This window comes from Leucoraja erinacea, chromosome 6 (assembly GCF_028641065.1).
Source record: "Leucoraja erinacea ecotype New England chromosome 6, Leri_hhj_1, whole genome shotgun sequence".
NCBI classification, from domain to species: domain Eukaryota; kingdom Metazoa; phylum Chordata; class Chondrichthyes; order Rajiformes; family Rajidae; genus Leucoraja; species Leucoraja erinaceus.
In genome coordinates, this window is record NC_073382.1 from 33,438,199 (window position 1) to 33,510,287 (window position 72,089).

The 72,089-nt window shown below is 43.0% G+C and overlaps 1 long non-coding RNA gene across 1 annotated transcript; it reads right to left on the minus strand.

Moving 5' to 3' along the window:
* Positions 1–27,526: 27,526 nt before the first annotated feature.
* Positions 27,527–44,209, minus strand: LOC129697993 (uncharacterized). Its single transcript, XR_008723603.1, has 4 exons — positions 44,116–44,209; positions 31,445–31,811; positions 29,572–29,857; positions 27,527–29,196 (listed from the first exon to the last, which is right to left on the minus strand). It is a non-coding gene; the product is annotated as an uncharacterized LOC129697993 (long non-coding RNA).
* Between the last annotated feature and the right edge of the window lie 27,880 nt (positions 44,210–72,089).

Below are 72,089 nucleotides of genomic sequence, written 5' to 3' on the forward strand. Positions count from 1 at the left end.
GCTAGCTGGGATAAGTTAACAACAAAGCAAACAGATAAAATGTACTTGGAGATAGTCAGACTGGTCAGAGAACCAGGAAGGGGGAGGAAACCTTCGCTTTCCACCTCTCTCCATCCCTCCCCCTTCCCAGTTATCCGACACCCTTGCTTTCCCCTTCTCTCCATCCTTTCCCCTTCCTAACGCTCTGAAACATCACCCATTCTTCTCTCCAGAGATGCTGCCTGTCCCGCTGAGTTACTCCAGCATGTTGTGTCTATCTTCAGTTTAAACCAGCATCTGCAGTTCCTTCCTGCACACTTTGTGTGTATACATTAATTGTACTCAAGGTAGGATTTGCCTGGAGAGCATGCAAAACAAAACTTTTCCCTCTATCTTGGTATATGCGACAATAATAAAACAATATCAATACCACTACCAAATAGGATACATATTTCACAGTTCCACAATACAAAAATATTTTTCATGTTAAAAAAATATATGATTGAGAAATCACAAAACATCCATCGATTTGTGAAAATGGCAATTGGCTGAAATTTATTATCCAATATGAAAACAGTACAATGCGTAATGAGCAAGAACCACTAAATAAATCAATAATTTATTCCAAAATGTATTCCAAAATTAATCAATTGCAAAATATGAATTAGAATTAAGTAAATATAGCAACATAGAAACATAGAAAATAGGTGCAGGAGGAGGCCATTTGGCCCTTTGAACCAGCACCGTCATTCATGGTGATCATGACTGATCATCCACAATCAGTAACCCATGCCTGCCTTCTCCCCATATCCCTTGATTCCACTAGCCCCTAGAGCAGAATGCTCTATGGACTATGGAATGGTCCATGTATCTTAATGAAGGGTTTTTGAACTGAAATGTTAACATCTCTCAACATAGATGCTGTCTAAGTTGCTGAGTATTTCCACTACTCTCTGTTTTGATTTCACATTGTTTTCAGTGCTGTATCTGTTTGTATTGACATCTTGTGTTTATCCATGTGTAACAGTGTCAGCCTGTTGAGAAAGGGACCCATGTGGTTTCCCTACTTCACAACAATGACACTGACTGGAACACACAGACTGTACCAGGATCTTGAAAATTAATCATGTATATAAGTGTTTTGTCTTACTGCTAAGCCATCACCTCCTGTGTTGTACATATCTAGACCAATGGTGCATGGTGAGGATGTTCAACATGGCATATTTAAAAAATATATATATTAAATGTTGGATCCATTCCACCATGGTTGGCAGGCAACCCAATGTTGCTGGTTACTTGTCCTTAGACTTTGAATGGTGATGGGGAAGGGGAGCTCATTGGGAAGCTCACGAGAACAACAGTAAATGGGACTGGAAGAAAGCACACAAAGCAGCTTGTTTTCCCTTAGGACACCAACGGACAAAGTGGTCAGGTTTGAGTTAAGAAATCTCTTTAAATTCCCATCTCAAGTTAACACTGCATATGTCTGAATAATCCTGTTATTGAGATAAAAACAGTCTCCATACTTTTGTGAAGGAATAGTCTAACAAATGGCACCTTTATAGGATCATGTTTTCTGCAGACCACAGCCGTAAAATAAACTAGTAAATCGGGTTAAAGTAGGGTTAGTGCTCGGAAACATCTGCTGAGGACATTTCAGAAAAAGGCAATATAAATGTTAAGAGGGATAAATTGTGAATGTGATCCGTGAGCATATGCATATTAGGAAGGTCAGTATATAAAAAACATAGGTTAAAGTGTGGTCATTAGGAGCTTGAATGGAAAAAACACATTTTGAGTCATCATGTGTGTATATTTCTTTTAATGCATCATTGAAGGGAGGTTAAAACAATTAATAACTCAAATAAAATGAGCAGAACTACACAAAACATCAAAAACATCCATCTAGAATACAAAATGCTTTATAAAAAATTCAAGATTGCTTTAAATTTACATGAAGTGCAAGAGGATAATGAAGGAACCAAAAAGTCAGCCAATATTCAAAACTAAAGGATGTCTTTGTAAATGAGAGATATTGATATTCTGATATTGTTATTGAGGTAAATCAGAAGGAAATATTGAATGTGATAAACATTGAAAACGTAATTGCGTAGAGGGGTAAGTGGATAAATGACCAGGACGAGAATAATCTTTGATGTCTCTGACTACTGTTTTCAATCATTTGTAGCTACAGAAGTGCAAAAGAGTTGGAGGACTCCTACTATTGTATCATTATTTTAAAAGAGATGCAGGCATAAATTGTAAAAACAAAATGGAGATGCTAGAAATCTGAAACAAAAACAGAAATGCTAGAAAAAAATTAGCAAATCAGGCAGCATCTTTGGAAAGAGAAACAGTCAATGCTTTGGGTTGGTGACCTTCATTAGAATTGGGAAGGAAAGAAATGCAAATAGGTTTTCAGGAGAAGGGAAGGAAAGGATGGGAATTAAATTTAAATTAATTAATTAATTTAACATCTGTGTTGGGCAAATTATCAGAATCAACACCATAAACCTTCATTTAGAAAGGGATAGATTAATGTGACATGGATTTGTCAAGAAAATCGTGTGTCTACCCAGTTTTTGCATTTTGAGCCAGCAACAAGGACAGCAAATTAATCAATGTTTTTATTGTGATCTTCCCCTCCATGGGTTCTGAAATTATGACTCCCCATCCCCACACTGCCTGCTTCGATCTCCTTCCCAAAATTCAAAGACAGACTGCTATGACAGACCTATTGTTTCTGCCTGCTCCTGCTCCTGTTCTTGCTCCTGCTCCTCAAAACTTGTCTCCAAATACCTTGATTTCATTCTATCCTCCTTGTCCAGTCTTTTTTGAATTATATCCAACACACCTCACTAACACATCAAGCTCTCCCATTTCCTCATCTTTATAATGAATGTCCAGTCCCTTTACATCTCCATCCCCCACCAGAAAATTCTCAAGCCCCTTTGGTTCTTCCTTGAATAGAGATCCAATCAATTATTCACTTCTAACACCCTTATCTGCCTGGCAGAACTTGCCTTCACTCTGAATAACTTCCCTTTTGACGCGTCTCACTCACTTCAAGTTAACGGTGTAGCCATGGGCAGTCGCATGGGCCCCAGCTATGCATGCATTTTTGGAGAGGCTTGGGTTGTAACATGTTGAGTCATGACTCCTTAGACAGAAAGGGTTAAACAGACTGGAAGTGGAAGTTGTTCAGCAAACAGTCATATGCATCCTTTTCTGCTAAATTAACAATAGATAATAGACCATAGAGAATAGGTGCAGGAATAGGCCATTCGGCCCTTCAAGCCAGCACCGCCATTTCATGTGATCATGGCTGATCATCCACAATCAGCACTGCATTCAAGCAAGCAGTTGCTCAGAAGAACAATTAGCTATTTCGTAAGAAATCTTAGGCTAAATTCGAAGGAACAATAAATCATGAGGTCACCTGCGGGGTCACTAGACAAACGTTTGTCTTCCCGGAGACATCAAAGACTAGCTCGGTGCCTGGAGACAAATAACTCTATATGACACTCAGGGGGATTGCTAGTTTGAAAGCAAAATGTCACTGTTGTTCACAGATCAGGTTTGAAGCTTGAGCTTTTATGTATCAAAATGCTTGTCACACACAGCTCACAGGACTTCCTCCTTGGACGGCGTCATGACGGATACCAAGGGAAAACTGCTAACCATGCTGCAAACAGTGCTACCATGAACAGAGGTCCAGCAGGCATACAGTAAGTATAAATTATGAAGTATAGATGCTGTGTCCTTAGTGTTAGTGTGGTCCCTGATTCTGAAACCAAATAGTCGCAGACAGAAACACGAAAGTAAGTGTTGTATGTGTACCATGACATTTTGGTGTAGTCGGCGGGATCTTGTTTTAGAAACATAGAAACATAGAAATTAGGTGCAGGAGTAGGCCATTCGGCCCTTCGAGCCTGCACCACCATTCAATATGATCATGGCTGATCATCCAACTCAGTATCCCGTACCTGCCTTCTCTCCATACCCCCTGATCCCCTTAGCCACAAGGCCACATCTAACTCCCTCTTAAATATAGCCAATGAACTGGCCTCAACTACCCTCTGTGGCAGAGAGTTCCAGAGATTCACCACTCTCTGTGTGAAAAAAGTTCTTCTCATCTCGGTTTTAAAGGATTTCCCCCTTATCCTTAAGCTGTGACCCCTTGTCCTGGACTTCCCTAACATCGGGAACAATCTTCCTGCATCTAGCCTGTCCAACCCCTTAAGAATTTTGAATTTTCTATAAGATCCCCTCTCAATCTCCTAAATTCTAGAGAGTATAAACCAAGTCTATCCAGTCTTTCTTCATAAGACAGTCCTGACATCCCAGGAATCAGTCTGGTGAACCGTCTCTGCACTCCCTCTATGGCAATAATGTCCTTCCTCAGATTTGGAGACCAAAACTGTACGCAATACTCCAGGTGTGGTCTCACCAAGACCCTGTACAACTGCAGTAGAACCTCCCTGCTCCTATACTCAAATCCTTTTGCAATGAAAGCTAACATAACATTTTGACTGCTGATGTTATGGAAACTGAAACCTGATTCACCGGAGATCAAAACAATACGACTGGACAGACAATGCTGAGGGATTTAGATCCTTTCCCAATGTACTGGCAGAGTCCAGAGTGTGTGGGAAGAGAGAAAGCATGGGATTTAAGCTAGCACACATACTCCGGGAAACAGACTATCAAAGGAAAAAGGGAGTAAAGAGGAAAGTATGTGATTGTTTGCCAAGGTAATTCAGCAGCGAGAAGATGAGAAAGAAAAAAATAGATAACTTAAGAAGGGAACTGGAGGAATCAAAGCAGAGCTGTGTATGACTGGGTGAAGTAACAGAAATAGTACAAGATCAAGCGAGATTACACCAGAAGAAATGGCGTGTAAGTTGACACAGATCCACCGTGAGAAGGTCGCACATAAAAAGTATTGGAGACCGGGCCCTATAAAGGTCTGGCCTATGTTAAGGAAGGGGTGGGATCCCAACACATGGGACAGGAATATTTGACACAATGATGATGCTTGTCGGGATCTCAAGACCAGACTGCAGACTGGCCCTCTGTCCCATATACTGTGGTCCAAGCTAGGAATGTAACACCAGGGAAATACCCAGTGACGTAGGCTCCGAGCAGTGGGAGATAGGAGATGGGAAGAATATAGTACCTGCTCACTGAAGGAATTGCTGGCAAAGGCTGATCAGTTCCATCAGAAGCCAGGAGATTCTCCCTCCACTTGGCTGTTGAGACTATGGGACATTGGCGGGGGCCTTGTTTACCTCTCTGACCAAGAGGTGGGGTGTTTGGGGAATGTGAGTAGCCATCACAATATTAACTTACATTTTAGGAAGCCTGTTGTGCAAAATGCCTACAGTATTTGGTCGAGAGGGTACAGAAAGCAGTCAAACAAAAATCCCATTAGATTGCGATAACCATCATCCTAGGTAGTGGGGTATGGTGGAGGAGGGGATACAGAGCTTGCGGAAGGAGGCACTGGCGACTGGGATATATGGGGAAGGGGATGATTATTCAGATCCTGATAAACAGGCATTTGGGAAAGGTATACAGACGCAATTATATCAATAGACAATAGACAATAAGTGCAGGAGTAGGACATTTGGCGCTTCGAGCCAGCACCGCCATTCAATGTGATCATGGCTGATCATCCAAAATCAGCCTACTCCTGCACCTATTTTCTATGTTTCTATGTTTCATAGAAGAAAATAGTAAGATTAAACGCGCTTACCAGTTTGAAGTTTGATTGTTGTTTCATGAGGAGTAACCGTTGAGGGATTACGTGAAGAACCCAGCCAGGACGCATGCGTGTCATTCTTCAAAGCAGCGGTGTGAAATCACAGATAACTGTAATGACTAAACATAGTAAGATTAGAGAAGAGATACCAGTTGAGTATATGATCAAGGGTGGGAGCGGAGGGCACGTAATCCCTCAACGTTACTCCTCATAAAATAACAATCAAACTTCAAACTGGTAAGTTCTCGTTTAATCTTACTATTTTACTTCGGCGTCACGTGAGTGACTACGTGAAGATTTTAAAGCTCTGTGATTTCATGCCGTGGAAACGAGTCCATGCATCACATCTGCCTTGATTATGGGGAGAATAGTGTTAACATCATTAGACATCAATACGATATTGAAAACCCAACAATAAATATATTAACATCAAATTATAGCCCCTATTTATGGGGTAAAATTATATTACAGAACTTAAAATTGTTTCTGCAAATGTTCCAGGTTCAATGGTTTGTTATAAAATCGTTGGAAAGTCTTCTCCATTGATCATCCTGCTGTCTTGAGGATTTGGTCCATAGGAACATCCAACTTCATAGCTGCCGATGTAGCTGCAGCCCTGGTGGGGTGAGATTTAAAAATGCTAGTGTCTACTCCAGTCTTTATTAGGACCAGTTTTAACCATCTCGAGATGGTCTTGACTGTCACTTTTTTGAGTGGCTGTTTGTAGCTGAATAAAAGTGACATTTCTTTGCCTCTGATGATCTTAGTATACTCCATATATAATAGTAAGTGTGTTACAATACAGAGACGATCATCTGTCGGGTAGGCCCTGAATTCTGTTTTTAGGCCTGCTGACCCCTGTCTGTTCTGTTTGACTTTCATTGATGTGAAAAGTTAAATTTCCAGATGAAATAGTCATGTTGTCCAGCCTTAGTTTCTGTAGCGACTGGACCCTTTGTGCCGTGACCAAGGCCATCTGCATGACTGTTTTCATAGTCAGTTTCTGTAGGGACAGAGCTGTAGCGGGAGACCAGTTTCTTATCATGGTCAGTACAATGCTCTCATCCCATATTTGGGAGTACCTGGTTTTTGGGGGATTAACATTAAAAATGCCCCTCATGAGTTTGGTTACCAGGGTGTGTCCCAACAGAATGCCGCTCTGTTCCTTGCCACAGCTATGTTGACAGAGCACTTCTGGCGCAGTTGATGGCACTATGACTGAGCCTCTCATCGTAATGGAAGCTAGCCAGGAATCCCAGAACAGACAGGATGTTCATAGATCTGTGGGTGATGTTGTTGTTGTAACAGTACTTTCCCCTTTTATTGATGACACCAAGTACTGTTTTTTGGTGGACTGTCTGTGGGCCGCTGAAATAATATCCACTGTTCGGTCTGTCAGTCCCAGGTGTAGTAGAGGTGCTTTCAAACTCTACAAATTAATAGGTTTATATAATTATGACATGGGTAACTACCCCTTGTTGCGGGAAGAACCACTAAATTAGGTCTATGATGGATGGTGATGCATGGTTCTAATACCATGTCGAGTATCACCGGGATCCATGGTTGAGTAGGCCAATTGGGTGCTATCAAAATACCAGACGCGAAGTCTTGCTGTATTTTCCTTAATACCCGACTGATGAGGCAGAAAGGAGGGAATGCGTGAATAAACAATATCCCCCAATGCAGCGAAAATGTATCTGTTGCCGCTGCAAAAAAAATGGGGGGGAAAAAAAAAAAAAATGGCGCGGCCCTGTCCAGTCGCCGTTGTGGCAGCTCCGCGAAAATTGTGTGTGTTTTTAACTTTTATGTTCCTTTTTAACTTATTTCTAAGTTCTAACTCCCTAGTACTAACAAAGTATGACAGGGAAACCCTCTTAAATCTAAACTCCAGGGCAAACGGAGACTTTTTAAACTCTTTACTTACTGATCCAGCGTGGCCAGCAGAGATCAGCAGAAGTGCTGCAACAACAATGGGAACCCGGAGAAAACATTGAGGGAAGCAGGGGGGGGGGGGGGGGGGGGGGTATTCGGAATAGGCTTAATGCCCAAGCCTTTCATCCACCTCTGCCCAGCATTCTTCTGGCGAATGTCCAGTCCCTGGAAAACAAGCTGGATGACCTCAGGGCGAGGGTCAGATTCCAGCGGGACATAAGGGACTGCAACATCCTCTGCCTGACTGAAACATGGCTGACCTCGCTGATTTCCAGTGACGTCAGTGAGTTTGCGGAAGCAGTCACAGACTTCATCGCAACAGTAACCGACAACATCGTCCCCAGGGTAAGGGTAAGCACCTTTCCGAACCAAAAACACTGGGTAGACAGGTCTGTTCGTGTGGCCCTGAATGCTCGCACCACTGCCTACAACTCGGGCCTGGCATCAGGAAACATGGACGTCTACAAGGCAGAGTCCTACCGACTGCGAAGTGCGGTGTAGGACGCAAAGAGAAGGTACAGAGACAAGATGGAGTTACAGATGGAGCAGCAGGACACCAGAAGCCTGTGGCAGGGGCTACGGATTGTAACCAACTACCGGAGCACCCCTCCCTCATCCGCAAGTGCCGGCACCTCCCTAGCTGATGACCTGAACTCCTTTTACCCTCGTTTCGAGAGGGGCAACACCACTCCAGTTCAGCCGACTATCGACAATACCGGCAGCGGGCTGGCTACCGAAGCTGAAGAGAGGAATGTGCACACATTCTCGCTGTCCAAGCATGATGTGAGGAGGCCTCTGACACAGGTGAACACGAGAAAAGCTGCAGGCCCCGATGGCATCTCGGGGCGAGTACTCAAGTCCTGTGCTACGCAGCTAGCTCCAGTGCTCACTACATTATTCAACCTCTCCCTGGACAAGTCCGTGGTCCGTGCCTGCTTCAAAAAATCCATCATTGTACCGGTACCAAAAAATGCCTCCCCAGCCTGTCTGAATGACTACCGTCCGGTGGCCCTTACCTCGGTAGTCATGAAATGCTTTGAGAGGCTGGTGAAGAAACACATCTGCGCCTTCCTCCCTCAGAACATGGACCCTTTGCAGTTCGCATACCGTCCGAACAGATCCACGGACGATGCGGTCTCCCAGGTCTTGCACACCACTCTCTCCCATCTGGACAGCCAGAAGGGGGGCTACGTGAGGATGCTGTTCATAGACCACAGTTCAGCCTTCAAAACGATAGTCCCCACCAGACTGGCCGGGAAGCTAATGGAATTGGGGCTCAAACCTCCCTGTGTGCCTGGGTCCTGGACTTTCTCACCGCCAGGCCCCAGGTAGTCAAGATGGGAGGGAATACATCAAAGTTCCTCACAGGATCGCCCCAGGGTTGCGTCCTCAGTCCCCTAATGTACTCCCTGTACACACATGACTGTGCGGCTAGGTTCAGCTCCAACTCATTAATTAAGTTTGCTGATGACACTGTGGTGGTGGGCCTGATCTCAGACAACGACGAGAAGGCCTACCGGGAGGAGGTGGCTGGTCTAGCACTCTGGTGCCAGGATAACAGCCTCCTCTTGAACATCAAAAAAACGAAGGAGCTGATCGTGGACTTTAGGAGGGCACATCATCCGAGGACGAACACTCCATTGAGGCTAAATGGGATCCTGTGGATAGGGTGAACTGTTTTAAATATCTGGGAGTCCACATCTCCGAGGAAATGACAAGGGCATCACATGCCTCAGCACTCGTGAGTAAGGCAAGGCAGCGCCTTTACCACCTCAGGCAATTGAGGAAATTCAGAGTGTCTCCGAGGATCCTCCAGTGCTTCTACGCAGCGGCGGTGGAAAGCATCATGTCCGGGAACATAGAAGGTACACAAAATTGCTGGAGAAACTCAGCGGGTGCAGCAGCATCTATGGAGCGAAGGAAATAGGCGACGTTTCGGGCCAAAACCCTTCTTCAGACTGATGGGGGGTGGGGGGGAGAAAGAAGGAAAAGGGGAGGAGGAGGAGCCCGAGGGCGGGCAGATGGGAGGGTGGGAGGAGACAGCTAGAGGTTTAAGGAAGGGGAGGAGACAGCAAGGGCTAGCAAAATTGGGAGAATTCAATGTTAATGCCATCCGGACGCAATGTCCCCAGGCGGAATATGAGGTGCTGTTCCTCCAATTTCCGCTGTTGCCAATGGAGGAGACCCAGGACACAGAGGTCGGATTGGGAATGGGAGGGGGAGTTGAAGTGCTGAGCCATCGGGAGGTCAGGTAGGTTATTGCGGACTGAGCGGAGGTGCTCGGCGAAATGATCGCCCAACCTCCGCATAGTCTCCCCGATGTAAATCAGCTGACATCTAGAGCAGCGGATGCAGTAGATGAGGTTGGAGGAGATGCAGGTGAACCTTTGTCGCACCTGGAACGATTGCTTGGGTCCTTGAATGGAGTCGAGGGGGGAAGTGAAGGGACAGGTGTTGCATTTCTTGCGGTTGCAACGGAAAGTACCCGTGGAGGGGGTGGTGCGGGAGGGAAGGGAAGAATTGACAAGGGAGTTGCGGAGGGACTTGTCTGGGAACATTACCATCTGGTTTGGGAATTGCTCTGCCAAGGACAAGAAGGCTCTAGAGAGAGTAGTGTGTTCGGCCGAACGCACTATGGGAACTTCACTTGCCCCCCTGCAGGAACTATACATCAGGAGGTGCAACTCCAGAGCCAACAATATCATGAGAGACCCCTTCCACCCTTGCAACGGACTGTTCCAGCTGCTACGGTCAGGCAAACGCCTCCGTTGCCATGCGGTGAGAACGGAGAGGTTGAGAAGGAGTTTCTTCCCAGAGGCCATTCGGACTGTAAACGCCTATCTCACCAGGGACTAACTCTACTGAACGTTTTTCCTTCCATTATTTATTATGTAAAAGAATATGTGTGTTATGATTGTGTTTATAGTTTGTTTGGTTGTTTGGTTGTTTGTCTTTTGCACAAAAGTCCACGAGCATTGCCATTTTCATTTCACTGCACATCTCGTATGTGTATGTGACAAATAAACTTGACTTGACTTGACTTGCCCAAGATTCTGGTTCCCATGAACATAATTCGATAACTGGTGTGAGCCTGGATGCGAATAGGTCGATATCTGGTGTTTTCATTGAATTTGCGTGACCTGGTGTCTGCCACTAAATTTAGTTTACCTGGTAAGTAGGTAGCTGATATCCAAAATCTCTCTGGATACACTATTGGCAAATTCTGTTGGCCAGATTGTCACATGATGTCGATTTGTTTCCGCCCATATGGTTGATATATGCTACCACGGTGGTGTTGTCAATATGTAGTCTAACATGCTGGTGATATAACCCAGAACAATATGACTTAAGGCCATGGAATGCACTTAACATTCCCAGGTAGTTTATGCCCAGTGTTTATAATAATGATGCCTCCTGTGCATTCGATCTTCCCCCACAGCTGGAGATGGAATTGGTAGCACCCCAACCAAGTGCACTGGCATCAGTTTGTAGTGCCATAGACGGGTTGCTGATAATGTTTGGATTGGAACAATGCCTAATGTTATCTTTCCACCATTTTAGTTCCATTATGGCCTCTGTTGGTTGCTTCAGTGGTCTGTCAAAATGACAACCATAATTTTTGAGTGTTCGTATTTTGCCCTCTGTAATTTTTGATAATGTAAATGTCCGATTTGTGTGTCTGGAAACGCAGCCGCTATTACCAATTATTCTTGCTACCAGTCTGATGGATGGTTTTGTGATGTCAATGATTTTGCTGCAAGCCTCCATTAAGGCTGTAACCTTTTCTTTCGGCAAAGTCACTGACATGTGAACTTAGTTAAGGATGAACCCCAGATGATCCAATGTGTTAAATAACATCTGTGGTCACCTCTAATGGGTACTGTATGGTAAGCATCTTTTAAATCGATGTTTGCCATGTAGTAACCTTAGGAAATCAATTGCATAGTAGTAACAAAGGTTTCCATCTAGTAATGAATATATAAACCATATAAACCATATAACAATTACAGCACGGAAACAGGCCATCTCGACCCTTCTAGTCCGTGCCGAACACGTATTCTCCCCTAGTCCCATACACCTGCGCTCAGACGATAACCTTCCATTCCCTTCCCGTCCATATAACTATCCAATTTATTTGTAAATGATAAAAACGGACCTGCCTCCACCACCTTCACTGGATTCTCATTCCACACAGCCACCACTCTCTGAGTAAAGAAGTTCCCCCTCATGTTACCCCTAAACTTCAGTCCCTTAATTCTCCAGTCATGTCCCCTTGTTTGAATCTTCCCTACTCTCAGTGGGAAAAGCTTTTCCATGTCAACTCTGTCTATCCCTCTCATCATTTTAAAAACCGCTATCTTTCTCTGTAACTTAGAAAGGTTGAACAAGTTAGGGCTTTATTCTAAATATAGTACGAAAGTATTCAAATTAGTCAAATCTATGATGATGCGGCAACCACATTGTTTATGATAAAGATTTTGGGCACAAATTCCTGTGATTCGTGTTGGGTTTCCTCCATTACTCCTTTTTATAAGGCCACTGTAGTTCAGCATGCACTTTTGATTTTTCTTTGCCTGTAAGCACGAACATTCGGTTCGGTACATGCTGAACTGGAGGGCTATGTTTTTGTATAAATTCTATGGTATAACACTATACTTCTGAAAATATAAGTATCGGTAGTTAATTTATTCCATGCATCCAGATAGAATTGTAATCTCCCACCAACCTCGAAAGGAACCAGACCCACCTACCCCCATGGTTACTATTGGTAGGTTTGTTACTTTTACGGCATCTTCTGTGGACGTTGAGGCGCCGGTGTCTGGGTCTGTAGTTGGGTCGGTGTTGAGGGTTAGCGCATTCCCCAGGAAGGCGGGTGCGGGCCATGGCCTAAAAAAGACCGATGTTGAGTGTTCCTGGCCTTCGAGCTTTCACCAGTTTGTCTTGACCGACTGGTAGTGCTTGGGGGTGCTGTTTCTGGCCAAAGTAGTTTTTAGACGTTGCTTTAATGAGCCCCAGGGTTTTACCCTCTTCGTCAAGTTCTTTTACCTGTTTTGATAAGTTGCCTCCAAATAGTAATATTGGTAGTTTGGAGGTTCCAGGTTTGCATAGGCCTGCAAATTAGGGTCTAAAGCCGGTTGGATGGCACTCTTCCTAATGCTGTTTACTCATATTGGTAGTTGCAAAATAATGCCTGGTGATCTTGTGTCATGTCTTTTTCGTTTATTGTGCGGGCGAAAACCGTAATTCCCGCGTTAGGACTTTCAGAACTTTCTGTAGTTTCAAGTCCCTGGCTCTGATTGAGACTCCGACATGTTTTCAAATACACTGGTTGACACTGGGTACATTCAGTGTTTTGCAGTTCCCTGGTGGTAAGTGTCTTGCTATGGTGTCCAATAATGCCTGTCTTTATATCTGGTTGAATGACAAGTAGTCGATACTTGCAGCTATTTTATGTTCCAGGTTTTGGCCAGTTTGGTCGGGTTGAATAAACTGGGACACCATATCCAACAGGTTTTCTTTCACCCCATGTGCACTAGGGGTATGTTCTGCACCTCTCTTCAGGGTCAGCCCAGAATTGATCCCCTGTACTCCCCTCTGATGAGGGAGAAACACTTTGCAGCCTTACAAGAGGTACTGCTGTAGGACTTACTAGCTGCCCACTGTGACTAATCTCCATCTCCCGGAGCCTGTCACTTTGGAGTATTTGCTCCAACAGCCGCTCCAACTGGCTCCACTGCTCTCGGGCACTGGCCACTCGTGGCTGCTCCTGTCCTCAAGCTGCTCCAACCGGCTCCAATGCTCTCGGGCACTCGCTACTCGCGGCTGCTCCTGTCCTCAAGCCGCTCCAACCGGCTCCAATGCTCATGGGCACTGGCCGCTCGCGGCTGCTCCAGTTCCTGCAGCCGCTCCAACAGTCTCTAATGCTCACGGACACTGGCCGCTCGCGGCTGCTCTAGTTCCCTGCTCCCAGCCGCTCCAACCGGCTCCAATGCTCACGGGCACTGGCCGCTCGCGGCTGCTCCTGAAGCCGCTCCAACCGGCCCCAATGCTCACGGGCACTGGCCGCTCGTGGCTATTCAGAGTCGGACTCATCGGAGTCAACGACTCTGTTAGTTTTTTGCTTCGCTCTACCGCCCGGCCGTGGCCGGTGCAGGAGCGAAGTTGGGCACAGCTGTTCCCATTACGGGAGATTGGCGTGCCATTGGCTGCTGCTGCTGGCTGCCCACAACTCCACGGTTCTCCCCCGCCAGCTTTTTCGCAGCCTTCGTGGATCTGGTCCATGCCTCCACCTGTAAGGTAAGTGGAAGGAACGCAGAGTCTCCTTACCTGCTGTTCCTGGCTTTCAAATTCTGCCGCTAAGGGGAACATCGTTCCCCCTGCTGTGACTGGTTGCAATGCGTGTAGCGATATGACACGCATGCGTCCTGGCGGGGTTCTTCACGTAGTCACTCACGTGACTCCGAAGTAAAATTGAGATATTTTGGAAGATTTATTAGGCTAACTTAGAAAGACCATATCATAATGCCACATTCGGGTTAACCAAGATAAACTTTTTTTCTTCCCATAGATAGAGACTAGCTTCATGCCTGTTATGATAAATAACTTGTTTATGTAACAAAAGAGAATCACTGCTTTGAAAAAATAGTTTCGACTGTTGTTTTTAGTGTAGGATAGATCCTCAGGCTTTTAGGTATAAAAATGCCTGTAATACATGTCAAGGGGGAACTGCAAGCAGTGGTGTGGTGGAGCCACCTGGCACTGACTGGGGGTTATTAAGTATAAGTTGTTAGGTATTAGTTGTTAAGTATCAGTTGTTAAATATAGATGTTTGGTCCACAATAAACCTTGCACTGATTATTACCTTGTTTGTGTTGTCTCTGATTCCGAAACCAATTAGTAACCGTCAAAACCTCTAGGATTGTGTTGCCTGGGTGGCATTACAGTTGGTTATGTCAAATAGTCCTGGTTTCGCTGGCACCTTCCTCCAACTCTTTCTCTTCTACCTCCATGACTGCATTAAGGACGCCTCATGCACCCGTGCAGTATTTGCTGCTTTCATTAACTTTACCACCAAATGCCATCCTGCCCTCAAATTCACTAGGACAAACTCGTGACACCTCTGTCCCCTTTCTTGATCTCTCTGTCTCCATGGCAGGGAACAGACTATCAACTGACATCTAGTACAAGCCCACCAACTCGCACAGTTATCTGAACACCTCCTCCCACCCTGACTTTTGTAAAGACAATATCCTCCATTCAATTTCATCGTCACCACAGCGTCTGCTCTTAAGATGACGTTTTTCATTCTAGGACATCTGAGATGTCTTTCTTTAATAAATGTGGTTTCTGCCCTGCTGTCATAGATGGAACCCCTACCCACTCCTCTGCGCCCCATAGTTCTGCTCTAAATATCATTCCTCCCCAGACAGAACAAGCATAGAGTTTCCCTTGTCGTCTTTTACCCCAGCAGCCTCCACATTTAACACATCATTCTCCGACATTTCTGCCACCTTCATTGTGATCTCACCAGCAGTAATATCTTCCTATCCCCATCCCTTTCTGCCTTCTGCAGAGACCACTCCTTCTGTTACTCATTGGTTTATTCTTCCTTTCATCCAAAAACTATCCACTCCATAAGTATTATTCCCTGCAACTGCAGGAAATGTAACACCTGTCTCTATACCTTCTCCCTTACTTCCATCCAGAGACCCCAGCAGTCCTTCCAGATAGACAGAAATTCACATGCACTAACTTTATCCTCCCCTATTACATTTGGTGTTCCCAATGGGGCCCCCATTACATCGATGAGACCAATATAGACTCTGCAAACTTTCGCCAAACACTTGCGCTCAGTCTGCCAAGGCCTGCTTGATCTTCAGGTTGCTAATCATTTTAACACCCCTTCTTTTGATCTTTCTGTTCTGGGCATCGTACATTGCCAGAGTAAGGCCACATGCATCTCATATTTCTCAGCCCCTTCCACCTATATTCGTTCATCTGGCTTCACAATTTGCACCTCTTCTTTCCTTATTTTACTCTTTATGTCTTTTCATCTCTGGCCTTTGCCCAACAATTAGCCAATTAAACCTCCCACTCACCTCTATCCACCTATCACTTGTCAGGTTTTGTCTTATCCCCACATCTCTTCCAGCGTTCTCCCGTTTTCAGACTGTCTGTGAAGAATGGTCCTGACCTGAAATATCACATTCATGTTCTTTAGTGATACTGCCTGAGTTACTTCAGCACTTTTATCTTTATTTTTATTCAAAATATGTTCCCCTGTTTACTCGTTGACTTATACATAGAAACATAGAAAATATGTGCAGGAGGAGGCTATTCGGCATTTTGAGCCAGCACCTCCATTCATTGTGATCATGGCTGATTGTCCCCGATCAATAATCCATGCCTGCCTTCTCCCCATATCCCTTGACTCCACTAGCCCCTAGAGCTCTATCTAACTCTCTCTTAAATCCATCTGGTGATTTGGCCTCCATTGCCCTCTGTGGCAGGGAATTCCATAAATTCACAACTCTCTGGGTTAAAAAGTTTTTTCTCACCTCAGTCTTAAATGACCTCCCCTTTATTCTCCGACTGTGGCCCCTGGTTCTGGACACGCCCAACGTTGGGAACATTTTTCATGCATCTTGTTTGTCCAGTCCTGTTATAATTTTACTTCGGAGTCCCGTGAGTGATTCCGTGAAGAACACGTCCAGTACGCATTACGTTTCAGCAGGCAACAGCGGCAGGCGGGAGTCAGGCGCTCCCGCTACAACTTGAAAGATACTCCTTGGATACAGGGACCACCTACTCAACCGCTACAGTTACTACGTACTGGAATTCCTGGTGAACCTTCACCATGATGAAGGATTCGGCTACAGTACCATCAACACAGCTAGAATTGCCCTGCCTGTCTTTTCAAAACCAGCTCCAGGACAACAGGCCATGGGGTCCCACTGGCTGGTGGTAAATCTATGAAGGGTATTACAACTCTAAACCCCTAGACCAGGTACACCCATATATGGGATGTCAGTGTGGTCCTGCCATACCTCAGGGGATGCCCACCAGCCAGATCCCTCAACCTGAACCATCTATGCTCTAAACACACATGTTGATGGCACTTGTAGCTGCACAGAGGGTCCAATCACTACTCATATTGCAACTGGACACCATGCTCACAGCTCCAGACCAGATCTCTATCGTTGTCCAGGGAATGGTCAAACAGAGCAGACCAGGAACACCTAATCCAGTCATGGAATCCGGGCTTACCCGCCAGAAACACGGTAATGTGCCATGACCCTATTATCCTACATAGACACAACCTAAATATTCGAGGGAGATGAAAAGCCTTGTGGGTCAGTCACAAAAAACCTTGTGGTCGGGTAACGAGCCATTTCGGGATGGCTCAAGCAGGTACTAAAGCTGCTGGGATAAAACTAACATGTACAAAGTTCATTCCACAGGACAAGCTTCCATGTCAACGGCAAAAAGAATGGACGTGCCTATAAACCACATCCTGGCTACAACAGGATGGTGGTGATAAAACGTTCAGAAAAATTTATTATAAGCTGTTGACAAAACCTGTTTTATTTGCAGGAAAGATTCCAGTCTGCAAATATTTAAATTAAGCCCAGGGGAGCATTTTAAATTTCTTCATTGTTATTGTAAAAAAATACCATTGTGTTTTTCTACAAACAGATTCATTGGTTGATTACGATAACACACTTCCTCCCTCAAAGACTTTGGCAGTGATGTAGTAATAACTGTTACATGGTTTGAAATCACAGAGCTTTGAAATCTTCACGGAATCACTCACGTGTCTCCGAAGTAAAATAGTAAGATTAAACGAGAACTTACCAGTTTGAAGTTTGATCTGTATTTATGAGGAGGTACGATGATGGATTACGTGCCCTCCGCTCCTACCCTCATTAATATGGGTCAAATTCATAAACTGATGTCTCCTTATCTTTACTATGTTTACTTCAATAACTGTGTGTATCTGTGATTCCACACCGCTGCTTTGAAGTATGCCGCGCATGCGTACTGGACGGGTTCTTCAAGTAATCCCTCATCGTAACTCCTCATAAAATACAGATCAAACTTCAAACTGGTAAGTTCTCATTTAATCTTACTATTTTATATGTTTCTATAAGATGCCCCCTCATCCTTCTAAACTCCAGTGAACACAAGCCTAGTCTTTTCAGTCTTTCCTCATATGTGTCCCGCCATCCCAGGGATCAATCTCGTGAACCTACGCTGCACTGCTTCAATCACAAGGATGTCCTTCCTCAAATTAGAAGACCAAAACTGTACACAATACTCCAGATGTGGTCTCACCAGAGCCCCATACAACTGCAGAAGAACCTTTTTACTCCAAAACTGAAATCCTCTTGTTATGAAACTTGCGGTTGGCTGATGAATGTTTGGGGGAATGCATAATAAGGAAGAGGGAATCCATGGGCAGTAATATGGGTGAACAGAGAGAGGCTGCAATCAAACAAGGAGATTTTTGTGAGACCCACTGAACCATGGCTGAACAGAAAAACTTATTTTCAAAAATAAAGATTTTCTTGGAAATCATCTACTTCATTATTAAAGATTGCATATAACAGGTAGTGAAAGGCAAACTGTCATGTTTCTCCTCGAAATCACAATCATGCTACCACACAGGTGTGCATTTAACCTACCCAGTAACTTTTTACAACTGTGCCTGATACCTATCAAATTACCTGCATATCCAATACATATCCTGCATATCCAATAGGTGTTCAGGCTGGGCAAAGGGACTTCTGCTTTATCTCTATAGTGAGGTTATGATAACATTATCACACTGTTAACATCTTCTGTAAATCAAATATTACTTTTGTCATGGAGAGTTTTTGAAGCTTTGTATCAGCATTATTAACAAGATGGTGACTGGGAACACACCATGTTGGACTTTGATGACGTTAATTCTCCATATGCCACTTTATTGTTGTTATTTTATTTTATTTAGGTATTTTGTAGTGTAGAGTTTTCCGGGATATTTTTTGCTGTATTTCTTGTGTACCTGTCCAGCTAAGTTTATTTCAGCATATTGCCAATAAACCATAGATAGGATTAAAAAAAACAGTTTCTTCCCTTGTTTTGTAAACACCTTATTTTTTCTATGAATGTTATAGGTTAATACTCATGGTCATATGTTTTTTCTCCTTTCTTCAGTCATCATCTTTTACTCTTCATTTTTACCTTATAGGAGTTTGATATTTTGAGTATGACTAATTTCAATCTCATGTCTTTATTCTCAGAATCCAGAACAGTTACATAAGTATGGTACACTTCACATTTTATTGCGAATAATAAGCATATGAAATAAAATCTTCCTTTCATTACAAGGTCTGCTTACTTTTGCATATTGATTTCAGAATAATAAGACATTTTTTCACCATTGTTTGTCAGGTTGGAAGAAATAATCATATAACCATATAACCATATAACAATTACAGCACGGAAACAGGCCATCTCGGCCCTACAAGTCCATGCCGAACAAATTTTTTTTCCCTTAGTCCCACCTGCCTGCACTCGTACCATAACCCTCCATTCCCTTCTCATCCATATGCCTATCCAATTTATTTTTAAATGATACCAATGAACCTGCCTCCACCACTTCCACTGGGAGCTCATTCCACACCGCCACCACTCTCTGCGTAAAGAAGTTCCCCCTCATATTACCCCTAAACTTCTGTTCCTTAATTCTGAAGTCATGTCCTCTTGTTTGAATCTTCCCTATTCTCAAAGGGAAAAGCTTGTCCACATCAACTCTGTCTATCCCTCTCATCATTTTAAAGACCTCTATCAGGTCCCCCCTTAACCTTCTGCGCTCCAGAGAATAAAGACCTAACTTATTCAACCTATCTCTGTAACTTAGTTGTTGAAACCCAGGCAACATTCTAGTAAATCTCCTCTGTACTCTCTCTATTTTGTTGACCATTGTGTTGGAAAGTTTCACTATTTAACAGCTACAAACAAAATAGTGACTCCTCAAGGTAGGAGAGAAATGAGAAAATAATATCATGGATGATTATTGAACACTTTCTGTCATGATTAATTAAGATCATATTAGAAAATATTGTCAGTTCCACACTGAATGTTTTCATTTGTCCACATAATTTTCAGGAGATTCTCCAGCCAGTTCCAAAATGGACACTTTAATTATTTCTCCAACAATTTCCGACTCTACAGTCAAGCAATTGTAAAGCATACATTTGCTGAAATACCCACAATTTATGCAGGGGTATTGGCTAATAAATAGGTGACAGTTTAGACCTGATCCAGGGACAATTAACTTTTCACTTGGATGGAAAGTATCTGCCATGTGATAAAAGGGCAAGACAGTATGTCTATCCATCACCTGAAACAAGCAATTAGAAAGGCACAAAAAGCTGGAGTATCATAGCGGGACAGGCAACATCTCTGGAGAAAAGGAATGGTGGTATTTCGGGTCGAGACCCTTCTTTAGACTTCCCTTAGAAAGGCAAATGTAATGTAAAAATGTCGAAAGCGAAGATTGAATAGATTGAGCCTTTACTTTCTTGAGTTTTTGTAAGATTTCTAGGGGTTTTAATTGCAATTAGTAAGATTTTGATGAATCTTGTCAGGGTAGAAGTTGTGCAGATATATTTCCTGCTGAGGGAGTTTAAAACTAGAGAGCATCATGTCAGAATAATGGGTTAACCTTTAAAACCGACATGAAGGGGAATTTCTTCCGTCAAATTGCTATTTATCTTTGGAAGTCAATGTGAGAGCTGTGGAAACTGAATCATGAACTGTATTCAAGAATGAGTCAGAGCAAACAAGGGTTATATGGGGTGGGCAGCAAGCAGATGATTGGAGGAACCAAAGGGGCGATAAAATATTCTCTTATTTTGTTCATAAAATTGAAGTTCTGCAGTTCTGCTTTATTCAGAGCTACACTTCAAAAAAATGTATAACATTTAAACAAATCAAATATGCCATTGTAGAATGTCAACTAGGCAATTTCTTTCATGATTCACACATGCATGGGTGAGCTATTTTCTTTTTTGAATGCATACATATTAATGACATTGAAATAAATTTGAGAGTAAACCATTAGTCCCCTTCAAGCTTCTTTTCCAATTAACTGGATCGTGACTGAGCTTTGACACTTAACTAATCTAAGTCCCGGATTCCTTACTCTCTTTATTCCCAAAATCAATTGAGCTTTTTGTGCTGAATATTCCCAATGAGTTGGTTCCATTAGCCTTCTTGGGTAGAGAATTCCAAAAATATATTGAGGAGATTTCGCAGTGGAGCAAACAAAAAGTGTAGAAAGGAACTGCACATGCTGGTTTATACTAAAGATGCTGGAGTAAGGGAGCAACAGCCTAAAGAAGCACATCATCGGTGCCCCGCTCCCTGCCATGGATGCCCTCCACCGAAAACGGTGTCTGAGACGGGCTGGGAAGATCATCAAAGACCCCTCACACCCCAACCATGGACTGTTTGCCCTCCTCCCATCAGGGAGGCGGTACAGGAGCCTCAGGCCACGTACTAGTAGGATGAGGAACAGCTTCTACAACAACACAATCACATTGCTGAACTCGGAGTCCCGACGATAGATTTCTCTGGTCCCTCCGTCCGCATTGTTTAATTATTCAGTATTTCCTGATTATTCTGTATCTTCCCTCTTTCTATTTTTTTTTAAATTTTTTTTATTTTATTTTATTTAATTTATTTTTTTTTGTTTTGTTTTCTTTATGTACAACTACTACGGACTGACGCAAAACTGCATTTTGTTGTACTGATACTTGCATTTGTGCGATGACATTAAAGTTGAATTGAATTGAATTGAATTGAATCGGAAACGTCACCCATCCTTTTCCTCCAGAGATGCTGCCTGATTCTCCAGCACTTTGTGCCTATCTTCGGCATAAACCAGCATTTGCATTTCCTTTCTACACATGTCACATGCTCCACTGTGAATCTCCTCAAGGACTCATCTTTTATCTCCGGAGATGCTGCCTGACCAAATGAGTTACTCTAGCACTTTGTGCCTATCTTCCAAAATTACATTACTTCCCAAATAAAACAATCTCTTCTCTACCCGATACTCACCAGCTGAACACTCATTGTGAAACTATGAAACTGTGACCATTGCTTCCAGATTGAAATTTGGTGAAAATTCTCCACAAGTAGGATTTTTTGATGCAGGAATTTTCAACATAGGCATCATTTTCCTATTTCACTACAGGACGAAGTTGTCGAAAATCGCCACAACAAATGGTAAGAATTCCGCCAAAAGGCTCATTCCTGTCACACACATCTCGAAGAGTTCTGTCCACTGCTTCAAAGCTCTCCCTCCTAATCATCGGGCACTCATCCCAAACAATGAGTTTCATTCCTGATCAAATCCGCCGTGTTAGAGTTCTTCTCAATGTTGCACAATGTATTCACGGTTACTTGGATGCGTATCTTAAATTAAGAATGTGCAATTCTTCCACAAGGGATTAAAGTAACTACTATCCCAGAGGATGCTACAGCAAAAGTAACATCACCTTTACCTCTAACTTTGGAGAGGATCAAATTGGTGAGAAATGTCTTTCCTGTTCCTGCAGGTGAATCAATAAAAAACATATAAGGAATATTCCTTTCCAAGCAGTTGCACAACTGATCATACACTCTGCTCAGCATTCAGCAGAGGCTCCTTCTCTTTAACAAATTGCTGTTGTTCAGGTCTATTGTATTGCAATTCATGCAGCAATTCTGGATTGCCACCATCAAGGTTCATTCTTCCATTTCTTGATCGTGGCAAATAAAAGTATTACAACAAAAGTGTTTTGTTGTAATTCTCCAGCTTGTCTTGAATATTCAACAGAGCTTGATCATGATGCCTCTCATCAATCATGATATTTCGATCACTGATTGTTCTCCATTCTCTTTGAAGGTAATCTTTGGACATTGAATTCTTGAAGCGATCCCATAATTGTCAGGGATTGTTCATGTCAGTATTCGTTAGCCAAACAACAAACAAATCACTCATTGCACTGGAGAGCCTTGTCCTCTCAGCATATTCCATTGTTTGTTGCCAAAGGTCGTCAGTTTGCAACAGACCTCTTTCTCTGCAGACGTCTTTGAAGGAAGGAAGAATATCTCCATCATGTGTCTTCAATGAATCGAAGGATACTGGCTCTTTGACGTGATGGAGAAGCAGTCTCAAGTATCAGAGGTCACCACATCTTGGAGAAACGGTATACACTCATTCCAAAACGTTGGCTTAAAAAATACTGGGAAAATCTTCTACTCTGTTCTCAACCATCCTTCTTTTCCATTTCCTAATGTTCCATGAGTAAAATCGGTGTACATCAGCGTAGTACAGTGTTCTTGCAAATCGATCTCAGGAACACAATTCCATGAATTCAGTCATTCTCGCCATATCATTATTGTCCACCTGCTGAACAGCATAGACTCTGATAAAGACTTTTTATTCTTGTGGTAGATGTACCTGGAGTCAAATGACAGCGGGGCCTCTGTCATGAATTGGAAATCCAAGGATTGATCCCATTGCTTCCGATGGACCAATGTATCTGCCAGTCAAGTACTGTGTAATTTCATCAGCTCTGTTAACTACAAAAATGGTTGATCACTCCCCTTCAAGATGATATGACATTTGAACAACTTTAATAGTCGAGCATGTTGGCGCACCACCCAATCAGAAGAAATGGTTCGTATCTGGCATGTCCCTGAAATCACAATCAGTCACAATAATACATTGTTGGCCAAGTATGTTTTGCAACATATGAGGAATTTCATTTACCAAGACAGTCATACAAATAAAAAGCAACAGAACACACAAAATAAATGTTAACATGAACATCACCACAGTGACTCCTCCACATTCCTCACTGTGATGGAAGGCGAAACAAAGTTAAAATCTCTTCCCTTCCATGCTCTCCTGTGGTCGGGGGCCTCGAGCCTTCTGTTGACGGGACGATCTTGACTCCCGTAGCCAGCGGTCGGGCCCTCCGCATCTGGGCAATCAGCTCCTGGATCAAGGGGATGTCAGCTCCCCCGCGCCGGCGATCGGACCCCGCTTCGGGGCTGGTCAAGCATCTGCGCCGTTGGAGCTCCCGACTAGCCTCTCCGGAGACTGCAAGCCCTTGATGATAAGTCTGCAGGCTGGAGCGATCCCAGGCAAGGGATCGGCTCTGATGTTAAGTCCATGCCCAGCGCTGGGGCACAATGTCAGCCCCAGGAGGCCTCCAGCTCCATCGATGGTAGGCCGCAGTGAGACCGGAGATGCGACCCGTAAAACAATTGCATCTCCGGCAAGGTAATAAACTGAAAAAAATATTCCCCCGACCACCTCCCACTCACCCCACATAAAACAAACCGGAGAACATTTACACAGACTTTTACCACATAGTAAAAACTTAATAATATACAAAAAAACAGACAAACTTTTGGCAGGCACCCCTGGTCTGGAGACTTTCTCCTGTACAGAGGATTTGGATCATCTCCACACCTCATCCTCTCGATAAATGGCTTTGGGAATCTCTCACTGCAACTTCCATTCTTCCAACATGGAGAGGTGTTGTCGCAGTATGGTCCATGAATCATGTGCTTCAGTACCAATCCATGCAGCTCAGGATCTACTTGCGGGTCTGGTATTTCAGCTTGCACAAATCTGTCAAAATCTTGTGGTCTTGGCTTACTCGCTTTGTCAAGCCACAGCAGACAGTGCAAATGAGGCAATCCTATCTTCTGATATCCCACAGTTGAGACAAAAGCTATACAGTTCCCAAAGAGGCCATCTGGTCCAGTGAGGTACTTGATGAATAGCATTCTTTTTAGATCGAATATTTTTGCAATCAAGTCTGGTCTATCACATGGCTGCTGATTCAGAAAGAGGTGCTGTCGGAATTTGCTCCAGTTCAGATTTCAAGTGATTGTAAAGAAGAGAGAAGCATTGCCATATTTCCGAACGTTCATCATGCTGTGCTGACATCGTTCCAATAGACAATAGACAATACGTGCAGGAGTAGGCCGTTCGGCCCTACGAGCCAGCACCGCCATTCAATGTGATCATGGCTGATCATCACCAATCAGTACCCCGTTCCTGCCTTCTCCCCATATCCCCTGACTCTGCTATCTTTAAGAGTCCTATCTAGCTCTCTCTTGAAAGTATACAGAGAACCGGCCTCCACTGCCCTCTGAGGCAGAGAATTCCACAGACTCACAACTCTCTGTGTGAAATTTTTTTTCATCATCTCCGTTCTAAATGGCTTACCCCTTATTCTTAAACAGTGGCCCCTGGTTCTGGACTCCCCCAACATCGGGAGCATGTTTCCTGCCTCTAGCATGTCCAAACCCTTAATAATCTTATATGTTTCAATAAGAAACCCTCTCATCCTTCTAATTTCCAGAGTGTACAAGACCAGTTGCTCCATTCCCTCAGCATATGACAGTCCCGCCATTCCGAGATTTAACCTTGTAAACCTGCGCTGCACTCCCTCAATAACAATAATGTCCTTCCTCAAATTAAGGGAACAAAACTGCACACATTACTCCAGGTGTGGCACTAGGGCCCTATACAACTGCAGAAGGACCACTTTGCTCCTATACTCCTCCTCTTTTTATGAAGGCCAACATGCCATTCACGTTCTTCACTGCCTGCTGTACCTTCATGCTTACCTTCATTGACTAATCAACAAGGACCCCCCAGATCCCTTTGTACTACTCCTTTTCTCAAATTGACACAATTTCGATAATAATCTGCCTTCCTGTTTTTGCTACCAAAGTGGATATCCTCACATTTATCCCCAGTAAACTGCATCTGCCATGCATCTTCCCACTCTCCCAACCTATCGAAGTCACCCTGCATTCTCATAGCATCCTCCTCACAGTTCACACTGCCACCCAGCTTTGTGTCATCTGCAAATTTGATAAGGTTATTTTTGAATCTCTTCATCTAAATCATTGATGTATATTGTAAAAATCTGTGGTCCCAACACCGAGCCTTACGGTACCCCACCAGTCACTGCCTGCCATTCTGAAAGGGACCCATTAATCCCTACTCTTTGTTTCCTGTCTGCCAACCAATTTTCTATCCATGTCAGCACTCTGCCCCCAATAACATGTGCTCTAATTTTGCCCACTAATCTCCTATGCGGGGCCTTATCAAATGCTTTCTGAAAGTCCAGGTACACTATATCCACTGGCTCTCCCTTGTCCATTTTCTCAGTAACATCCACAAACAATTCCAGAAGATTAATCAAACATGATTTCCCCTTCGAAAATCCATGCTGACTCGGACCAATCCTGTCACTGCTATCCAAATGTGTCGCTATTTCATCTTTTATGTAGCAATGTTACAAAATTTTGAGATTTTAAAAATCAAGTCTGCAATTTATCCCATCAGATAAAGCATAACAATAAGTTTAATTTGACACCAAATTCACTTTCATATCTCAAGTATTAAAAAAGTTATGGCCATTTTCATACTCGGAAATTAGCATCTTGTTCCCTATTGATTTTCAATGGACATTACAAAAAAGCTGTGATCTTGGATAGTCAAAAGCCCATTTCTTAAGGAAAGATTAACATTTTTAAATAGCCTAAGTGTCCAAAGATTATTCACAAATAATTCACAATATGACATGATTTTTATATCTAATTTACATTAATTTATAGGCCAAATGGAAGGAATTTAGTGTTCAATTGCTGTAAATAAATGCCCATTTAAATCGGCTTTCTAGTGGGTTCATGTGGAACGCGCTGGTTTAGAACGTTGACATCGCGCTGGATTAGTGCCCTCAAATGCCGAGAAAAATACTGCGGGATATAAAAAGCCCAAAATGAACTACTCGCTATAGATAACTTGATATATAGGGTTATATGTATGCCCCATTTAATGTAAAAATAAGGTACATACCTTTAATTGTTTGCTTTATAAAAGCCTGGGGCTGCGAGAGGTTGCGGAATGAGAGAGTAATTTTAAAACTATTATAACTATATTATCGAGGCCTATAAAACTAATAATACCTTTTGCGACCGGGTCTTGCAGCGATTTTTCGTTAATGATTTACTAGGCTGAACATCTGCGATTAGTACAGCCTAGTAAAAATCGCGTTTTAAACCCGCCCCCTCCAAACAGCGTCAAAATCACGGACCTGGCTGTGGGCAGATTCCCAATGGCGATTCAGGTAGGTTTTGTAACATACCTATTTTATGATTGACTCCAGCATCTTCCCCACCACCGATGTCAGGCTAACTGATCTATAATTCCTCGTTATCTCTCTCCCGCCTTTCTTAAAAAGTGGGATAACATTAGCTACCCTGCAATCCACAGGAACTGATCCTGAGTCTATAGAACATTGGAAAATTATCACCAATGCATCCATGATTTCTAGAGCCATTTCCTTAAGTACCCTGGTCTGCAGACTATCAGGCCCTGGGGATTTATCAGCCTTCAGTCCCATCAGTCTACCCAACACCATTTCCTGCTAATGTGGATTTTGTTCAGTTCTTCCGTCACCCCAGATCATCTGGCCACTAGTACATCAGGAAGATTGTTTATGTCCTCTGTAGTAAAGGTGGATCCAAAGTACCTGTTCAACTCATCATTCAAGACAATGTGCCATGATCTTGCCTCAGCCTCATTTTGTGTGTTAAATCGCCTTTCCTGTTCAAAAGCTGCCCGATGATCTGGATCAATGACAATTGATGCCTCTGGTAATCAGGTATTGGTGGTGCTGGTGCCAGCAGCCCCCATCTTTTTGTTTTTTTGTTTGTTTTTTTAGTTATGTTAAAGTGTGTTTTTTATGTTTTTTTAAATGTGGGGGAAGAGGGCATGGTAAGGGGGATACCGCCGTTCGGTCGCTTCCTGGAGAGGACGCGACTATTATTCGAGTCGCGTCCTCACCCCCCCCAGCAGCCTACCTACTGGATTGGCGCGGCCTTTCCTGCCGGGATCGACCATAGCTCCAGCCGCGGCGGGACAGCGCTGTGACATCGCGGGGCTGGCGATGCCTTACCGGGGATCGCCGTCTGGAGCCCGGAGTGCTGGACCTGCTGCACCGACATCATGGAGCTGCGGTTTGCGGAGCTCCCAACGCGGGCAGTGTTGATCAACAACGCGGGGTCCTGCGACTCCGCCCGGCTAGGCCTGCGGAATCGGGAGCTGCGGACTCCGGCTGCGGGAGGAGGCTGATCAGGAGGTCCGGCCGCTGAGGAGGAGGATATTCACCGTCGGGGATCGGCGTCGGCATTCCACCAGCCCGGCGTGAGGGCCTGAACATCGGGCCGCCCGGTGCGGCGACTGCGTGTGCTCGGAAGGCCCAGACCACGGATGAACATCTGGGAAGATCGGGCGGGAGGCTGGCTGGACTATGGTGCCTTCCTCACCTTGGTGCCACTGTGTTATGTTGTGTCGTGGACTTTCTGTGTTTGTGCTTTTCTTTTTTTAATTCAATTTTATTTTTAATATGTTTTATTATTTATTATTTATTTATTTTTATGCTACTGCCTGTAAGGAAAATTCATGTTGTTGTCTCTAATTGAGACAATGACAATAAATTTGAATACAATACAATACAATAATTCTTTCCTTTGCCATTTCAAGTGAAGTAATGTAACGGTTGTTTTGTCTTAGCATTTGAACAGTTTCCCTTTGAATACCAGCATTTCGCAGTATACCCATTCGCAATTAAATGCTATCTTGGGGGTCCAAGCAATAGATCTGCAAGAATTGACTTTGCTGGTCGGTCAGACATCAACAAGCCAAGGTAATGATGAATCTGTCCTTGTATGATCATTGAAGAATTCCATCCATGCCTTGGCATCGAATGACATCAGTTGAAAGAATGACGAATAACGTCAGTTGTATTGTCTAATATTCTTTCTGAACTTGTTTGATTGTGGTGTGTCACTTGTATACAAATTCATGAGGTCATCAGGGAGTGCTCGCAGAGGAGTAATGTTCACCTTACCCTTCGTGCGGCAAAAGTTGCCAGTTTCTCCTGAGAAATGGTACGCTCGATACTGAGGGTAAACCTTGGACATTTCACCAACATCAGCAGAAAGATTCCTCCTTGCGAGTCATGCATTTCATCTTGTTGTATCTCTGGCCCGCTGTTCAGCCAGTCTTCTAGTGCTTTCATCTCCCGTCTCTTCATTCCTTCTGTCTTGCGTTCTTTCTCGGAAATCCTCAAGACATTCAGATCTTTCTTGTTGCGTCCCTTCATTCCTTCTGTCTTGTGCTCTTTCTCAGAGATCCTCGAGACGTTGAGTTCTTTCTTGTTGTCTCTTCATTCCTTCTGTCTTGCAATCTTTCTCTGAGATCTTGGATACATTCAGTTCTTTCCTATTCCTTCTCTTCATTCATTCTGTGTTGTGGTCTTTCTCAGAAATTCTCTAGACGTTCAGTTCTTTCTTGTTATGTGTCTTGTTCCCTTCTGCTCCCTACTTATTCTCGATGTCACTTTGCGTTGTTCCTTGATCATCCTGCAATTCGTTTGCTCCCTCCTCTTGGCATGATGTAAAAAAGAGATAAATATTTATCAGGATGTAGATATTTACAAACTTCTAAAGACAATTTTATCAGTTAATGAACAATGAAGCAATGGATGAAAATGGTGTTTTAAAAAATATATAAAAATAAATCTCAATCAAAATGTCCTTTTTTTTTCAAAATGTCCCTTTTTTTAAGAAAATGTAAATAAATCTAATCTTTAAAGTTATGGCTGTTTATCGTGAACATACTTTTGTGGAGATCCCTGAGACGTTCAGTTATTACAAATTCTGTCTCTTCACCGCACTGCACCACGGGAGGAAAGTCAGGCTTTAAAATAAAATAAATTTCAATCAAAATGATCTTTTATTTAAAATGAAATTAATCTAACCTTTAAAGTTTTGGCTGTTTATGGTGAACATTCTTTCTTGGAGATCCTCGAGACATTCATTTATTTCAAATTCCATCTCTTCACCGCGCTGCACCACAGGAATAAGGTCAGGTGCGGGGGAACGCCAACTGCGCTTGCACGGATCAGGCGGTCATCTTCTTTGACTTTCTCTCTGATGCCACAATGCACCATGGGAGGAAGGGCAGGCTCAGGGCATGCCAGGGCGGGTGCCAGTCCTCCACGGAAACACTCCCCCAAATGCGCACGCAAATTTGAAATTTCTATCCTGGAAGGATGAACATGAGTCAAAGGCAGTATAAAAGAAAGAAAGGATAGGAATGCATTGTATCTCAAACCTCAGGGCATACCTGAGGTGACGACTGTTTAGGAAATTAGCTCAGCATTCATTCATAATTCTATTGTCTATTCTCTATTGTCTATAATTAGCAGAAACTGCAAATGAAACCAAAAGCCTCTTCTTTGACCTTCTCCCATTGTGACGCTGAACACAGAGGTATTACTACACAGGGGTGGCCCTGGGCACGGCAAGTGGGAGTGATATATTAAAATTTATGAAGTGAATAACTTTTAAATAACTTTTAAAATATAGAATAATTTGGAACAAAACTGGCTCCCGCACACCCCAGGCGAATAGTGAGCGAGGTGCCCAAAAATTGTTACGCTATCGTGTATCGTTTTGACTGTATTTCGGGAACATACAAATATATATATACATACAAACACATATATATACATACAAGATGAGAGTTTTTGTTATATATATAGATGTCATAAGTTTAATCTTGAAAATTGGCATGGATTTTCCTGTTCTTTTTATTTAATCGTTGCTTAAAGACATGTCATTTTATTTAAGTCATGGGGACTTGTAAGATTAAAATGCTGTTGCAAAACTATAGTTATATTTTGTTATGCTCCAGAGATATTAATATTTAACATTTGATTAACTAAACAAAAAACAATCGTGTTAAATACTGTGCCAGTCTGCCAATCATTCCAAACATCAAAGCAAATTTTAGTTTTCCACAGTGGGGAATCTCTTGAACTTTCTCAGGAAAGAACGCAGTTGGAAGTATTTTTTGCAAACATTTGTTGAACCAAAGAGAAAATTTGAATAGTTGCCTGAAAGGATGTACTTCAAAAAAAAAATAGCTACATGCCAATTAGAAATACATAATGAAGACTTGATATATATTTCGCATGACATTCTATATGGAAGTGGATAATAAATAGAAACTTAGAGCAAACCCAAAGATTAGGACATGTGCATACCAAAAATCAGCACAGAACCAGAACCATTTAGTTACATAATGATAGGTAGTGGAGTCGCATCTTGTTTCTTCTAATACTGGACACACATTAAATTCATGTAATGATTTGAGCATTTAAGCAGTGCCAGTTTCAATGTTTTTCATATTAATACATGATAACTGCATCTTTTCCAAAGTGCCTTGCACAGCTGTATGCAAACTGTACTGTTGACCCCATTACCTCAAAAGAGTATCAACTGACATGTTGAACAACAAAAAGGGACTTAATTTGTGAGTTTAGAAGTGTTTAGGAGAATTAAAAACCTCCTACAAATATTTAGAAGACCTCCTTCAATTATGTAGAATTTAATTCTTCGATCTCCTTCGACCGCTTCGACTATGTTGAAGACTAGCTTCAGGACAATTGGACATTGTATAGTGGAGAAACGCTATACGCTCATTCGAGAACGTTGGCTTCAAAAATACTGGGAAAATCTACTACTCTCTTCCCAAAATCGGTGTAAAATCCGTGTACTCGCAATCAGTTTTCTCGCAAATGGATCTCGAGAACACAATTACATGAATTCAGTTAAAGTAATTCTCACCATATCATTATCGTCCACCTGCTGAACAGCATTGACTGATAAAGACTCTTGTTCTTGTGGTAGATGTACCTGGAGTCAAATGACAACGGGGTCTCAGTCATGAATTGGAAATCCAAGGATTGATCCCACTACTTCTGATGGACCAATGTATCTGCCAGTCAAGTACTATGTAATTTCATCAGCTCTGCTAACTCCAAAAAATGGTTGATCACTCCCCTTCAACATGTACTTGATGACATTTGATTGACTTTACAGAGGAGCATATTTCAACATTGATATGACACTTGAAGAACTTCAATAGTGGAGCATAATGGAGCACCACCCAATTAGAAGAAATAGTTTGTATCTGGCATCCTTCTTGATGTCCCTGAAATTACAATCACAGTCACAATAATACTTTGTTAGCCAAGTATGTTTTGCAACATACAAGAAATGTAATTTGCCAAGTCAGTCAATACATACATCAATACATACATTTGATATATTAAAATAAAAACCATCACAATAATAGCAATGTGGGAGGCAATCCTTACCCACGGGTGAATTTGTACATTTGCACCCCAGTTCCAAATATCATCCCACCAGCTGGCTTCCTTAATTTTTTTTAATATTCATCTCAATTTTTCCAGTGTGCTGGATGACCTTAATGAATGTACTGTGGGCATTATTTAGCTGTTTCTTAATCCATTGTAAATTCTCAGGCTGGAGCCTTACTTCAGTAATATATTTTTGAAAATATTTGCCCAAATCTTTCTTTATTCCCTCAGTAACTTCCATCGTGATTTCATTATGTTTGTGTATATCAATCAACTCGATTTTACCAATTCTGGTGGGTATTTGCAGGTTAATACAGAAGGTCGTATTGGTAATAGGACATGTCTGAATACCATACTAATATTCCTTTAAATAAGTGGTTATACTGTAATCCCCTTTTCCTCTATGTGCAACCTTGGTGATGTCGACCCTCAATGCCCCAGCTTCCATTGTACAATCCAAATCTGCCTTTGCCCCAAATCCACATATAGCTTGTTCATTGGCATATATAGGGTATGGACAGACAATAATCCTGTCAATGTGCTGGCATTTAGTCAGGGCTGTGCCTACCAATCCTTCTGTCTTTTCTATGGCATAAGGCAGAACATCTTCATGTCCTCGCCATATCCCATCCCTAATAATGCCTATATTTTCTGCTTTGTAAATTTCCAGCCCACGTTTATCTGGAGGGATGATTGGGAGTCCCAGTATCATTCCCAAAACTTTACTGGTAGCCTCCCACAAGACCCAGGCGCGACGCAATATGCGAGTTAACTTTAAACGGAAGTAACAGAGGTTTTTGTGGCTTTCAGTTTGAGCCTAGAGAAGCATTTATGTGTTAGAACAATTGACACTGCATGTGCTGCTTTGTCATTCTCTAGAGCATCATAAGTGGGACAATAAATGATTGGTTGTTCACCCGCTGTTCACTAACATTATGCAGGGTGTCTTTTATATGACCACTCTAATAGCGTACCCTCATTGTACTGTGCAAAGTATATCAGTAAATTATTATGCAAATATTCTTCTACTGTATTCCTAATGGGAGCAGTAATTTTAAGATGACTATGCTTTAAGCAACTGATCTCAGCACAAACAACACAGTCTTTAGTCAATTTCTGGCTCGGTCTCTGGGTCCTAATTTGAAGAAAGATATCCTTGTGATTGAGGCAGTGCAGTGTACGTTCACGAGATTGATCCGTGGGATGGCGGGAGTGTCATATGAGGAAAGTTTGAAAAGACTAGGCTTGTATTCACTGGAATTTAGAAGGATGAGTGGGTATCTAATAGAAACATGAAAAATAGTAAGATTAAACGAGAACTTACCAGTTTGAAGTTTGATCTGTATTTTATGAGAAGTTACGATGAGGGATTACGTGAAGAACCCGTTCAGCACGCATGCGCGGCATACTTCAAAGCAGCGGTGTGGAATCACAGATAGACACAGTTATTGAAGTAAACACAGTAAAGACAAGGAGCCATCAGTTGATGAATTTGACCCATATTATTGAGGGTGGGAGCGGAGGGCACATAATCCCTCATTGTAACCTCATAAAATACAGATCAAACTTAAAAACTGGTAAGTTCTCGTTTAATCTTACTATTTTACTTCAGAGTCACGTGAGTGATTCCGTGAAGATTTCAAAGCTCTGTGATTTCAAATCGTGTAACAGTTATTACTACATCACTGCCGAAGTCTTTGAGGGAGGAAGTGTGTTATCATAATCAACCAATGAGTCTGTTTGTAGAAAAACACAATGGTATGTTTTAACAATAACAATAAAGAAATTAAATTGTTCTCCTGGGCTTAAATTAATATTTGCAGTCTGTAAAATCTTTCCTGCAAATAAAACAGGTTTTGCCAACAACTTATTATAAAATTTCTGAACGGTCTTTCCCCCCACCATCCTGCTGTAGCCAGTATGTGGTTTATAGGCACGTCCATTCTTTTAGCCGTCGACGTGGATGCTGCCCTGGTGTTATGAACTTTGTACATGTTAGTTTTTATCCCAGCAGCTTTTAGCACCTGCTTGAGCCATCTCGAAATGGCTCGTCACACGACCATAAGGTTTTTTATGGCTAATCCACAAGGCTTTTCATCTCCCTCGAATATTTTGGTTGTGTCTATGTAGGATAATAGGGTCATGGCATATAACCGTGTTTCTGGGTACGCCCGGAATTCCACGACTGGATTAGGTGTTCCTGGTCTGCTCTGTTTGATCATTCCCTATATAATGACAGAGATCTGGTCTGGAGCTGTGAGCATGGTGTCCAGTCGCAATAGATGTAGTGACTGGACCCTCTGTGCAGCTACAAGTACCATCAACATGAGTGTTTTGAGCATAGATGGTTTCAGGTTGAGGGATCTGGCTGGTGGGCATCCCCTGAGATATGTCAGGACCACACTGACATCCCATATATGGGTGTACCTTGGTCTAGGGGTTAGAGTTGTAAATACCCTTCATTAGTTTGACCACCAGCTGGTGGGACCCCATGGCCTGTTGTCCTGGAGCTGGTTTTAAATAGACAGGCAGGGCAATTCTAGCTGTGTTGATGGCTCTGTAGCTGAAGTCCTTCATCGTGGTGAAGGTTCGCCAGGAATTCCAGTACGTTGGTAACTGTAGCAGTTGAGTAGGTGGTCCCTGTATCCAAGCAGTACTTCTCCCATTTTTTGATGCTGGACAAGTGCTGTTTTTTAGTGGATGTTCAGAGGGATGCTGACATGGTGTCAACGGTTTGTTATGATAATCCCAGTTCCAGAAGTGGTTTTTGCAGTATCTGCAACCCAAGAGTTTGATTTTCTCATGGCACGGGTGGCCTGTGCCCAACACTGGGTATTATTAACTCTGGGTCACTGGGGGATACCATCGGAGTTACAACAACCATGTCATGGAGTATTGGGAACCATGGCTGTGTAGGCCAGTCGGGTACTATCAAAATACCTGAGGCAGAGTCCATTTGTGCGTAGCCCCCGACTGATGAGGCAAAAGGGAGGAAATGAATAGAATAAATATTTCCTCAATCCGCAAACGCATCTACCGCTGCTGCCTCAGGGTCTGGTTCCCAAGCGACATACATAGGTACCTGGTGATTTAGTCTAGATGCAAATAAATCGATATCTAGCGTGCCATATTGCTTGATAACTTTTGTGAAAAAAATATATTTTTGGGGTTTTAACATCCATTCGATGTTGTCATTAAATTTACATGATCTGGTGTCTGCCGCTGTATTTAGCTTACCTGGTAAGTAAGTTACTGATAGCGAAATATGTCTTTGGACACACCATTGCCAAATTATGTTGACCAACTTGTCGCATGATACCGATTTTATGCCGCCCATATGGTTAATGTAGGCCACCACCGTAGTATTATCTATTTATAACCGTACATGCAAGTGATGCATATTTATGCATATGCTATTAAACCATAAAAAGTCACCGAAACATCTCTAGAGAATTAATGCCCAGTGTAAGTGGTAACGATGATTCTGGGTTAGTCCATCTACTACTTGTGCTGGATATAGTTAGTTGCTCCCCAGCCTTGAGCACTGTCATCTGTTTGGATAAATGACGTAGGGTTAGTGATGATAATAGGCTGAAACTATGTCAAACGTTTTTTGCCCACCACTGTAATTCTGATATTACTTCAGTGGGTAACTTCATGAAACGATCATAATGACCTGTATGTCAAGTTTGGTACAAAGGTCCGAATTATGTAGCTGGAAATGCTGCTACCATTATCCCAATTACTCTGTTACTTGTCGCGTAGCTGGTAGTTTGTTGACCATTAAATTGTTGTACGATTGTGCCAAATCAACTATGTTGTCTCTTGGCAATGTTAGTCACGTAGACTGAATTAATTGTGAAGCCCAAGTAATCCATGATAGAGGATGACTTCAACTTAGATTTATCTGGATGTAAGAGAACCCCAAGGTTTTGAATAACTGTTTGGTAGCTGAACAGCTAACATAGTCAAATTCATGGTCTTGCCTACCATTTAGGATATCATCAAGATATGCCATGACAATATGTTTTTATCTTCTGAATGTTGCGAGAGCTGGTTTTAGTGTCTGGGTGACACTCTTGGGCTGATGTGAGCCTATTCGGTAACGTTTTAAAATGCTATAGCTGCCCCATCCAGTTAAATTTCAGGTATCTGCGATGATCCTTATGAATGGTACTAAATGGTAAACATCTTTAAGATGAATGCTTGCCATGAAGTATCCTTTGGAATTTAGTTGTTTGGCAGTAACAACCGGTTCCATTTTGAAATGTATATACTTAACAAACATATTTAGTGAAGTTAAGCCAATGATGATGGGACATCCGCCATCTTTTTAGGGTTTAGTGAATATATTTGATACGAATTGCAAGGGTTCAGGTTTCCCCATGACACCCTTTGTAATTAGTCTCACCAGTTCAGCTTGTCCCTCTTGTTTCTTTAACGGAGAGAGGAAAAATACCCTCTGGGGTGAATGTTGGCCTGGTGGCAATTTTTCTAGTATGAATTGTATTCACTAATGCCATTGAGTATATACTGATCACTCATGATAGACTCCCATGTGTTGGTATGCTCTATAAACTGGTAGGATCCAGACCCCCCTACCTCCATGGTTATGGGTATTCTTCTGTTTCCTGCCGGTCCAACGAGTGTTGCACGTCATCTGACGTGGCGGTGACGTTGGGGGGTGGCACATTTTCCATGGGGTCCGCTCTGGGCCCTGGTCTAAATAAGATTTTTGGTGACGCGGGCCCCGAGCTTTCATCAGTCCGATATGGTAGACGTTGACTGATGGATGCAATGGGGTGCTGCTGCGTAGGAATTACTGTTTTTGGTTACTCGTTCCAGCCCTGCCCTCATGAGCCGAAAGTTTTGTAAAACCTCTTGCATGTCCTTCATAAGCTTTGTGAGGTTTTTGCCACAGAGCAGTGGGTCTGGCTCAGTGGCTGGGGTCTTATGACTTGTTTACGAAGGTTGTGGTCATCTCCGTATTTCTCCATGGAATGAGGAAAAAACGATGTGATGGCTGTTGTCAGCTTTTAACGCCTCCTGCACATGGGGTTTCCATGTAACTGTCCACCACACACCACACCTTGCAGCTCTTCCTGTTCCTGCACCCCTTGCATACACCCAAGATCTTCAGCCATTGTCCCTGTTCTTGACCAGCCCAGTCCTGGTCACCAAAGCTATCCTCTGGAAAGGAGGAAGCAATGGACAGTGCACAAGGCACTGTGGAGGGAGTGCCTGACCCCCCTCTGCGAGAGCGCCCCTCCTGGAGTGCACCTCGCTGGAGCTTCTGCTCCAAGAGCCGCTCCATGCGGCTCAGGCGGCTGTCTCTCCCCCGCCTGGGTGGAGAGACGTCCCCGTCCGATAAGTTGGAGCCACCGGCTGGAAAGCCCTTCCTTGGCTTTTACATCCAGCCCGCTGCTCAGGCGCTAGTGGGGCTAGGCTCGGTCATGGTGTCGGGGTAGCGGACCGCCCGGTAAGCGGGCCAACCCCCTTGTTGCTGGCCCCGCGAGATGAAACGCTCCACCGTGGAGTCAAGCGGGGGCAGGTCTGTGCAGGCGGCTGTCTTTCTTCCCGTGTGGGTGGAAAGACGTCCCGTCCGATAAGTCGGACCCACCGGCCAGCCGCCTCTGTGGCGTTACTTCCAGCCCGCTGCTGAGGTGCTAGCGGGGCTGGGCTCGGCATGGTGTCGGGATAGCGGAGCGCCGGGTATGCAGTCCTACCGCCTTGTTGCTGCCCCTGCGATGGAAACGCTCCTCCGTGGAGTAGAGCGGGGACAAGTCGGTTCTGTTGCTGCCCCCCCCCGAAGGAAGGCTCCTCCGTGGAGTCGAGCCGGGGACAGGTCTGTTCCGTTGCTGCCCAAAGGAACGCTCCTCCGTTGAGTCGAGCGGGGACAGGTTTGTTCCGTTGCTGCCCCCCCCCCAGATGGACGCTCCTCCGTGGAGTCGAGCGGGGGACAGGTTTGTTGCAGGGCCTTTCTTCTCTGCCGGACAGCAGATGGCTCCCTGTGAAGGAACCTGACGTCAGCTTACCTGACAGTCCGTTCTTTCACCTCCATAGCGGGAGAGCCCGACTCCCGCCTGCCGCTGTTGCTCTGCTGGACGTAATGCCGCGCATGCGTGCTGAACGGGTTCTTCATGGAATCACTCACGTGACTCCGAAGTAAAATTACATGGTAAATGGTAGGGAATTGAAGAATGCAGGTGAACAGAGGGATCTGGGAATAACTGTGCACAGTTCCCTGAAAGTGGAATCTCATGTAGATAGGATGGTAAAGAAAGCTTTTGGTGTGCTGGCCTTTATAAATCAGAGCTGATTTGAGTATAGAAGTTGGGATGTAATGTTAAAATTGTACCAGGCATTGGTGAGGTCAATTTTGGAGTATGGTGTACAATTTTGGTCGCCTAATTATAGGAAGGATGTCAACAAAATAGAGAGAGTACATAGGAGATTTACTAGAATGTTGCCTGGGTTTCAGCAACTAAGTTACAGAGAAAGGTTGAACAAGTTAGGGCTTTATTCTTTGGAGCACAGAAGGTTAAGGGGGGACTTGATAGAGATCTTTAAAATGATGAGAGGGATAGACAGAGTTGACGTGGATAAGCTTTTCCCACTGAGAGTAGGGAAGATTCAAACAAGGGGACATGGCTTGAGAATTAAGGGACAGAAGTTTAGGGGTAACATAAGGGGGAACTTCTTTACTCAGAGAGTGGTGACTGTGTGGAATGAGCTTCCAGTGAAGGTGGTGGTGTAGGCAGGTTCGTTTTTTATCATTTAAAAATAAATTGGATAGTTATATGGACGGGAAAGGTATGGAGGGTTATGGTCTGAACGCAGGTGTATGGGACTAGGGGAGAATACGTGTTCGGCACGGACTAGAAGGGTCGAGATGGCCTATTTCCGTGCTGTAATTGTTATATGGTTATATGGTTATACAAGGACTGGACAAGTTACATGCAGGTAAAAAATTCCCAATTTTGGGCGAGTCCAGAACCAGGGGCCACAGTCTTAGAATAAAGGGGAGGTCATTTAAGACTGAGGTGAGAAAAAACGTTTTCACCCAGAGAGTTGTGAATTTATGGAATTTATAGAGGCCAAGTCACTTGATGGATTTAAGAGAGAGTTAGATAGAGCTCTAGAGGCTAGTGGAGTCAAGGGATATGGGGAGAAGGCAGGCAAGGGTTATTGATAGGGGACGATCAGCCATGATCACAATGAATGGCGGTGCTGGCTTGAAGGGCCGAAAGGCCTCCTCCTGCACCTCTTTTCTATTTTCTATGTTTCTATGTGCACTGAGCTTGCTAGTACCTATGAGATGAAAGAAAGTTTCTTTATTGTTATTCAATAGTCTCAAGATATTGCTGATGACTATGGTCCGGTTAAGAACAATGGCCATGTATGCAAGTTAGCATCATGGTATTAATAACCCATGTTTGACTTCCGGTGGCGCCATGCTGGACTAGCGGTCGCACCATTTAGCTCCGCTGCTGAAAATATGCGATTTTTCGCGTTAAAATCGCGTTTGGAGGTCGGGACCGATTCAAAAACTTACCAGAGTCACTGGATGTCGCGCTGATGACGTCATCATAAGTGCCATGAATTAAACGGAGGATAAAGCCTTTTAAATGAAAAAAAACTTCTCCAGCTCACAGCCCTCAGAGAACAGCCTGAAAACTGCTGCTGAAAAGCCAGAAACCTAAAGAACTGACCTCTGAAGTGGTTTCTGTAATGGCTACAAGATCCAACACTGAGATGGCTACTAAGGAGAAAAATGAACTCGAGGAGATAAATAATTTGGTAAGAGAACTGAGAAAGGATATTGATGCTGGAAATTCAAAAATGATGGAAAATATGAATGCAAAAATGATGGAAAATATGTCGAACATCAATGCTGGCAATCAAAAAGTTATTGATTGCATTGGCATTTAAAAAAAAAACAAATTGATGATGTGCAAGAAGAGCTGTGCATGAGGCATTGCATGAAACTGTTTCTTCATATGTAACTGCAATGAAAGACATGGAAAGACATGGAAATAGCTGTTGCACAAATGTCTGAAGATATGCAGGGAATGAAGCTAGAACTAGACAGCCTCAAGTGTCATCTGGCGAAAGTCTCGGATAAATGCCTCAATCTCGAAGCTCGCTCAAGACGCCAAAATTTAAGAATACTGGGAGCAACAGAGGGAGCAGAGGGAAACAACCCCTGTTAGTTTACTGCCAACTTAATCAAACATGTACTCAATTTACCCGTGGAACCGAAAATTGAAGTGGCACATCAAGTACCCAGATTTAAGCCAACATCACAAGTAGATTCAGCCCACCCACGACAGATCATAGTCAAACTTCGGGGCATTTCTGCACTGGAAGAGCTGATGAAAAAAATTAAACACGGAGTGAAGATGACGTTTGGAAACGATCTATCCAGGATTATCCCTATGAGATCGTGCAAAAGAGAAAAAGTTCTCACAGACAAGACAGATTCTCCAAGGAGTTCAAGATGTCAGATGTGGCATATTTTATCCAGCCAGGATGCAAATTACTTTCAAGGGAAAGGAGAAATCATTCACTAATCCGGACTCAGCGTACAAATATGCCCAAGAGATTGTGGCAGAAACAGAGGATTAATGAATGCAGTGGGACGGTATGGACAAATTCTTTCTCTTTATTAGTTCACAGAGAATGCCCGAAGATAAGGGAAGAAACACCATTTTCTAAAAGTCTAAAATGGAGGAGTATCTCCAAGTGTGCTGGCCTAGACACCATATTTCCCTCGGACGCTTTGGAATTTAACTCAAGGACACACTTTGTTCAAAATGAAGGAAAGACTGATTAACAACGGAGAGACGGGCAGGAGAGCCGAACGTGGAAAACATCACAAGGACAAATGGCGGTTTAAGATCTTAAAATAGTTTCACAAAACATAACAATAGAATTAACAATAATTAACAATACTAATATAGAAATAGAAATGGGAACTAACCAGAAGTATATAATGGGCAAAATGCAATAATGTTTTAAAAAGACAGACTATCCCGTATATAGAGCGAGACAGTTAAGCAGGGATAAAGAAATAAGAAATAACAAATTTTAGAACTAACGTTGATGATATCACAAGTTTTACTGCTATGTACTTCGTGTGGGGAAGGGAGGAGACTCAGGCACCTGGCATAGTTCCAAGAGCCTGATTCTGGTTAACCCTCTCAGCGACAGCTGACTATTATCAAAGGCATAACCAATACTATAAATAGTTAGTAGATAAAAGTGTTAGATATATAAGTTTCACAGTAGCTGAACATACGATTTGATAAGTCTTAATGAAATATATATATACTGTAATTGGGTGAAATACAACTGATTTTGAAAAGGTCCCTCCCTCCTAGTCTAAGAGTAATAAAGGGAGTGGAGCTAGTTGCATAACAGCAACATCAGAATTCAAATTGATGTCAAACCCCACAGACATGTGGGTCACTCATTACAGTGTCGACTACTCTAGACACTGTAATTTCACTTGTTCAATTTTTTTTTTATCACAATATGTCACAACTATGTGGTTTTTTTTAAGGGCAATTGCAAAAGGGATCTACCAAAGGAAGTCAGTAACATAAACGTTCCCCAAATATCCAGAGTCCTGAGGTATGGATGCACCATAATAATTAAGGGTATTAAAATCAGCGAAAATGCAAGGTGATAAACAAAAGAAAATGGGGGGAATCACATTCTGTAGCTGGAACATAAGGGATATTAATGAACCAATCAAAAGGGGCAAGATACTAGCTCAGTTGAAATCATACAACACAGACATTACTTTTATTTACAAGAAATGCATCTTAAACACCAAGATCAGATGCGATTGAGGGTGAATTGGATAGGCCAAACATATCACTCTTCACACACCTCGAAATCCAGAGGCACCGCAATTATTATTCGCAAAGGAATACCATTTAAATCAAAGAACATTATATCAGATAAGGAAGGGAGATATCTTATAGTTACATGAGAGATCCATGCTGCACCAATCACCTTGGTAAATATATATGCGCCCAATTTTGATAATCCTCAATTTTTCAATAATATCTTGAATACAATTGCAGAGTTCAACTACCAAAATGTTATAATTGGAGGAGACTTCAACTGTGTTTTAGACCCATACTTAGATAAATCGATGCAAAAACAAAGAGGTATTATGAAATCTAAAACTAGTGAACTCTTAAATACATACACAAAAAAACACAAACATAACAGACTTTGGGGGATCGCGAATCCGACTGGAAGAGAATACTCATTTTATTCAACGGTACACAAAACATACTCACATATAGATTATTTCCTAGCGGATACAAAACTAATCCCTTACACTATGAACCTTAAATATCACACCAATACGATTTCAGATCACTCCCCGCTAACTTTCTTTTTAAAACTGGAAGGAATGTCTACAAATAAATCGTTCTGGAGGTTTAACTTGCAAATTTTAAAAGACCCACAAGGGAGTACATTTCTAAAAAAACAGATGGACCTATTTTTTGAGACAAACGATACACCAGACATACCGCCCACTTTACTATGGGAATCCTTCAAAGCATTTATTAGAGGAGTCATTATCTCATACCAAGCTTTTCAAAACAAAAAGAATAAGAACGAACAAAGACAATTAGAAGAACAAATCAGACAACTAGATATAGATAATGCTAAAGATCCAACTATGGATAAATATAATAAAATATTAAAATTGAAATTTAAACTAAATAAGTTATTATCAGAGAAAGTTATAAGACTATTCCAAATTACAAAACAGGAACACTTTGAATTTGGGGATAAACCCCACAAACTTCTGGCACGCCAACTGAAAAACGGGAAAAAGACCACGCAATTTTAAAGATTAAATCAGATAGAGGGGAATTATTAACACTACCCAATGATATCAATAAAAGATTTGCTCAATTTTACCATAATTTATACACATCCAAAACACTAACAGACAATAATAAAGTTTCAAAGTTCCTGGACAATTGTAATCTTCCAAAACTAGAATTGAAAGAACACGAGGAACTGGGAGCACAAATTACATCTAAGGAGATAGAAGACACACTAAAGAATGGGAAAAAACCAGGACCAGACGGATTCAGTAACAAATTTTATAAATGTTTTTACGACATAGTTACACCACGTTTACAGAAAATGTATACATATGCCTTTAAAGAACAAATCCTACCTGAAACACTAACAGAATGAACAATTACATTAATACTTAAAAAAGATAAAGACACAGAAGAACCAGGCTCATATAGAGCTATTGCATTGTTAAATACGGATCAAAAAATATTAGCGAAAACACTAGCTGGAAGACTAAGTAAATATGTTAGTAAATTAATAAACGAGGATCAAACGGGATTTATACCCAAGAGACACTCATTTAATAACCTGAGACGTCTGCTTAACATAATGCATTCACACAAACCTCAAGAACAAGAGTTATCAATCATTTCAATGGATGCAGAAAAAGCATTTGATCAAGTAGAATGGGATTATATGATTAAAGTATTGCAAATATTTCAAATGGGAGAGAACTTCATCGCATGGATAAAATTATTATATAACAAACCTACGGCTAGAATATTAACTAATAATATACTATCTATGAAATTCCAATTATCAAGGGGCAATAGACAAGGATGTTCATTATCACCGCTGTTATTTGCTCTGGTAATTGAATCTTTAGCTGAAAAAAACCGAACACACCCGGTTAATTACGGTTATAATACAAAATATTCAAATAACATATCTTTATATGCAGACGATATACTACTGTACGTCACAAAACCCCAAACTAGTATACCAAACATAGTAAATCTAATTGAGGACTTTGGATCTTTCTCAGGATACAGAATAAACTGGAACAAAAGTGAAATTATGTCGATAAAACCGAAAGACTCAACACATCTCTTAAAATTCTTCTTTAAAATAGCCATGGAAAAATGTAAATATTTGGGAATTGAAATTACTAGAAACTATCATGCTATGTTTAATTAAGAAATCTATTAATGGCAATAGTCAATAATCCGTCGTTTAAACCTACTATAGATAAATCATTTACACAATGGGAAAGAATAGTAAGATTAAACGAGAACTTACCAGTTTGAAGTTTGATCTTTATTTTATGAGGAGTAACGTTGAGGGAATACATGAAGAACCCCACCAGGACGCATGCGTGTCATTCTTCAAAGCACAGATAACTGTAATGACTAAACATAGTAAGATTAGAGAAGAGATACCAGTTAAGGATATGACCAAGGGTGGGAGCGGAGGGCACGTAATCCCTCAACGTTACTCCTCATAAAATAAAGAACAAACTTCAAACTGGTAAGTTCTCGTTTAATCTTACTATTTTACTTCGGCCCAACTTCTATTTTTGTGTCTGTTTGATGAAAGCTAGCATGACAAAAGCCTGTTCATCACCCATTCTATCTGAGACACCATTTTCAAGGAGCTATATACTTGTACTCCAAGATTCCACTGCTCTATAACACTCTATAACGGCCCTACCATTCATTGTGTAGGTCCTGTCATGGCTTGTCTTCCACAAATGCAGCATTTTACAGTTATCTAAATTAAATTATTTTGGCCATTCCTTAGGTCCCTTGCCAAGCTTATCAATATCCTGCTGTAATTCTTGAAAACCATTTTCATTGTCTCCTATACACTATATTTTAGCATCATCTGCAAATTTACTAATGCATCTTTGACTTGACTTTGAAGTCTTAAAATTTAAATGTTCCCTTTAAAATTGTTTGATTGTTGTCTTAACCATTAGGAAAAAATCATGAACTGGTGTAAAGTATGTGAGATCTGTGAGTTTTAAAATGTTGCAAGAGTTATGGCAACTTGTGAGCTAATTTTACTTTGGAGCCACGTGAGTGATTCCATGAAGAACCCGCTCAGCACGCATGCGCAGCATTATGTCCAGCTGAGCAACAGCGGCCACATCGGAATCAGGCGCTCCCGCTACGGAGGTGAAAGAACGGACCGTCAGGTAAGCTGAGGCCGGGTTTTTCTTTCACTGGGAGCCTTCTGCTGTCCGGCAGAGAAGAAAGGCTCTAGAACAAACCTGTCCCCCGCTCGACTCCACAGAGGAGCTAGCGCCTAAGCAGCGGGCTAGATGTACCGCCACAGAAGAGGCGTCCGGCCGGTGGCTCCGACTTATCGGACGGGATGTCTTTCCAACCGCACGGAGGGAAAGACAGCCGCCTGAACAGACCTGCCCCCGCTCGACTACACGGAGGAGCGTTCCATCTCATGGGGGGTGGCAATAAGGTGGTAGGACTGCTTACCGGGCAGTCCGCTATGCCACGACACCGCGACGAACCCAGCCAGCTAGCGCCTGAGCAGCGTGCTGGAAGTAAAGCCATGGAAGAGGCGTCCGGCCGGTGGCTCCGACTTATCGGACAGGGACGTCTCTCCACCCAGGTGGGGGTGAGACAGCCGCCTGAGCCGCATGGAGCGGCTCTTGGAGCAGGAGCTCCAGCGAGGTGCACCCCAGGAGGGGCGCTCTCACAGAGGGGGGTCAGGCACTCCCTCCACAGTGCCTTGTGCACTGTCCATTGCTTCCTCCTTTCCAGAGGATAGCTTTGGTGACCAGGACTGGGCAGGTCAAGAACAGGGGCAATGGCTGACGATCTCGGGAGTATGCAAGGGGTGCAGGAACAGGGAGAGCTGCTAGGTGTTGTGGACAGCTACGTGGAAATCCCACGTACAGGAGGCCGTTAAAAGCCTGACGCCAGCCATCAAATCTTTTTGTCCTTGTTCCATGGACAAATATGGAGATGACCACAACCTTCGTAAACAAGTCATAAGACCTGCCATAAATCCTACATTGCAGGGTTGTGCATACCCCAGCCACTGAGCCAGACCCACTGCTCTTTGGCAAAAACCTCACAAAGCATATGAAGGACATGCAAGAGGATTTACAAAACTTTCGGCTCATGAGGGCAGGGCAGGGCCGGAATAGAGCAAACCAAAAACAGTAATTCCTACGCAGCAGCACCCCATCACGTCCATCAGTCAATGTCTACCATATCGGACTGATGAAAGCTCGGGGTCCGCATTCTATCAACGAAAGTTTTCTTTAGACCAGTGCCCAGAGCGGACCCCATGGAAAATGTGCCACCCCCCAACATCACCGCCACGTCAGACGACGTGCAACACTCGTTGGACCGGCAGGAAACAGAAGAACACCCATAACCATGGAGGTAGGTGGGTCTGGTACCTACCAGTATATAGAGTAATACTAACACATGGGAGTTTATCACGAGTGATCAGTATATACTCAATGGCATTAGTGAATACAAATACAGTTCATACTAGAAAAATTGCCACCAGGTCAACATTCACCCCAGAGGGTATGTTTCCCCTCTCTGTTAAAGAAACAAGCGGGACAAGCTGAACTGGTGAGAATAATTACAAAGGGTATCATGGGAAAACCTGAACCCTTGCAATTCGTATCAAATATATTCACTAAACCCAAATAAGATGGTGGATGTCGCATCATCATTGACTTAACTTCATTAAATATGTTTGTTAAGTATATACATTTCAAAATGGAACCGGTTGTTACTGCCAAACAATTAAATTCCAAAGGATACTTAATGGCAAGCATTCATCTTAAAGATGTTTACTATTTAGTACCATTCACAAGGATCATCGCAGATTGACCTGAATGGGGCAGCTATAGCAGTTTAAAGCATTACCCAATGGGTTCACAACAGCCAAGAGTGTCACCAACACACTAAAACCAGCTCTGGCAATATTCAGAAGACAAAAACATATTGTCATGGCATATCTTGATGATATCCAAAATGGTAGGCAAGACCATGAATTTGACTATGTTAGCTGTTCAGCTACCAAACAGTTATTCGAAACCCAGGGGTTTTCTTACATTCAGGTAAATCTAAGTTGAAGCCATCCACTATCATGGACTGCTTGGGCTTAACAATTATTTCAGTCTACGTGACTGCAACATTGCCAAGAGACAACATAGTTGAATTGACACAATCATGCAACAATTTAATGGTCAACAAACTACCAACTACTCGACAAGTAACAGAGTAGTTGGGAAAATGGTAGCAGCATTTCCAGCTACATAACTCGGACCTTTGTACCAAAAACGACATACAGGTCATTATGACATTTCATGAAGTTACCCACTGAAGTAATATCAGACCTACAGTGGTGGGCAAAAAACGTTTGACATAGTTTTCAGCCTATTATCATCACTAACCCTACGTCATTTATCCAAACAGATGACAGTGCTCAAGGCTGGGGAGCAACTAACTATATCCAGCACAAGTAGTAGATTGACTAATCCAGAATCATCGTTACCGCTTACACTTATAATTAATGGGCATTAATTATCTAGAGATGTTGAGTGAATTTTATTGTTTATAAGCATATGCATAAATATGCATCACTTGCATGTACGGTTATAAATAGATAATACAATGGTGGTGGCCTACATTAACCATATGTGCGGCATAAAATCGGTATCATGCGACAAGTTGGTCAACACAATTTGGCAATGGTGTGTCCAAAGACATATTTGGCTATCAGTAACTTACCTGCCAGGTAAGCTAAATACAGTGGCAGACACCAGGTCACGTAAATTTAATGACAACATCGAATGGATGTTAAATACCCCCAAAATATTTTTCACAAAAGTTATCAAGCAATATGGCATGCCAGATATCATTTTATTTGCATCAAGGCTAAATCACCAGGTACCTATGTATGTTGCTTGGGAACCAGACCCTGAGGCAGCAGCGGTAGATGAGTTCACGCTGGATTGGGGAAATTCTTCTTCTATGCATTTCCTCCCTTCTGCCTCATCAGTCGGGGACTACGCACAGTACAAATGGACTGTACAAGTACAAATCAGGTATTTTGATAGTACCCGACTGGCCTACACAGCCATGGTTCCCAATACTCCATGAAATGGTTGTTGATACTCCGATGGTATCCCCCAGTGACCCAGAGTTATTAACACCCAGCGTCGGGCACAAGCCACCCGTGCCATGAAAAAATCAAACTCCTGGTTTGCAGATTCTGCACAAACCACTTCTGGGACTGAGATTATCATAACAAACCGTCGACACCATGTCAGCATCCCTCCAAACATCCACTAAAAAACAGCACTTGTCCAGCATCAAAAAATGGGAGAAGTACTGCTTGGATACAGGGACCACCTACTCAACCGCTACAGTTACCAACGTACTGGAATTCCTGGCGAACCTTCACCACGATGAATGACAGCTACAGAGCCATCGACACAGCTAGAAGTGCCCACTCTGTCTATTTAAAACCAGCTCCAGGACAACAGGCCATGGGGTCTCTCCAGCTGGTGGTCAAACTAATGAAGGGTATTTACAACTCTAACCCCCTAGACCAAAGTACACCCATCTATGACATACCTCAGGGGATGGCCACCAGCCAGATCCCTCAACCTGGAACCACCTATGCTCAAAACACCAATGTTGATGGCACTTGCATCTGCACAGAGGGTCCAGTCACTACACCTATTGCGACTGGACACCATGCTCACAGCTCCAGACCAGAACTGTCGTTATTCAGGGAATGATCAAACAGAGCAGACCAGGAACACCTAATCCAGTCGTGGAATTCCGGGCTTACCCGTCAGAACCACAGTTATCTGCCATGACCCTACTATCCTTCATAGACACAACCAAAATACTCGAGGGAGATGAAAAGCCTTGTGTGTCAGTCATAAAAAACCTTATGGTCGGGTGACGAGCCATCTCAAGATGGCTCAAGCAGGTGCTAAAAGCTGCTGGGATAAAAACTAACATGTACAAATTTAATTCCACCAGGGCAGCATCCACGTCGACGGCTAAAAGAATGGACATGCCTATAAACCACATCCTGGCTACAGCAGGATGGTGGGGGGAAAGGCCGTTCAGAAATTTTATAATAAGCCGTTTGCAAAATCTGTTATATTTTCAGGAAAGATTTTACAGACTGCAAATATTTAATTTAAGCCCAGGGGAGCAATTTAATTTCTTTGTTGTTATTGTTAAAACATATCGTTGTGTTTTTCTACAAACAGATTCATTGGTTGATTATGATAACACACTTCCTCCCTCAAAGACTTCGACAGTGATGTAGTAATAACTGTTACACGATTTGAAATCACAGAGGTTTGAAATCTTCACGGAATCACTCACGTGACTCCGAAGTAAAATAGTAAGATTAAATGAGAATTTACCAGTTTTTAAGTTTGATCTGTATTTTATGAGGAGTTACAATGAGGGATTATGTGCCCTCCGCTCCCACCCTCAATAATATGGGTCAAATTCATCAACTGATGTCTCCTTGTCTTTACTATGTTTACTTCAATAACTGTGTCTATCTGTGATTCCACACCGCTGCTTTGAAGTATGCCGCGCATGCGTGCTGAGCGGGTTCTTCACATAATCCCTCATCGTAACTCCTCATAAAATACAGATCAAACTTCAAACTGGTAAGTTCTCGTTTCCTCTTACTATTTTGATTTGTAAGCAAAGATTAAATCTAAAGTTAGTTATTTGTTCAATTTTATAATGGAAGAACGTTTAATTCATCCTATGCTGCAGATGGACTACATTATGACTGAAGAATTCTGCTCCTCTGTAAATTTGCAGTATCTCTTGTGTTTTGTCAGTATCTCATTAAGAAATTATACAGAGGCCTTATCCTTTCCTTTATTCTTTAGATTATGTGTTAGAAGTTTTCATTGCCACAATTAACTTTTATTCTAGGTTTTCGTTTTTCTGGGGGTCAAGGAAAGAGCGTTCACGTCGGGCCCTGTTTCTAACAATCTTTCCACCACCACGCACAAGAAGCACAAGAAGCACAAGAAGCGGAAGACACAATTGTATGCAGATGCCGAGAAGTGTGTTCAGCTCTGGCTAAACAATTTCTGATCCTGTGATGCGGACTCGATAAGAAGTTACTTGTGAAGGTTTTGAAGAAAGTGAAATGCAGGCATGGAGTTTTATTTTTGTCCTATCCATTGTTAAAATGTTATGTTGTGGTTTCTTTCCCTTGGAACTGATTTAGGGGAGACCTGAATCCACACTGTCTCATGCAATCCAGATTGTGTTAAGATGTGAGAGGTACTACACTGAATATGAGGTGCCCATATTTTTGGAAAGAAAAATGGCATTTGGAGAAATTGATGATAAGAACAAAGCTTCCCTTTGAAGGAGATTGAAGGAAAATTCCTATAATAGGCCAGTCCAAGATAACATCAGATGACAACCCAGGATCCTGAGTTCTAAACTCAATGAAGACTGCCATGTACCAGCAAAGGGCACCTTTCATTCATATGTGTCATATTTGCAAGTCCTGAGTCTTGTGATTCATTGTAAAAAGTTTTAACATTGAATCAATCAAATGTAATTACTAAAAGTCAATGGTTTGCATGCAAGTTTAAGTAACTCGAGCGTTAAAAATTGTTGTAATAAACCTTGATTGAGAGTCCCTTGTTAGCCATGTCGGTAGATAACCTATAGATTAAATAGGGCCAACAACAGTGATCATATCCATTATATTCCTTGTTGCTATTGGCTATAGTTGTAGAAGCGCTTTCCACTACTTCCATCAGCCAATGTAGAAATGAGGAGCAATGTTTTCAGAAGAATGTTCTTGCCTCTGGAGAGCTCTGTATTAGTGTAGTGTGGTCTCTGTTGCAGGATGGCAGCAGTGTACCGTCTCAAAATCTAGGAATAATTTGACCATTTCAGCTACACAGCCTAGACTCTGGCATTTTGGTGGTGATCAACATAATTTGTACCTTTAAGGAGTGGTAGGCTATTATGTTGAAAAATAATTTGGGGTTCATATATGGAGGACATCAGTAGCAGGATACAATCTTTTTGCTTTCTGAACTATGGCAAAGTCTACTCTTTGGGCAAATCCAGCTGCCCATGCATAGTGTTAATCTCTCCTCAAGGCAAAAAAAAATAATTTTCATTGTTGTTTCATAGAAAGCTCTGTCTCGTCCCAAAGCTGTGCTGTATTTACATGCATGCCTTGAAATAACCTGAAGACTGAAAGGCTCAGAACCATAGTAATCTTCCTCTCCACAGGGAATACAGTCTAGCACAGGCTGCAGCTCAGTCTGAAATGGACGGTAGGCTTCAGCAGTTGTTCTATTAGAAAATTATGCCTGCTGATAAGTTACCCAATGGGCATATGCTCAAATCATGATGCTGGATTTCAATCCAAAATGGTGACTATTCCTTTTTGTCCACAGATGCTGTTGGACCTAACATGTTCCTCCTTTGGTGCTGTAGATTCCAGCATCTGCAATCTATTGGGTCTCCGTTGGCATCTTCTTGACTTGGGACGCTCTCCTCCTAAGCCTGTTGTTGTATGCTCTTGAGGACAACTGCTGAATTGCACCATAATTGCACTAAAAGATTATGCCCCTGTCCCACTTAGGAAACCTGAACGGAAACCTCTGGAGACTTTGCGCCCCACCCAAGGTTTCCGTGTGGTTCCCGGAGGTTGCAGGTGGTTGCCAGAGGTTGCAGTTAGTGGAAGCAGATAGGGAGACTGACAAAAACCTCCGGGAACAGCACGGAAACCTTAGGTGGGGAAAAAAGTCTCCAGAGGTTTCCTTTCAGGTTTCCTAAGTGGGACAGGGGCATAATAGCCATCACCAAAGGTAAACCCCAAGTGAGTCCAAAGGGAACACTGCTGAGACTATTGCCATCAAACTTGCAAGTAAGTGAGGGCTCTGTCAAGCGTTTCAAAAGCTGGCTTTATTTTACTTTGACATGGTTTATTGTGCCCTTATGGTGCTTGTGTATAGCCTACTGTGTTAGGGCATGTGTATTGCATGTGTATTGCAGGAGGATTGAATTAATGTGCTTTCGTGCTTCATTGTTACAACTAACAAGAGTAATGCTACAAATCTGTGATTGGAGACAAAACTGGACACAATTGGCTACCTACAGGGCCACCAAAGCCTACTTTATAACATTAAATATATTTCCTAACTTCAGCTATCAACAGGATACGTTCATTCAAAGTCAGGTTTAATCCCCTGATCCGATCATTAATTTAGATGGTGGTTGTAGGAGGAATTTGATTACAATGTGGAATGATCACTGGTAGCCAGCAAGACTAAGAGATTATTGCTGATGTTCACTTTTGGGGCTGATTGTGTTCGTAATTAGGGGACAATAGAAAAATAGAAACATAGAAACATAGAAAATAGATGCAGGAGTAGGCTATTCAGCCCTTCGAGCCTGCACCGCCATTCAATATGATCATGGCTGATCATCCAACTCAGTATCCCGTAACTGCCTTCTCTCCATACCCCCTGATCACTCTAGCCACAAGGGCCACATCTAACTCCCTCTTAAATATAGCCAATGAACTGGCCTCAACTACCCTCTGTGGCAGAGAGTTCCAGAGATTCACCACTCTCTGCGTGAAAAAATGTTTTTCTCATCTCGGATCTAAAGGATTTCCCCTCTATCCTTAAGCTGTGACCCCTTGTCCTGGACTTCCCCAACATCGGGAACAATCTTCCTGCATCTAGCCTGTCCAATCCCTTAAGAATTTTGTAAGTTTCTATAAGATCCCCCCTCAATCTCCTAAATTCTAGCGAGAACATGGATCACAATATCTTACAATATCTCACAATGGATCACAATATCTTACAAGACTGGAACTACCACATTCACGTCCTGAAATCAACCAAAATAGTAAGATTAAACGAGAACTTACCAGTTTGAAGTTTGATCTGTATTTTATGAGGAGTTACGATGAGGGATTACGTGAGGAACCCCGCTTCCAGCGCATGCGTGTCATTCTTCAAAGCAGCGGTGTGAGGTCACAGAAAACTATAATGACCTAAGATAGTAAGATTATCAAAGATATACCAGTTTGTGATATGATCATAAGAGGGTGGGAGCGGAGGGCACGTAATCGCTCATCGTAACTCCTCATAAAATACAGATCAAACTTCAAACTGGTAAGTTCTCGTTTAATCTTACTATTTTACTTCGGAGTCACGTGAGTGACTTCGTGAAGATTTCAAAGCTCTGTGACCTCATGCCGTGGAACGAGTCCATGCTTCACAACTGCCTTGGGTATTGGGAGAGAGCATCATTAGTAAGTTTAAAACACACTTATACAAAGACTTGTGTGGTAAAAAACAAAATTAAATTTATTAATTGAAATCATAGCCCTGTATCCTTTAGGGCAAATTATATGGTTGAACGTAAAATGGTTTCTGAAAATGATGATGATGGCTCCAAAACTGGTTTATTATAAAACCTTTGGAATGTCCTCTCGGATGACCATCCTGCCAGTCTGAGTATCTGGTCCGTGGGCACCTCCAGCATTTTTGCTGCGGATGTTGCTGCAGCCCTGGTGGAATGAGATTTAAACACATCAGTATCTATCCCTGCCATCTTTAGGACAATTTTGAGTCACCTTGAAATAGTTTGGGTCGTGACCCTTTTGTGCGGTTTCTTGTAACTGATTAACAAGGCCATTTCCTGACCTCGTATACTGTTAGTATTTTTGATGTATAATCGGATGTGCCTTACTATACACAGTTGTTCGTCATATGGATACGACATGAATACGATCACTTGACCCGATGAACCTGGTCTGTTTTGTTTCATTAGTTCCTGGATGATAAACACCAGTTTCTCGGGTGAGGTGATCATGGAGTCCATCTCAGTTTACTTAATGACTGGACTCTTTGAGCGGTAACGAGTGCCATAAGCATAACCATCTTCATGGTAAGTTTCTGGAGTGACAATGCTGTCATGGGCGACCAGCTCCTCAGCATATTGAGAACGACACCCACATCCCAGATTTCGGAGTACCTGGTTTTAGGAGGATTTGCATTAAATATGCCCCTCATCAGTTTTATTACCAGGGGGTGCGTTCCCACCGTGTTCCGCTCCAATCCTTGTGCCAGATAATTGGAAAGTGCACTTCTTGCACTATTGATGGCACTGTAGCCCAAACGGTTATCATGATGGAGGCTCGTTAAGAATTCCAATACAGCCGGAATGTTGTTGGCCCTCTGGTCCAGGTTGTTGTGGAAGCAGAATAAGCCCCATTTCTTTATGTGTCCAAGGTACTGCTTCCTTCTTGACAGTCTTTGAGCCGATGAGATGAGATTCATCGTCCTGTCTGAGAGCCCCATGCCGTGTAGTGGGTCTTTCAGACTCTACAAATCAACAGATCCATAGTCTTATGGCATGGATGGCTACCCCCAGTTACTGGATGAATTAATAAATTCAGGCTATTTCCAATAAGGGAACATGGTTCTAATACCATCCCGTGTATGACTGAATATCACGGTTGAGTAGGCCAATCGGGTACTATGAGAATCCCAGATGCCGAGTCTTGTTGAATTTTCCTTAGTACCCGATTGATGAGGCAGAACGGGGGAAATGCATGAAATAGACAATTTCCCCAATGCAAAGAGAAAGCATCTGTAGCTTCTGCCCCAGGGTCTGGATCCCAGGAAACATACCTAGGTAATTGGTGATTCAACCTAGATGCAAACAAATCAATATCTGGTCTGCCATATTTTGCTGTAATTTCAGCAAATATATCTTTATTTAACATCCATTCCGTGTTCTCGTTAAATTTGCATGACCTGGTGTCTGCCACTAAATTTAGCTTACCTGGAAGGTAAGTAGCCGATATCCATATATTTCTTTGGATACATCATTGCCAAATTAAATTTGCCAATTGATCACAAGATGTCGAAATGTTTCCACCCATGTGATTGATATATGCCACTGTGGTGGTATTATCAATTTGTAATCGTACATGCTGGTGGTTAATAGCTGAGCAATATGACTTAAGGCCATAAAAAGCCCCTAACATTTCTAGGTAATTAATGCCACGTGAGTTAAGTAATACTGCCTCTTCTTCCTTCCATCTCCCTCCACAACTGGAAACAGAGTTAGTGGCTCCCCAACCAATGGCGCTGGCATCTGTTTGTAATACCATAGACGGGTTGTCAATAATGATGGGGTTGGAGCAATACCTAATATTATGAACCCACCACTGTAGTTCAATGATAGCTTCCGTAGGCAGCTCCATAGGTCTATCAAAATGACCTTTATTAATTTTGAGTGCTCTAATTTTGCTCTTTGCAAATTTTGATAATGTAATGGCCCAAATTGTGTGGCCGGAAAAGTGGCCACAATTTTCCCAATTATTCGGGCTACCCGTCTAATGGAGGGTCTGACAGTGTTAAGAAGCACGCTGCAATCCTCCTGAAGGGCTGCGGCTTTATCTATTGGTAAAGTTATTAACATATTGACCGTGTTAATGGTGAATCCTAAATAATCCATATTAGTTGCTGGTATCAATTTACATTTAAGTGGATGGATGACAAACCCTAGTTGTTCAAACAATAGTTTTGTGGCGAGCACTGTTTGATATGCCAATTCATAAGTTGTGCCAACAATAAAGATGTCATCTAAATATGCCATCACCCTATGGCTTTGTTTACGTAACAACGCCAAAGCGGGTTTCAGAATTTTAGTAAATAATCTCGGGGCTGATGTTAGCCCATTTGGTAAGGCTCTATATTGCCAAAGTTCCCCCATCCAGTTAAACTTCAAATACCGTCTGTGATCCCTGCTGATGGGTACTGTATAATATGCATCTTTTAAATCAATGCTTGCCATATAGAACCCAGTTGACACTAATTCTTTAGCAGTAATAAAAGTATCCATTTTAAAGTGAACATATTGAACAAATGTGTTCAACGTAGAAAGGTCAATAATAATCCTGCAACCCCCATCTTTTTTATTTCTAATAAAGATGTTAGATACAAATTCTAATTTTTCATGAACAGTATGCTCAATCACACCTTTTGAGGACAATCTTTGTAGCTCCATGTGGGCCTTAGATTGTTCAGCTTTTGCAAGGACAAAAGTCCTTTCTGGTATATGTTGTACTGGGGGTTTTTGGGGATAAGTAAATTCGATCAGATAACCTTGAATACTGCTAAGAATATATGTGTCTGTAGTGATTTTACACCATTCATAGCTATAGTATTGCAACCTCCCCCCCACCATAGTGGGTCCCTTTTTTACAGCAGAACCACACCCACCTACCTCCATGGTTACTGGTGGTTGACTTATTTCTTTGGTTTCCTGAAAAAGGGGGGTTCCGGTTTGATGTCCTTTCGGGTTTGTGTGTGAGGTTGAGGCTTCCGTATCTTCCAGGGTGGCCGGCCCTGGCCATACCCTAAAAAAGGCTGCTGTTGGTAATGTTGAGGTTTGGAAGTGCGACTGGTGTGAGCCACATTCTTAGGTCTTGCGTGTGGCTGATATCTAGCTCCAAAATATGCCTTTGCACTGGCTTTAATGAGCCCTAGTGTTTTTGCTTCATCATCAAGTTTTCTGACTTGTGCGGTCAAGTCCTTCCCAAATAAAAGGGGTGATGTGTTAGTAGTTTTCTGTTTGCAGATAGGCGCATATCTGGGGTCTAGCGTTGGCTGAATGGCAGTCTTCCGCATATTGTTCAATTCGTACTGCACATTGCAAAACAGAGCTAGTGCATCCTGGTGATTCTTGGTGAGCTCTGTTTTGTCCAATGTGCGGGTGTAGGCCGTGATACCTGCTGTCAGCCCCTTAAGTGTTCTCTGGATTTTGAGGTCTTGATTTCTTATGGTCTTCCCCATATGCTGCCAAATAGATTGGTTCACGGTGGGCACCTGTAATGCCTCACAGTTTCCCGGTGGCAGATGTCTGGCCAGAGTTTTGGTGAATACATCCTGTTGTAGCTTGTGGCCAGACATATAGTTGATACTTGCTGCCATCCTGGGATCCAAGTCTCCCCCTGTTTGACTTGGCATGAAATACGTGGCGACCATGTCCAGCAGAGTCCCTGCTGTATTTGGATCATGGGCCTCTGTATTGTCGGGCTCTGGCCCCTCAGGGTCCTGCCCACTCTCCTCTGAGGAGTCTGAGATTGGTGGGGGTCCCTCACGGGGTACCCCTATGGGGCTTGCCTGCCCACTCTGGCAAGTCTCCTTCTCGGGACTGCCACTATGAATGAGCTCCTCGAGCAGCTCCTTTAAGCGCTCTCTGTGCTGGGCTGCACTAGGCATTTTAGGCTGCCCCACATCTTGCAGGCTTTCAGCAAAGTGCTGTTTCCTGGTATATACCAGCTGCTCCCGTCCCTGGTACTCACGGGTGCTGGCTTGCGGGCTACCTTCATCGGGCCGCTGACCATACCGTTCCTGAGTGTGTTCTCGGTCCGCGGTGTCTTTTGGCTGCTCTGTGTGCACCCACTCATAGCGGGTTAGTTGCGTCCCCCGCTCCTCAGCCGTAGTGTGTTGATATGGGCTGGTCTCCCGTTGCGGTACAAAGTCGGGTTTCTCTAGATGGTGCGTCTTTCTCCGAACTTTTCCTCCCGCCCGGGCCATAAGTTTTGGTGGTGCCAGAACGGTTTCTGGCACAGCTGGTACCTCTGCCGAGGTGTCCATAGTCGGCGGCTGCTGTTCCTGCCGTTCACCCGTGTTTTCCACGCGTTTGTCGGGCAGCTTCTTTGCAGGCCGCTTCCTTGTAACTCTATCCATTTTCCTATAAATGTAAAATGTAGAGTCCTTACCTGCCTTTTGCTGGTCCTTTTGTACTCTCCCGTTACTGGGGACGTCCTCCCCCTCCTGTTGACTCGTACAATGCGTGTAGCGATATGACACGCATGCGCTGGAAGCGGGGTTCTTCACGAAGTCACTCATGTGACTCCGAAGTAAAATGACAACGTTTTCCAGCAGAATTTGAGCAATCCAGTGTTGGAAATAATGAATTCAAGGAACTCTTCCATGTAACTGCAGGTCCATGAGCTTGGATGCATAACCAAGGGAGGTAGCACTTAAAAAAAACAACATATTTCTCTATTGACAGTGGTCTAATTCTTTGTAGCTACTTTTGTTTGGTGTGAAGGCAGGAAATATGAGTGCAGAAACATAGTACTATGTTGTTATATTTTTAGTAAGGTTGCTTTCAAGCCTGCTCAAAGAATCAACTGCTTGCCAATAATGGTTTCACAGACACATAGCGCCGTCCAAAACCCTGTCTAATAAATCTTCATTCACATATATCTATAAATTTGAGTCCACAGAACAAGCATGCTAAACAAATGAATGAAATCTTTGAAGCAGTGAGCAATATCCTCATACACTAACTTCAGCACTACTGACTCTAGATAAAATTCAAGGCAATTGTGCATGCTGTTGGATTGACAAACATGTCTCCATCTGAAATATCCACTCAGATTCTATTTACAGAAATGTTGCCTAAGCTGCCAAGTTCAGTATTGCTTTTTAAATTGCAAGCAAGGTAAATAACGAGAAACAACATACTGAAGATAATATTGATTTAGCTTCATTTTTGGGACAGGTGAACTCGAGCTGGTGGTCTAAAAATGAGAACCTACACATATCCTGAAAGAGTCGTATGATTCAGATGTTTTAAGAAATTTAGAAAATAGATGCTAATTGCTCATACTAAAATAATGAGGGTAAGGATTAGGTGTCAAATACTAAAGTTTACCTAATTACGATTTCAAAATGCACACCAATCTTTGAATTGACATGTATTGACTTCCACCAACATATGTACGAATATGAACTACCAAATTAAAGAGTCGGGGAATAATTTTACTGAATTTAAGTAAGTTACATTGAATCCCTGAGCATATAACTGGATCCCACTGTTTATGATTTTAGCCCACTCTTAGAAATAGACAATAGGAGTAGGCTATTCGGCCCTTCGAGCCAACACCGTCATGCAATGTGATCATGACTGATCATCGCCAACCTGTACCCCGTTCCTGCCTTCTCCCTATATCCCCTGACTCAGCTATCTTTAAGACCCCTATCTAGCTCTCTCTTGAAAGTATCCAGATAACAGGCCTCCACCGCTCTCTGAGGCAGAGAATTCCACAGACTCACAACTGTGAGAAAAAGTGTTTCCTCGTCTCCATTCTAAATAGCTTAACACTTATTCTTAAACTGTGGCCTCTGGTTCTGGACTCCCCCAACATTGGGGACATGTTTCCGGCCTCTATTGTGTCCAAACCCTTAATAATCTTATATGTTTCAATAAGAACACCCCTCATCCTTCTAAACTCCATACAAGCCCAGCCGCTCCATTCTCTCAGTGTATGACAGTCCCGTGATCCCGGGAATTTACTTCAGTGATCATCTCCTCTTTCACTTCTGTAAAGAAATGTTATCAACACACTGTGACTTTACTTCTTCATTACATTCATACTGTGGCATTACAGAGAGGACTGGCTGTACGTGGTCTGTCACAGAAACTAGAGAGTGATATGTGGGTGGGGAGGTTGTAATTATACTTGTGATATGGGGAGTGGTTAGTAGTGATGAGGTAACTATATTAAGGGTCACATGCATATGTCATCTACATCCTTCCCCTTGGAAACGAAAGACAAACAAAGTAGTGACAGGGCGACCACATCTCATGCGCTGACAATCAAATGAGTAGAAATGGTTAAGCAAAATCGCCATAGCGGACAGGCGGCTTGACAACACGTCCCGAACGGGTTCGCATCTTGCCATCTCCCCTCCCTGCAGGAACAAGTGGAAGCAGTATGGTGGCAGGTGCAGATGGCTGCACTGGAACAGGTGAGCCGGGCAGGAACTGAGAAGACAAAGGCAGAAGGGCATGAGGGGATCCGGGACCCCAAGAGGACTGTGCACGGGCAGGTGAGGGAGGGTGAACCGGAGGAGGAGTGGACGGATAGAGCTGTGAGGGTAGAGACTGTGGCATGCGAGGAGCGATGGGTCGAGCATCGCCTGGAGGCTGAAATTTCAGTGGGGGAGCAAAAGGATCTGCTGGTGGTGGTCGCGGCTCGTTGACGAGCCGCAGTGTTGGCGGGGCCGGCGGTAGATGGTTCCTGCATGGTCGAGGAGATAGGACCGAGGCGACCCAGCAGTGGCGACTATGGTAGCGAGCCGGTAGTGACCGGTGGGGATCTGCATGTGGTCAACTTGACCGGGGAAAAGGCGCAGCAGGAGGCGGCAGGACTTGTCATGGGAGCGTTTCTGAACATCGCGCTTAAAGGCAATACGTTCCTGAACAGCAGCGGGCTTGAGGACAGAGGGGATGAGTGAGCGCTGGGCCACCGGGATCGGAGGTCTGGTAGCGCGAGACATGAGCTGCTGAGCAGGTGAACCCATGGCAGGGTCAAGGGATATGTTGCGAAGGTTGAGGAGGGCTAGAAAGAAATCAGAGTTAGACAAACGACATTGTTCCAGTAAGTTCTTTGCACTGAATGGCACGCTCGGCCAGACCGTTGCTTTGCGGGTACTCAGGGCTGCTGGTGTAGTGGCGGAAGTTCCAGCTGGTAGCGAAAGCCCGAAACTCGGAGCTCGTGAATTGGCTGCCGTTGTCCGACTGCAGGCTGGCCGGGGTGCCAAAGGTAGCGAAATGGCGGCGCAGCTTATCGACAACGGCCGAAGAGGTGAGGGAGTGCAGCTGGTCAACCTCGAACCAGTTGGAGTAGGAGTCGACTAGTACCAGGAAGTGCTTGCCTCGCCACTCGAAAATGTCAGTGGCAACCGCCATCCAGGACAGTTCCGGTGTAGCCTGCTGCAGAAGCGGCTGTCGGTGCTGGTGGGGGGGGCGAGGCTGTTGCAGGTGGAACATGAAGGGACCCTCTCCCGGATGTATTGAGCCGTACCAGGCCAGTAGAACTGGCTCTGGGCGTGAGACAAGGTGGCTTCAGCCCCAGGATGACCGTTATGAGCAGCATGAAAATAGTGGTCGTGCAGAGCAGCAGGCACTACTACCTTGTGTTCTTTCACAATCACGCCGTCGTGGAGTATGAGCTCATCACGGACTAGGAAGTAGGGCACGGCGCCAGCTGGCAGAGCGGAACGACGGTCGGGCCAGCCTGCTGGATGATGGCAGCAAGCTGTTGCAGGGCAGGATCATCGGCAGTGTGCTTGACCAGGGACTTCATCTGCTGTGAAGGGACAATATTGACATTGAGCACCATCAGGTCAGACATTTCATAGGGGTGGCGATCGGTGGATGTTAGCGGGGCGCGGGATAGCGTGTCGGCCAAGAACATGTCTTTGCCTTTCCCGAAAACGACTTTGAAAGTGAAACGCTGGAGCTGCAGCATCATGCGCTGCAGGCGGGATGAGACAACATGGATCGACTTGTTGAGGATGGTGACAAGCGGCTGGTGATCTGTTTCAATGGTGAATGTGTTGCAGAGTATATAGTCCTCAAATTTGGAGCCGGCAAACACCACGGCCAGTAGTTCCTTCTTGATCTGTGCGTAGTGCTATTCGGCAGGGGTCATGGTACGGGACGCGTAGGAGACTGGCAGTTGCTGGCCGTCATGGAGCTGCAGGCAAGCAGCACTGAGCCCGAACTGAGAGGCATCGCAGGTGATAATAATGGGACGTTGCAGGTCAAAAAATTTAAGTGTGGGGGTACTGATCAGCTTGGACTTAAGGATGTCGAAAGCTTTTTGGTGTTGAGGGAACCAAGCCCAGGCCGTGTCCTTCTTTATCAAATCCCTCAGGGGTGCACTCAGCTCGCTGAGGTCGGGGATGAACTTCCCGAGGTAGTTTACCATGCCCAGGAAACGTTGCAGGCTGGGCACATCAGTGGGTGATGACATCTCGGAGATGGCAGTCATTTTCTGTGGGTCGGGTTTCAGCCCCGAGGCTGTGAATACATGGTCAACATATATGACCTCGGGGACGCGGAATCGGCATTTCTTGGGGTTAAGTTTCAAGTTGATCTTCCGGGCCCGGTCTAGGACTTGGCGGAGGTTGAAATCGTGCTCACCGGCATCCTTACCGTAGACCAGGATGTCATCAACGATGATGGCACACGGGAGACCGGCAAATAGTAAAGCTGTTGATATGGGGAGTGGTTAGTAGTGATGAGGTAACTATATTAAGGGTCACATGCATATGTCATCTACAATTTCTATGTCGGACTCAAGCAGGATCGTTCTTTAAAAATCTATAAAAGAACATAAAAGACCAATAAATAATGCCATCATTATTAATTTTCAACATTTCATGCAAGCAGACCCAATTCGTTTTAGTTATTTCCTGATGCCTCTTCATCAGGAAAATATTGTAAATGAGTTGGTGCAATTTAAATAATGCCCAAAAGCTAGAACAGTTTGGGCCTCATTATCACAGTGGCAGTTCAATTTTTGCATTCACCCCCATGCCATTTGCCCAAATGCTTCGGGAAGATAAATGTAATACTTTATGTCCTCATTACTTATGATATTGGCTAGTCTGTTAAAGCCAAATGACTTTTTTTGCAATATATATAAAATGCTCACAGTGAAACAAGAAAGTCAAAGCTGATTATTTCATGTATGTGGCAGAGGTTAAACTTTGCAGAACCTTTTCCGTTGCTCAGATTGGTTGGTTATAATCTTCCTGATAAAACCCTCAACTTTGCAAACCGATCAATTGTGTAATCTGAATGTGTTTTTTCTTTCGAATCCAGATGTTGTGCTTCAACATTCTTAATTGGGTGTGGCAAGAATGTATAGCTTTGATCTGACCCATCGGAAAAAGTGTCACTTATCTTTAACTATGGTATGCTTCTATCACTGTCAAAGTATGCTCTGATGTAAATTCATCATATTGTTGCCTCATTTTGATCTACACTTAAAGTTGCCCCTGATCTAATCTTTTGCTTTCCTTATTCTATTAAGATTGATTACTACTTTTGATTGTAAAAATAGAGCGGGTGATATGATTGATCAAAGGGTGACCGATAGTGTTGGAATCCACTTCTGCAACTGCTGACGGCAAGTTCTCTTCTGAGCTGCTGCAACTGTTATTAATCTTTCTGAATTGATTTAGGAGAGGGTTAGTAATAGACCATAGGATGGAGGTGTCTTCAGTACATGGAGGACTTTATATCAACAAGGATTGCCCAGTGGTCAGTTATACCAAAACAGATTCACCTGCAACATAAGCTAATAATCAAATCTCTCAACCTATCTTATTACAACCCTGCACTTTCTAAATCTGCACCTTCTGTGAAGCTGTATATATCTGAGGCTGTGTGTAATACTGCAGCACTGTAACATTGTATTCTGAAATCTGTTTTTCTTTTCTGTCATCTACCTATACGTGTGTGGCTTGATTGGACTTATGTTTGCTATGATTTGACTGGATAGCACAAACATTTTTTTTTCACTACAAAGCAGAGCAGGTAACAATAATAAACTAAAACCCCATACTAATAAACTAATGGACAGTAGGTCAAATAGGTTTCCCTTATATTGGAAAATTCACCAGCTACTGTGGTCCCAATGTTGGATCTGTGTTCTTCAGGGTTTGGTCAATGGTGATACAACATTAGAGAAGATGCCCAAAAGCTAGAGCAATCTGAGCGTAAGATGACATCAAGTGTTCAACCAAATTATATTCCGTCCCCTAGAAGTAAATGTGCCAACAACTATATCCAGATTGTTTTGCACCTTTCTGGGTATTCAACTTGGCACTACAAGCATCTCACAGGTTGTCATCATTCCCCATGTAATGTACCGTACAGGGAAAATTAGGCCATCACTAAACATGCAAGGTATGTGGAGAAATAGAATGGGAGAGGCAGCTTGTCCCACTGAGTTACTCCAGCATTTTGAGTCAATCCAGGGAAAATGTTGTTTTGCTTGCATGAGCCAGATTGGGATGACTGCAAGGTAAGTGAACTATTTTCCTTCATTCTGCAAGTGTATCCATCTCCCATATTACACCAATACTCCTGTCAGTTTCCTGTTCTCCATAGGACTATTCAAAGCTCTAACCATATAACCATACAACCATATAACAATTACAGCACGGAAACAGGCCATCTCGACCCTTCTAGTCCGTGCCGAACACGTATTCTCCCCTAGTCCCATATACCTGCGTTCAGACCATAACCCTCCATTCCTTTCCCATCCATATAACTATCCAATTTATTTTTAAATGATAAAAACGAACCTGACTCCACCACCTTCACTGGAAGCTCATTCCACACAGCCACCACTCTCTGAGTGAAGAAGTTCCCCCTCATGTTACCCCTAAACTTCAGTCCCTTAATTCTCAAGTCATGTCCCCTTGTTTGAATCTTCCCTACTCTCAGTGGGAAAAGCTTATCCACGTCAACTCTGTCTATCCCTCTCATCATTTTAAAGATCTCTATCAAGACCCCCCATAACCTTCTGCGCTCCAAAGAATAATGCCCTAACTTGTTCAACCTTTCTCTGTAACTTAGTTGCTGAAACCCAGGCAACATTCTAGTAACATAGCTCTGACCCTATATTTCCTGATTTCCCATCACTATCCCTTTGATTCTACTGCAGAAAATAACAGACCACCCTTTCCATCTCCCCAAAGGCTGAATTTGTTGAGCCCAAGTTTCAGAATTGTATCCATCACTGTAATCCCATCTCCATCACAACAGTCAGACTGTGTGTGTGATCATTTCTTCCAACAGTAGTCTCTTCACTCCCTTCCACAATTCCCAATACTTCAAACTATCTTTTCACCAAATAACTCAAGAAATTGTAACAATTATTTGTCACCAATCTCCCTCCCTCATCACCATGTCCTAAATGTCAAGGTTCTGACGCTGGCCCACTTCACTAATCCTGTCCAGAGCACAAGCCCTAATCAGGCCTCTGCTGTCCATTCCCTCCACAGATGCTGCCTGACCCTCTGGGCTCCCCCAGCAGTTTTTTTTTCTCAAGATTCCAGTACTTGGAGTTTATTTTGCCTCCACTGCTGTCAAAATTCTCCTCTCCCAATGGCAGAAAGGAATATTATTGAACACATTAACTTTCTAAGATTTACAAACCCCATTCAATTGCACCTGAAACCTATAGCAAGGGAGCAATGGAGTATATCCAGGCATATATGGATTGCTTTTGAAGAATAACTATAGTTCTATTCAAACTCTTAAGATGAATTATTGTACAGAAATCAATACATTTGTACCAAAGGCATTGTTAATAATACTGTGTTGCAACCAATACATGAGCATAATATTATGATATGCCTCGACTGCAAGTAGTATCACAGTTTTTGTAGATTGGTTACTTGAAGCCTGTACTGTCTGCAACAGCCTGATGCCACACCAATAGAAACAGCCCCTGCTCTCACACCCTGTTCTTCCTCTGCCTTGGTGCACACTTGCTACTGACATATTCGAGTGCCTTGGCAAACAGTATATGGTTCTCGTTGACTCGTATTCGGGCTGGTTCGGTATCGACTTGCTCCAAAGCCCATCATCCGCTGCAGTAATCCTAAGGCTGGCGTGCCATTTCGCCGTACACGGTGCCCCAGCATGCCTTTTTGTCAGATAACGGCAGCCAGCTCACTAACCAGTGTTTTAAAATCTTTGCTCAATGATGAGATTTTCGCTAGCAGTCCAGAATTTCCACAATCAAATGGACTTCCAGAACGTGCTGTCCGGAGCGCCAAGCAATTAATGGAGCACTCACACACCTTGCTAAATCCGATATCTATCTGCACCTGCTCAACCTGAGAAACATCGCCCGTGACCCAATACTGGGGTCTCCTGCCCAATGCCTGATGTCCTAACAGACCCGTGCACTGCCTGTGCCCCAATAACTACTGCAGCCACAGGTTCGTTCATCACCTGCTGTCCAGAAATAACTCCAACTGAAACGCGATTCCCAAAAGCGATTTTTGATAAGTCCAGCAAACTACTTAGACCTCTCTCCAGTGGCCAAGCCATTCGCCTTCAAACCAACAAGGCCTATGGCCATTTTGGTGTCATCCACAATCCCACAAAAGAGCCTCGCTCATACCTGGTGAGTGCAGACAGAGGGATCTACAGGCACAACCATCAACATCTCCAGTTCTATAAAGGAACCACGTCTTGCTATCTCGTATCCTGATTTTAAGCGTCCGATCTCCCCATCTACTGATGGACTTTCACTTTCCTCATGGCCTGCAGCTGCAGACCAACCATTGGTTGTGTCCCCAGCTCTCTCATCACCACGCTCGATGCCCCATTCGCCTGCCTCGCCGTGTTTTTCGCCCGGTTACCCAGTGCTCCCGTTGGTGAAGGGAGGAGATGCAAATCTGTACCGTACGCACATGGGACGGGATTGTAGGCCGCCTCTTAGATATGGGGACTTTGTTTGAACCATCTGAACTACACTGTATGCACTATTAGCATTTTGGTTGCATTAACAATCAGTCAGCACCTAGTAATGTGCTTATACATATATATCACTTTATTGTGGATGTTGTGGCATCAGCCTAAACACGGGCCACTCATTCACGAACCCTCGCCAGGAGATACAAGGGTGGGCACGTGACGTCATGGGTTAGAGGGTGTGTCCTGGTACTTAAGGTCTCTCACCGCGAGACCTTGAGGAGTCGCTAGGTAGCTGAGCCCGAGATAACAACCTCGCTCAGCTACAGCAACATTGTATTATAGTTAGCGCACCAACCTAATGTGTCATCACTGAATAAATGACTCTGAACAAGCCTGACGTCTCACCTTTATTCACCACGTATGGTGCCGTTACAATGTGTTTCACTTTTTATTCTAACAAGGAAAGATGTAGATTGGTTACTTTACTTACTAACCAATGTGGTGCTTTATTATTATAAGCTCCGCCTACTACCACACCATTCATATTATCGCAACTCGACGTGTGCTGTTAGTTAGTACTGCTTCACGGTAAGAGTAACATGCTATAGTGTGTTGTGTACGTTACTCAATAAATACTGTTATATCTGAGAGTATGTGTGATTTACTCAACAGTTTTGAAGTAGAGTTAGTTGGGGATCACCAATGTGGTTTTACACAGTTTAGTCTTAACATAATGCCGCAGTGGTAGAATTCCTGCCTTTACAGCACCAGAGAGCCAGGTTCGATCCTGACTATGAGTGCTGTCTGTACAGTTTGCACGTTCTCCCAGATACCATGTGGGTTTCCCCTGGGTGCTCTGGTTTCCTCCCACATTCCATAGATGTACCGATATGGAGGTTAAGAATGTAAATTGTTCCTCGTGTAGGTTTGTGCTAATGTACGGGGATTGCTGGTTGGCATGGACTCAGTGGGCCGAAGGGCCTGTTTCAGCGCTGTATCTCTAAACTAAAACTAAATTAAAAGTAAACTAAAACACATTCCCTGGCAGTCATAACTTTGTTTAAGACAAATTCTCAGTGGCTAGGTCATTTGAAGGATAACTCTTTAAAAATAAACAAGTTTATGTTATGTTGTGATTATAGACACAATTGTAATAGCTGCAAATATCAGGTGAATGCAGCTACCATAAACTTCAACCAACCTCAGGATCAATATCGAATATGTTTTCAGTCGACTGTTCAGATGTCTGGCAGATTAGGAGTCTGTGCAAAGTACAGTCCTGCCACAATCTTGCAAGGTCATCACCATTTGCACCATGCTCCAGAGCTTGATTATCCATAGGAGGTCTTAAGGTTTTACATCCAAACATTGAAGTAAATGAAAGCTCCTTGCATTAGTTGGAAATTGATCAATCAAATGTCCTAACATTTCGATACAAATATGCACAATCCTTTAATCCATTACATTCCTGGTTTTCTATTTTGCTTCCAATATTGAAACGCTCACTTAATGATTCTATGCAATCCTATTAAAGCAAAATGTTTCTTCTGCTTCGATTTTCCTGATTATCACTCCAATTATTGCTTCGGGGAATGGATTAGTTGCAAAGCATAGAAGTGCATGTAAAAGGCCTGAAATATTTACACTATATTCTGGTTACAGTTTTTAACATTAGTATATCTCATTTTTATGTTAAGCTCTTTTAGGTGAAGATGTTTTGGGAAGTTGGAGGGAGAGAATGGGCAGGGGGCATCTGATTTATACCCATGGTGTGCCTGAATAGGTGGGCTTTTTGTGGTAGTGTGAAAGGAACAATTATAGTACATTAATGCATGCTGCTCTTGAGCTGGCATGTGTTTGATGATCTTATTCAAAAGAAGAAACAGAAGGATCAGTTTTGTACAGTACTGGACATATGAGTGTTTGATATACAATGTCCACCATTTGCAGCCATGAGGATTCCTAAACATATTACTCTCAAAACAATTTGTTTTATAGATGAGATTGCAATGTTTTTTTATGCCATTGTTCCAAATTGAGCAGAAAGGGACCAATTCTTACTGTTTGGTTATCCATCAAGGTGCCCATTTACTCCCAACTCATCGTGTTCTTTAGGTTAATTTGCTACTATAAGTTTCCCCATCTGTAGGTGGATTGTGAAAAATCCATAGGGATGTTATTAGACATGTGTGAAGGAATAGGTCATACAGAAATAAGTGGGAGAATAGAATTACTTAGAAACTCAACTTAATAGACTTAAAGGATTGAATAGTTTCCAATGATGTCATGAAGAAAGACAAATAAAGTACAGAAATGTCTGATGTAAAGGGAAAAGTTTCTGTAATTTAAACTAATGATTGGGATTGAGGACAGTGAACAATGGTATCTTAAAGTTGAAAAATGGGAACTGTGGCAGACCGAGCCGCATTGGTCTCGAACCGTTTTTCGTGGTGGTCTCGCGTGGGCCTGGCGCGATCTGGGATGATCAATCAACACCGACCTGGATGGACAGTAGTTGGCGCTGTAGTGGACAATGGAGCTAGTCTTCACCACAGTCAACATAAACACACACAGCTTGCCCTTTTGTACTAATTGTTGAGCTGTATTGTTTTAATATTAAACTGTGTTTATACAACACGTGAACCTCTTCAGAACAAACATTTTGCAAATCTCAGCTCCCTGCCTGAAGTTTTCATAGATAGTGACTGAGACCAGAAATAATTGTGACGTTACAATCTATGAATGTACCAAAAAAGACCGCACTCTGAAAATGGAACTTGTACGGTGCGTTAAATGGGAGCAGGAGGTGTTTGGTTGGTTTTATGAAATCGTTCCCCACTGCTCTGTGATTTGACTCCTGATTTCTTGGTAATCACCTAGCACCAAAACTATTTTCCTCTCGGCAAAATTGGATCTAAGTGTGGGAAGAGCCATAGAGTCAGCTGGTATCAGCATGAGCGTAATCACTTAAATAGGAAAATGTACAAAAAGCAATGTTAAGATTGAAGTAAACATCTATACTATTATTAAAAGTCTCATCTTGACCACTTCCTGCCTAGGTTGTAAATAAATTTTAGAAAGAAACACTGCCTTATATCGCAATGATTTTTCGCCATCTTACTCACCATCCTCCTCTCCTCCAACTGCCCCAGATTTTGTTCCAACCGGTGAAACAATACAAAAGTTATGAATGTTTAAAAAATAGTGAGAACAGCAGATTGGTCTTCTCGTCTTTCAGTCACCATGATGAATGTAATGGCCCTTCTGGGGGGGCCAGGAGAATAAAGCCCCGGAGGACGGACTTGAGTCCTTCACTCCATAAGACCGTGAGTGAGAGTTGAGTCCAGAACTGTGAGTCTACGCCATGAGTGGACTGAACTGTGAGTCTGCACTGTGCATGCATTGAATGGTTGGTCTGCACTGTGCTGCTTGAACTGAATTGAAGGGTTGGGCTGCACTGTGCTGCTTAAACTGAATTGAAGGATTGGTCTGCACTGTGCTGCTTGAACTGAATGTCGCGCTCATTCTGGAAGTCCCACTCACTGCGGATGTCCCGCTCAGGGGAGAGGTCAAGCTCAAAAGCATGAAGATTCAAGACAGTTTTACTCTCATATATATGTTGTGTGTGAGAGTGTGTGATGGATATTGTGAGAGTGTGTGTGTGTGAGAGATGGTGGTGTGTGTGTGAGATGGAGTGTGTGTGTCTGTGAGAGATGGAGGGTGTGTATGTGAGTGTGTGAGATGGAGAGTGTGTGTGAGATGGAATGTGTGTGTCTGTGTGTGTCTGTGTGTGTGCGAGCCCACCAGCCGTGCGTAAGTCAACTGCCAGCCCACCAGCCGTGAGTGAGTCAGCTGCCAGCCCACCAGCCGTGAGTGACTGTGCTGCCAGCTCTGAGTGCCTGAGCTGCCAGCCCACCAGGCCTGTGACTGAGCTGCCAGCCCACCAGGCCTGAGCTTCCAGCCCACCAGGCCCGAGTGACTGAGCTGCCAGCCCACCAGGCCCGAGTGACTGAGCTGCCAGCCCACCAGGCCCGAATGTCTGAGCTGCCAGCCCACCAGGCCCGAATGTCTGAGCTGCTAGCCCACCAGGCCCGATTCACAGAGCAGATAGCCCACCAGGCCCGAATGACTGAGCTGCCAGCCCAAGAATCCATTTGGCCCACAATGTCCATACGCCCTTTGGATACCAGTCCGTTCAGCCCACAACACCCATACTAGCACTCCAGAAAGCCCACCCCCCCAACTGGCCACCATTATTATAATTGGTGGACAGGTGGAATATTGTGTTGGGGTATCTACCCTCCCGTGTGAACATGGGACCCAATGGGTAAGTATAATAATACACACAATTATATTCTGTTGGTACACGAGCTCCAGATTCTAGAATTTATATTAATCTCTGTCATATTGAAAGGTTTTAAAAGTGCCTGTGCTCAGAAAGTTACTTAGAAATCATATCAACTGGTATTGAAAAATAAGCACTGAAATACTTCAGCATCCAAGACTGGACCAAAAGCTTGAGTAAAGAAGGAATAAATTAATCCACATCAACAGTTGGAAAGTTCAGAAATGTTACTAGAATTGGAACCAGAAATGGGATTTGTCAAGATAGGATGTAAGCAGCTACCATGGCCCTTTCAACCAGGTATATCATTGACAAAACCATATGACAGAAGTTTAACATATCTAAAACTTGGCATTTAACTGTAGGCATGTTTTTTAATTTGGTATTCATTGCATGCTAACATGATTCATATGATCTTGTGAGGTGAGTTGATGCATGGGGTACTGCTTTTAACGTAGTCTGAATCTGCTATGTTTGCTAAACAAATTCCGAATGAGATTTACATTGTTTCAATCACATTCTATATTGACATGGCGAATATTGGATAGGACACAGGCAGAGTAGCAAATGCTTTGCTCTATCCTGAATTCCTTCTGTACAAAACTTAGCAATAGTTGATAAAACAATCTGGAAATAAATTTATGCATGATTGCCCAAGGGGAATCCTTTTTCGATCCTCTGATGATCACACCATTCGCTATTCATGATGATATCAGTAAATTGGTTTTGAAGCACCCTCCGTTTTTACAGCGAAAATAGATTTTCAGAACACAAGTGATTATAAATTCCCAGCCCATCTCAAATTTTGGCTGAAATTGTATCTCATTAACTGAACAGAAAATTGTCCAATGCAAAGCAATGGGAGTCTTTATTATGAATAAAACAAGAGACAGACATAGTGAACAATGTGATAGCACAGCTGAAAAATAGAAGGGAGAACTTAATTGTGGTAATTATGGAAACTGTTCTTCCCTGTTGTAGTTTTCTTGTACAGGGGAGCCAGGGAAGAGAGAGGAATAATTGTACAAGCTGCAATTATGTCCAATAAACCATATTCTCAGATGAAGCAGGTGATATAACCATTAACTCTGGGAGTGGGAGGCAGCTTTGTGCTGTAGATTGGTACCTGGTGCATCTGTGATTACCCAGAGACCAGTTAAGTCAGTGTGGGTGCAGTGGGAGACACAGCTGACTGTGGGAGAGTGTGTTTTGGTCATATTAATAGGAACATTGAATAAAAAGAGTATTTGACTGCTAAAGTAACCAATTCAACCAAATCCCATTAAATGCAAATATATTCAGGTGACGCATAACCGTAGCAGTGACATAATTCTACAGTATGCCAACTACAGTTTGCAGAACAAATATTATGGCAAAGACTATTGAACTGTATGGTTTTTAGAAAGAAGAAGAGAATGTGAGTCATCATTGCACTAACTGGGATCAAAGAGTAATTGCTGGGTTTCCAGAGCTAGTTCAGTTAGATTGAATCCTGAGTATAAAAATATGTTTTAATGATTGGAAAGGCGATGATCTTTACTGATATAAAACTTACTGAGGCTCAAACATAATGA